This window comes from Oncorhynchus masou, unplaced genomic scaffold, assembly GCF_036934945.1.
Source record: "Oncorhynchus masou masou isolate Uvic2021 unplaced genomic scaffold, UVic_Omas_1.1 unplaced_scaffold_2634, whole genome shotgun sequence".
Lineage (NCBI taxonomy): Eukaryota > Metazoa > Chordata > Actinopteri > Salmoniformes > Salmonidae > Oncorhynchus > Oncorhynchus masou.
Genome location: NW_027009070.1, coordinates 1 through 56,822, shown reverse-complemented (window position 1 = coordinate 56,822; position 56,822 = coordinate 1). Strand labels below are relative to the sequence as shown.

The window sequence follows — 56,822 nt, the reverse complement described above, 5'->3', positions numbered from 1 at the left end:
AAAGTGAATGAGGGTTTTAATGGATCTCTTCACAGTAAGGTTTGGGTCTCTGCCCTCTAGAGTGAATGAGGGTTTTAATGGATCTCTTCACTGTAAGGTTTGGGTCTCTGCCCTCTGGAGTGAATGAGTGTTTTAATGGATCTCTTCACAGTAAGGTTTGAGTCTCTGCCCTCTGGAGTGAATGAGGGTTTTAATGGATCTCTTCACTGTAAGGTTTGGGTCTCAGCCCTCTAGAGTGAATGAGGGTTTTAATGGATCTCTTCACTGTAAGGTTTGGGTCTCTGCCCTCTAGAGTGAATCAGGGTTTTAATGGATCTCTTCACAGTAAGGTTTGGGTCTCTGCCCTCTAGAGTGAATGAGGGTTTTAATGGATCTCTTCACAGTAAGGTTTGGGTCTCTGCCCTATAGAGTGAATGAGGGTTTTAATGGATCTCTTCACAGTAAGGTTTGGGTCTCTGCCCTCTGGAGTGAATGAGTGTTTTAATGGATCTCTTCACAGTAAGGTTTGGGTCTCTGCCCTCTAGAGTGAATGAGGGTTTTAATGGATCTCTTCACTGTAAGGTTTGGGTCTCTGCCCTCTAGAGTGAATGAGGGTTTTAATGGATCTCTTCACTGTAAGGTTTGGGTCTCTGCCCTCTAGAGTGAATGAGGGTTTTAATGGATCTCTTCACTGTAAGGTTTGGGTCTCTGCCCTCTAAAGTGAATGAGGGTTTTAATGGATCTCTTCACAGTAAGGTTTGGGTCTCTGCCCTCTAGAGTGAATGAGGGTTTTAATGGATCTCTTCACTGTAAGGTTTGGGTCTCTGCCCTATAGAATGAATGAGGGTTTTAATGGATCTCTTCACAGTAAGGTTTGGGTCTCTGCCCTCTAGAGTGAATGAGGGTTTTAATGGATCTCTTCACTGTAAGGTTTGGGTCTCTGCCCTATAGAATGAATGAGGGTTTTCATGTATTTCTCTATTCTCTGTGCCTCAGCTGAAGACCTGGAGGGGGAGAGAGCAGAGGGGGAGAGCACATTGCCTCTGAGACTTGATGACACCGGAGGGACTGAGGAGATCAACGAGATATCTGGAGGTAAGACTGACTGGCTGGCTGGCTGTTTAGCTAGATGGCTGGTGGTCTGGCTGGTTGCCTGGTTTGGCTGGCTGTCACTAGACTGTTAATGTCACTGCAAGACAGTGGGTAAATTACTAAATATAATGCAGTCTCTCTCTCTCTCTCTCTCTCTCTCTCTCTCTCTGTGTCCTTCTCCCTCTCTCTCTCTCTCTCTCTCTCTCTCTCTCTCTCTCTCTCTCTCTCTCTCTCTCTCTCTCTCTCTCTCTCTGTGTCCTTCTCCCTCTCTCTCTCTCTCTCTCTCTCTCTCTCTCTCTCTCTCTGTGTCCTTCTCTCTCTCTCTCTCTGTGTCCTTCTCCCTCTCTCTCTCTCTCTCTCTCTCTCTCTCTCTCTCTCTCTGTGTCCTTCTCCATCTCTCTCTCTCTCTCTCTCTCTCTCTCTCTCTCTCTCTCCCTCTTCCCCTCTCCCCCTCCCCCTCTCCCCCTTTCCCTCTCTCCCTCTCCCTCTCTCCCTCTCCACAAGCTGGCTTTGAATATCTGTCTGGTTGTTCGGTTGGCGGACAAAATACTCCTTTTTATCACTGTGAAATATTTGACCTTCTTTTCCATTAAATGTGAGAATAGGACGGAATGCCTTTGCTTTGGTCTTTATGGGTTCTAGAATGTTGGCAGTGTTCTATTTAACTCTGATCTGTTTAGCATAATATGCAGGTTGGCTGGATGGACGGGGAGGGATCAGGGTCGCAATCTAGCCAAAAAGACACACAACAATTTCGATGTGGCAGGCAGACTCTTCAACTTATACTGGTGATTATGTGTTATTATAATGATTGTTTTGAAAGTATTGAAAGTCACTCCCTCTGACATTTCTGCTGTTACTCAAACCATGTCGTATATATAGAGAGGTTGATGCCTTGGTAGGGTCCATGTTATTATAGGGTACGAATGGAATGTGGGCTTGTGGTTTGAGGTCACTACTCAGTAAGGGGGCAAGTGATTTGGGGTGTCGTTTGAACATCTGTGGTATTATCGTTGGAGGAATAACCCTCTGTATCCATCACTATGTTAAATGTTGAGTTGTTTTCAGAAAGGCCTTACAGCTCAGTAAAGTTCTAGACCAGGGGTGTTACAACCTGATTCTGGAGGTCAGGACAACTGGGTGTCTCAGGTCAAAATCAGTCCTTGATTAGAGGGGAAGAGTTTAACATCAGCAGAGGAACTGGCTTCTGGTCCAGATGTTCTGTTCTGTCCTGCCTATTGGCTGATGAATCCACCACTAGATCCCAACAGTGAGTTGGACTGGTACTATTGGCTGATGAATCCACCACTAGATCCCAACAGTGAGTTGGACTGGTACTATTGGCTGATGACTCAACCACTAAATACCAACAGTGAGTTGGACTGGTACTATTGGCTGATGACTCAACCATAAGATCCCAACAGTGAGTTGGACTGGTACTATTGGCTGATGACTCAACCACTAGATCCCAACAGTGAGTTGGACTGGTACTATTGGCTGATGACTCAACCACTAGATCCCAACAGTAAGTTGGACCGGTACTATTGGCTGATGACTCAACCACTAGATCCCAACAGTGAGTTGGACTGGTACTATTGGCTGATGACTCAACCACTAGATCCCAACAGTGAGTTGGACTGGTACTATTGGCTGATGACTCAACCACTAGATCCCAACAGTGAGTTGGACTGGTACTATTGGCTGATGACTCAACCACTAGATCCCAACAGTGAGTTGGACTGGTACTATTGGCTGATGACTCAACCACTAGATCCCAACAGTGAGTTGGACTGGTACTATTGGCTGACGACTCCAACACTCGATCCCAACAGTGAGTTGGACTGGTACTATTGGCTGATGACTCAACCACTAAATACCAACAGTGAGTTGGACTGGTACTATTGGCTGATGACTCAACCATAAGATCCCAACAGTGAGTTGGACTGGTACTATTGGCTGATGACTCAACCACTAGATCTCAACAGTGAGTTGGACTGGTACTATTGGCTGATGACTCAACCACTAGATCCCAACAGTAAGTTGGACCGGTACTATTGGCTGATGACTCAACCACTAGATCCCAACAGTGAGTTGGACTGGAACTATTGGCTGATGACTCAACCACTAGATCCCAACAGTGAGTTGGACTGGTACTATTGGCTGATGACTCAACCACTAGATCCCAACAGTGAGTTGGACTGGTACTATTGGCTGATGACTCAACCACTAGATCCCAACAGTGAGTTGGACTGGTACTATTGGCTGATGACTCAACCACTAGATCCCAACAGTGAGTTGGACTGGTACTATTGGCTGATGACTCAACCACTAGATCCCAACAGTGAGTTGGACTGGTACTATTGGCTGATGACTCAACCACTAGATCCCAACAGTGAGTTGGACTGGTACTATTGGCTGATGACTCAACCACTAGATCCCAACAGTGAGTTGGACTGGTACTATTGGCTGATGACTCAACCACTAGATCCCAACAGTGAGTTGGACTGGTACTATTGGCTGATGACTCAACCACTAGATCCCAACAGTGAGTTGGACTGGTACTATTGGCTGACGACTCCAACACTCGATCCCAACAGTGAGTTGGACTGGTACTATTGGCTGATGACTCAACCACTAGATACCAACAGTGAGTTGGACTGGTACTATTGGCTGATGACTCAACCATAAGATCCCAACAGTGAGTTGGACTGGTACTATTGGCTGATGACTCAACCACTAGATCCCAACAGTGAGTTGGACTGGTACTATTGGCTGATGACTCAACCACTAGATCCCAACAGTAAGTTGGACCGGTACTATTGGCTGATGACTCAACCACTAGATCCCAACAGTGAGTTGGACCGGTACTATTGGCTGATGACTCAACCACTAGATCCCAACAGTGAGTTGGACTGGTACTATTGGCTGATGACTCAACCACTAGATACCAACAGTGAGTTGGACTGGTACTATTGGCTGATGACTCCACCATAAGATCCCAACAGTGAGTTGGACTGGTACTATTGGCTGATGACTCAACCACTAGATACCAACAGTGAGTTGGACTGGTACTATTGGCTGATGACTCAACCATAAGATCCCAACAGTGAGTTGGACCGGTACTATTGGCTGATGACTCAACCACTAGATTCCAAAAGCAAGTTGGACCGGTACTATTGGCTGATGACTCCACCATAAGATCCCAACAGTGAGTTGGACTGGTACTATTGGCTGATGACTCAACCACTAGATTCCAAAAGCAAGTTGGACCGGTACTATTGGCTGATGACTCAACCACTAGATCCCAACAGTGAGTTGGACCGGTACTATTGGCTGATGACTCAACCACTAGATCCCAACAGTGAGTTGGACCGGTACTATTGGCTGATGACTCAACCACTAGATACCAACAGTGAGTTGGACGGATACTATTGGCTGATGACTCAACCATAAGATCCCAACAGTGAGTTGGACCGGTACTATTGGCTGATGACTCAACCACTAGATTCCAAAAGCAAGTTGGACCGGTACTATTGGCTGATGACTCCACCATAAGATCCCAACAGTGAGTTGGACTGGTACTATTGGCTGATGACTCCACCACTAGATCCCAACAGTGAGTTGGACTGGTACTATTGGCTGATGACTCTACCACTAGATCCCAATGAGTTGGACTGGTACTATTGGCTGATGACTCCACCACTAGATCCCAACAGTGAGTTGGACTGGTACTATTGGCTGATGACTCTACCACTAGATCCCAATGAGTTGGACTGGTACTATTGGCTGATGACTCAACCACTAGATCCCAACAGGTAGTTGGACTGGTACTATTGGCTGATGACTCAACCACTAGATCCCAACAGGTAGTTGGACTGGTACTATTGGCTGATGACTCAACCACTAGAACCCGAACAGTGAGTTGGAGTGGTACTATTGGCTGATGACTCTACCACTAGATCCCAACAGTGAGTTGGACCGGTACTATTGGCTGATGACTCAACCTGATAGAAACCACATCAGAAGGACCTAAATCATAATCAAAACTCTTCAATGGGGGGAGGGGCTCTAAAGGTGCGCTTGATTATTTTCCATCACGGCCGGTAGATATGCTTCTCGACTGTCCGTCAAATATGATCATCAGCTAAGGTTGATGGGGAGTTGCTGACGGTGCTTTCCTCCGTTCAAACTGAGATGTATAGTATCAACAGAGAGCAGGTCTCGGTGTACATCTCTACAACATATCACATAGGACCCAGGCACTTTGATTTCACACTGCTCAGCAATGACATGGGCTCAGGACTTGTTGTTGTGTGTCTGTGAAGACAGACAGGAAGGAAGGATGATTATCTGCGAGGGATGAGAGAGGGATGAGAGAGGGACGAGAGAGAGGTGTAACATCCTGTCCTAACATCTCCAAAGCAATTGATTTGAGACCCCAGGCTCAGAGCTAGTTAAAACTGCTCTGGGCAGGCTCACACACACAGACACACATACACACACACAGACACACACACACACACACACACACACACACACACTGGAGCTAGTTAAAACTGCTCTGGGCAGGCCTCTATCACACACACACACACACACACACACACACACACACACACACACACACACACACACACACACACACACACACACACACACACACACACACACACACACACACACACACACACACACACACACACACACACACACACACACACACACACACACAGGGGCTAGTTAAAACTGCTTTGGGCAGGCCTCTATCACACATACACACACACACACACTCACACACACACTCACACACACATACTGGAGCTAGTTAAAGCTGCCTCGGAGCAGGTCTTTGTCTGGGCCTGCAGTAAAACCCTTCAGGGGTCAGAGGTCGTGGCAGTCACATATTACCCAGCTATTAGAACGCTGGGTAATAGCAGAGGACAGAGAGGCCTGATAACGGGTCTGTGCTGGGCTGACACTCTGGAGGCCAGAACACCAGAGGTCCAGAGAGGCCTGATAACGGGTCTGTGCTGGGCTGACACTCTGGAGGCCAGAACACCAGAGGACCAGAGAGGCCTGATAACGGGTCTGTGCTGGGCTGACACTCTGGAGGCCAGAACACTAGAGGTCCAGAGAGGAGGGAGGGATGAATTTCAACTTCCAGAAAATACCTATTTTTCAAAATCCGGAAAAGATGCCTTTTCAGCGTACTGGAAAATACGTCTTCTAGACGTCATTTTGCTTACTGGGAATATTACAGTTTTGTGGGGGTGGCAGAACAGCAAGGACTGAAGGGAAAATTCATAAAAGTTCTCTGGTCTCATGAGAGTGATGACGCCCCAGCTAGCCTAACAAGTGGACTGGCAGACAGTGAGAGAGAGAGAGAAAAATAGAAGATTTGGCATGGGTCCCCAGATCCTCAAAAAGTTCTACAGCTGCACCATCGAGAGCATCCTGACCGGTTGCATCACCGCCTGGTATGGCAGAGGGACAGTGGTGTATAGGTTCAGAGATGTCTGTCCTCATTGCAGTGAGCCAGTGAGCCAGAGACAGTTAGCCAGAGAGACATTGAATCAGAGAGACAGTAAGCCAGAGAGACAGTGAGACAGTGAGCCAGTGAGCCAGTGAGCTCGAGAGACAGTGAGCCAGTGAGCTGGAGACAGTGAGCCAGAGACAGGGGCAGAGAGCCAGTGAGCCAGAGACAGTGAGCTAGAGACAGGGGCAGAGAGACAGTGAGACAGTGATACAATGAGCCAGAGAGACAGAGACAGTGAGCAAGAGGCAGAGAGACAGTGAGCAAGAGGCAGAGAGACAGTGAGCAAGAGGCAGAGAGACAGTGAGCAAGAGGCAGAGAGACAGTGAGCAAGAGGCAGAGAGACAGTGAGCAAGAGGCAGAGAGACAGTGAGCAAGAGAGACAGTGAGCAAGAGAGACAGTGAGCAAGAGAGACAGTGAGCCAGTGAGCCAGAGAGCCAGTGAGCCAGAGAGCCAGTGAGCCAGAGAGCCAGTGAGCCAGAGACAGTGAGCCAGAGAGACAGTGAGCCAGAGAGACAGTGAGCCAGAGAGACAGTGAGCCAGAGAGACAGAGAGACAGTGAGCCAGAGACAGAGAGACAGTGAGGAGCCAGAGACAGAGAGACAGTGAGGAGCCAGAGACAGAGAAAGTGAGGAGCCAGAGACAGAGAGACAGTGAGCCAGAGACAGTGAGACAGTGAGCCAGAGAGACAGTGAACACACACTAGGGGTGTGACGATGACATTTTTGGTAACTATTATTGTCATGGAAATAGCCATGGTTATTGTCATCATTTACATTTAATTGTACTTGTTTTACTATCCTTGTGAGGACTTCTGGTACCCACAACGATAATAAAACAGACACACACACACACACACACACACACACACACACACACACACACACACACACACACACACACACACACACACACACACACACACACACACACACACACACACACGCACACACACACACAGGAAAGGCTGGGCTGACAGAGAGAGGTGGCTGCTCCTCAGTCAGAGGAAAGGCTGAGCTGATAGAGAGAGATGGCTGCTCCTCAGTCAGAGGAAAGGCTGGGCTGATAGAGAGAGATGGCTGCTCCTCAGTCAGAGGAAAGGCTGGGCTGATAGAGAGAGATGGCTGCTCCTCAGTCAGAGGAAAGGCTGGGCTGATAGAGAGAGATGGCTGCTCCTCAGTCAGAGGAAAGGCTGGGCTGATAGAGAGAGATGGCTGCTCCTCAGTCAGAGGAAAGGCTGAGCTGATAGAGAGAGATGGCTGCTCCTCAGTCAGAGGAAAGGCTGAGCTGATAGAGAGAGATGGCTGCTCGTCAGTCAGAGGAAAGGCTGGGCTGATAGAGAGAGATGGCTGCTCCTCAGTCAGAGGAAAGGCTGAGCTGATAGAGAGAGGTGGCTGCTCCTCAGTCAGAGGAAAGGCTGGGCTGATAGAGAGAGATGGCTGCTCCTCAGTCAGAGGAAAGGCTGAGCTGATAGAGAGAGGTGGCTGCTCGTCAGAGATACTGTATAGAGAGATTATTTGCATCCCAAATGGCACCCTATTCCCTATATAGTGCACTACTTTTGACCAGATCCCTATGGGCCCTGGTCAGAAATAGTGCACTACAAAATGAAAATGGAGCCATTTGGACCGGAGTTCTCCTGGGTGACATTGCATCTGATCCGACCAGGAGGAGGACACTGCCTTGTCCCTTCACCCACAGATAGTCCTGGCCTGGCTGGCCTGCTGGCTGATATAGACATGGGATAATAATGTGGGATTCATACCACAGAGAGGTAATCATATGGCTGCATTCACATCAAATGGGTGTCTGGTCACTGTGGTGTCAGATTACACAATCCTGATGATGATGATGATGTTCTGAGTGTATTAGGATTGGTTTGTCATCACTGTGGGCATACATCAGATAGTTGTACACTTTAGGTTGGAATGGAAATATATAGAAATGTACTGTAGCCTCTATAGCTCGTTACCAAGGCTGTGAGTCATGTGTTAAATTATAGCTGCGGTACAGCACTTTTACCAGTACGTCCTACTTCCTACTTCCTACTTCCTACTTTCTACACTGACATTCAGATTCAAGTGTTTGTTCGAGATTTCATTTCATCCCCGTGGGAACAGAAGTCTTGAAATTCCCTTTTAATCTCCAGCTGATTGAACAACAGAGTGTTCTGAGTTTAGTTTCAGTGCAGATTAAGTCCGAGTGTTGGCAGCACTCCACACTGTAATCATCAACCCCATATGGTCAACACAACCACAACTCACCAGTCCCAGATCTACAGTCTTTACCTAGTACTGACATGGTATCAGTTACAACATGTTGTTGATGTAGCCGTGCTATTTCATTAACATCGTTATAACAGAGTTATACTGCCATATATATTACACATTGTTGTAACAGAGTTATACTGCCATATATATTACACATCGTTATAACAGAGTTATACTGCCATATATATTACACATTGTTGTAATAGTTATACTGCCATATATATTACACATTGTTGTAATAGTTATACTGCCATATATATTACACATTGTTGTAACAGAGTTATACTGCCATATATATTACACATCGTTATAACAGAGTTATACTGCCATATATATTACACATTGTTGTAATAGTTATACTGCCGTATATATTACACATTGTTGTAACAGAGTTATACTGCCATATATATTACACATTGTTGTAACAGAGTTATACTGCCATATATATTACACATTGTTGTAATAGTTATACTGCCATATATATTACACATTGTTGTAACAGAGTTATACTGCCATATATATTACACATTGTTGTAATAGTTATACTGCCATATATATGACACATTGTTGTAACAGAGTTATACTGCCATATATATTACACATTGTTGTAATAGTTATACTGCTATATATATTACACATTGTTGTAACAGAGTTATACTGCCATATATATTACACATCGTTATAACAGAGTTATACTGCCATATATATTACACATTGTTGTAACAGTTATACTGCCATATATATTACACATTGTTGTAATAGTTATACTGCCATATATATTACACATTGTTGTAACAGAGTTATACTGCCATATATATTACACATCGTTATAACAGAGTTATACTGCCATATATATTACACATTGTTGTAACAGAGTTATACTGCCATATATATTACACATTGTTGTAACAGAGTTATACTGCCATATATATTACACATTGTTGTAACAGAGTTATACTGCCATATATATTACACATTGTTGTAACAGAGTTATACTGCCATATATATTACACATTGTTGTAATAGTTATACTGCCATATATATTACACATTGTTGTAATAGTTATACTGCCATATATATTACACATTGTTGTAACAGAGTTATACTGCCATATATAATACACATCGTTATAACAGAGTTATACTGCCATATATATTACACATTGTTGTAACAGAGTTATACTGCCATATATATTACACATTGTTGTAATAGTTATACTGCCATATATATTACACATTGTTGTAATAGTTATACTGCCATATATATTACACATTGTTGTAATAGTTATACTGCCATATATATTACACATTGTTGTAACAGAGTTATACTGCCATATATATTACACGTTGTTGTAATAGTTATACTGCCATATATATTACACATTGTTATTACAGAGTTATACTGCCATATATATTACACATTGTTATAACAGAGTAATACTGCCATATATATTACACATTGTTGTAACAGAGTTATACTGCCATATATATTACACATTGTTGTAATAGTTATACTGCCATATATATTACACATTGTTGTAATAGTTATACTGCCATATATATTACACATTGTTGTAACAGAATTATACTGCCATATATACTACACATTGTTGTAATAGTTATACTACCATATATACTATGTTCCTCTCTCTTTCATCTGAACAAAACTTGCTACTGCACAATGGCAGCCACCCAGGGAGTCCCAAATGGCACCCTATTCCCTATATAGTGCACTACTTTTGACCAGAGCCCGATGGGGACTCTATTCCCTATGTAGTGCACTACTTTTGACCAGAGACCTATAGGTACCTGATTCCCTATATAGTGCACTACTTTTGACCAGAGCCTATGAGGGACCCTATTCCCTATATGTAGTGCACTACTTTTGACCAGAGCCCTATGGGGACTCTATTCCCTATGTAGTGCACTACTTTTGACCAGAGACCTATAGGTACCCTCCCTATTCCCTATATATAGTGCACTAATTTTGACCAAAGCCTGTGAGGGACCCTATTCCCAATATATAGTGCACTACTTTTGACCAGAGCCTATGAGGGACCCTATAAAGGGAACCGGGTGCCATTTTGATTGCACACATTGTGCTTTTTGTTTTTTTGACACCTCATCAGAGAGACACCATCTGACTGAATAACTATTCAAAATACTGTCTATTTGTCCTCAGTGTTGTTGATAGCGGAGGTATTGGAGGTAGGAGGGGTGGGGGGGTAGGAGGGAGGGGGGGGGGGGTAGGAGGTAGGAGGGGGGGAAGGAGGGAGGGAGGTAGACAAAAGGGGGAGAGACTGTTTTGTTTTTGTTAGAAATTGACTGGGTCATTGGTTCAGGATCAGTTTTTGGGGGGGAGCTGCCGGACCTGGTTAATGTTTGATTCAATATCATTGTGTGTGTGTGTGTGTGTGTGTGTGTGTGTGTGTGTGTGTGTGTGTGTGTGTGTGTGTGTGTGTGTGTGTGTGTGTGTGTGTGTGCGTAACACTATGACTCCAGCCCTCCCAGGGTGAGCCTGTGATATTGGGATACCAGTCATGTGATCACTAGTAGGAGTAAGGACTGTTGCCTTGAGGGCAGCTCTGAGGGGCGACGACAAACCACATGGAAGCTGGGAAGTTGTGATTCTGGTCATTGATTTGCGATTTCTTTCAGCAAATTGAATCCACTTTAAAACGATTGTGACATTGAGTCTTGTAACAAACAGATGCAGAACTGTAAATCTCAAGCCCTGATAACTTTATTTATCTTTATTGATTTGGACGAGAGGTAAAGTTACTCCCTGTTCTGTTAGTCTGTTGCAACCGGAATGAAAGAAATCATGTGGTCGTCTAGTTTTTTTTTAGCAGCGAGCTGAAAGTTTTCTCCGTTGAGATATGGAATGAAATACCCACCCGGATGTCGCTTCTCCAACACTAACACATCTCTTCTGATGTACCATGCTAATATTGCTCGCACTGTGAATGGAACAGGAACCCCAAAAAATATGCTTCTCCAAATGTCTATCATGTGTAATCTCTTATAGCCCTTCTGCATTGTAGTTATACAGCTGTGGAACCAACGAGGTGTTCAGGGATCCAGAACAAATGACTCCATCCATTAATGAGAACATAGAGATCTAATAGATGACTCCATAATGACCTCTTTCCTTAACTCCACACACCTCCAGCGATATGCACACACACACACACACACACACACACACACACACACACACACACACACACACACACACACACACACACACACACACACACACACACACACACACACACACACACACACACACACACACACACACACACACACACACACACACAGACACGGGTTTCTCTCTCCTCCAGCGATACACACGCACGCACGCACGCACGCACACACACACACACACACATACACACACACACACACACACACACACACACACACACACACACACACACACACACACACGGGTATCTCTCTCCTCCAGCGATACACACACACACACACACACACACACACACACACACACACACACACACACACACACACACACACACACACACACACACACACACACACACAGAGTTGATGGGGGATAGGGTGTATTGTTGATAGTTGAGATAGAGGGTTTCTTCTCCACTTCCATCGGTGTGTGTGTGTATCACTGGAGGAGAGAGAAACCCGTAGAGGCTTTTATATTTATAGACCAGTTAATTTCTAACATGAACACTTATTTAGTCTCTCCCTGATCATGAATTGTCTCTGACAGCTAACCAGAGCCCAGCTCAGGGTTTAACCAGCCTCCTGACAGCTAACCAGAGCCCAGCTCAGGGTTTAACCAGCCTCCTGACAGCTAACCAGAGCCCAGCTCAGGGTTTAACCAGCCTCCTGACAGCTAACCAGAGCCCAGCTCAGGGTTTAACCAGCCTCCTGACAGCTAACCAGAGCCCAGCTCAGGGTTTAACCAGCCTCCTGACAGCTAACCAGAGCCCAGCTCAGGGTTTAACCAGCCTTCTGACAGCTAACCAGAGCCCAGCTCAGGGTTTAACCAGCCTCCTGACAGCTAACCAGAGCCCAGCTCAGGGTTTAACCAGCCTTCTGACAGCTAACCAGAGCCCAGCTCAGGGTTTAACCAGCCTCCTGACAGCTAACCAGAGCCCAGCTCAGGGTTTAACCAGCCTCCTGACAGCTAACCAGAGCCCAGCTCAGGGTTTAACCAGCCTCCTGACAGCTAACCAGAGCCCAACTCAGGGTTTAACCAGCCTCCTGACAGCTAACCAGAGCCCAGCTCAGGGTTTAACCAGCCTCCTGACAGCTAACCACAGCCCAGCTCAGGGTTCAACCAGCCTCCTGACAGCTAACCAGAGCCCAGCTCAGGGTTTAACCAGCCTTCTGACAGCTAACCAGAGCCCAGCTCAGGGTTTAACCAGCCTCCTGACAGCTAACCACAGCCCAGCTCAGGGTTTAACCAGCCTCCTGACAGCTAACCACCGCCCAACTCAGGGTTTAACCAGCCTCCTGACAGCTAACCAGAGCCCAGCTCAGGGTTTAACCAGCCTTCTGACAGCTAACCAGAGCCCAGCTCAGGGTTTAACCAGCCTCCTGACAGCTAACCACAGCCCAACTCAGGGTTTAACCAGCCTTCAGACAGCTAACCAGAGCCCAGCTCAGGGTTTAACCAGCCTCCTGACAGCTAACCAGAGCCCAGCTCAGGGTTTAACCAGCCTCCTGACAGCTAACCAGAGCCCAGCTCAGGGTTTAACCAGCCTTCTGACAGCTAACCACAGCCCAGCTCAGGGTTTAACCAGCCTCCTGACAGCTAACCACAGCCCAGCTCAGGGTTTAACCAGCCTCCTGACAGCTAACCAGAGCCCAGCTCAGGGTTTAACCAGCCTCCTGACAGCTAACCAGAGCCCAGCTCAGGGTTTAACCAGCCTCCTGACATCTAACCACAGCCCAGCTCAGGGTTTAACCAGCCTCCTGACAGCTAACCAGAGCCCAGCTCGGACCCTGGCCGTGGGTAGTGCATTAGAAAGGGAATAAGGTAGGACACAGACCATAGCAACATGACAGGAACACTATATCTATGATGAGGATGATGAGGCTACACAGAGAGAGAGGAGTCTGATGAGGCTACAGAGAGAGAGAGGAGTCTGATGAGGCTACAGAGAGAGAGAGGAGTCTGATGAGGCTACAGAGAGAGAGAGAGGAGTCTGATGAGGCTACACAGAGAGAGAGAGGAGTCTGATGAGGCTACACAGAGAGAGAGAGAGAGGAGTCTGATGAGGCTACACAGAGAGAGAGAGGAGTCTGATGAGGCTACAGAGAGAGAGAGGAGTCTGATGAGGCTACACAGAGAGAGAGAGAGAGGAGTCTGATGAGGCTACAGAGAGAGAGAGAGGAGTCTGATGAGGCTACACAGAGAGACAGAGAGAGGAGTCTGATGAGGCTACAGAGAGAGAGAGGAGTCTGATGAGGCTACACAGAGAGAGAGAGAGAGGAGTCTGATGAGGCTACACAGAGAGAGAGAGAGGAGTCTGATGAGGCTACAGAGAGAGAGAGAGGAGTCTGATGAGGCTACAGAGAGAGAGAGGAGTCTGATGAGGCTACAGAGAGAGAGAGGAGTCTGATGAGGCTACACAGAGAGAGAGAGAGGAGTCTGATGAGGCTACAGAGAGAGAGAGAGAGGAGTCTGATGAGGCTACACAGAGAGCGAGAGAGGAGTCTGATGAGGCTACACAGAGAGAGAGAGGAGTCTGATGAGGCTACACAGAGAGAGAGAGAGAGGAGTCTGATGAGGCTACACAGAGAGAGAGGAGTCTGAGGCTACACAGAGAGAGATGAGTCTGATGAGGCTACAGAGAGAGAGAGGAGTCTGATGAGGCTACAGAGAGAGAGAGAGGAGTCTGATGAGGCTACAGAGAGAGAGAGGAGTCTGATGAGGCTACACAGAGAGAGAGGAGTCTGATGAGGCTACAGAGAGAGAGAGAGGAGTCTGATGAGGCTACACAGAGAGCGAGAGAGGAGTCTGATGAGGCTACACAGAGAGAGAGAGGAGTCTGATGAGGCTACACAGAGAGAGAGAGGAGTCTGATGAGGCTACACAGAGAGAGAGGAGTCTGAGGCTACACAGAGAGAGATGAGTCTGATGAGGCTACAGAGAGAGAGAGGAGTCTGATGAGGCTACAGAGAGAGAGAGAGAGGAGTCTGATGAGGCTACAGAGAGAGAGAGGAGTCTGATGAGGCTACAGAGAGAGAGAGAGGAGTCTGATGAGGCTACAGAGAGAGAGAGGAGTCTGATGAGGCTACAGAGAGAGAGAGAGGAGTCTGATGAGGCTACAGAGAGAGAGAGGAGTCTGATGAGGCTACAGAGAGAGAGAGGAGTCTGATGAGGCTACAGAGAGAGAGAGGAGTCTGATGAGGCTACAGAGAGAGAGGAGTCTGATGAGGCTACACAGAGAGAGAGAGAGGAGTCTGATGAGGCTACATAGAGAGAGAGGAGTCTGATGAGGCTACACAGAGAGAGAGAGAGAGGAGTCTGATGAGGCTACAGAGAGAGAGAGAGAGAGGAGTCTGATGAGGCTACAGAGAGAGAGAGGAGTCTGATGAGGCTACAGAGAGAGAGAGAGGAGTCTGATGAGGCTACACAGAGAGAGAGAGGAGTCTGATGAGGCTACACAGAGAGAGAGAGAGAGGAGTCTGATGAGGCTACAGAGAGAGAGAGAGAGAGGAGTCTGAGGCTACACAGAGAGAGAGAGAGGAGTCTGAGAGAGAAGATGGATGGAAAAATGGACAGCGATCACTCACCTTGGATTAAACACAGAGCTTCTAGATATCAGGACAGCGATCACTCACCTCGGATTAAACACAGAGCTTCTGGATATCAGGACAGCGATCACTCACCTCGGATTAAACACAGAGCTTCTGGATATCAGGACAGCGATCACTCACCTCGGATTAGACAAAGAGCTTCTCGATATCAGGACAGCGATCACTCACCTCGGAGTAGACTAAGAGCTTCTAGATATCAGGACAGCGATCACTCACCTCGGAGTAGACTAAGAGCTTCTAGATATCAGGACAGTGATCACTCACCTCGGAGTAGACTAAGAGCTTCTAGATATCAGGACAGCGATCACTCACCTCGGAGTAGACTAAGAGCTTCTAGATATCAGGACAGCGATCACTCACCTCGGAGTAGACTAAGAGCTTCTAGATATCAGGACAGCGATCACTCACCTCGGATTAGACACAGAGCTTCTGGATATCAGGACAGCGATCACTCACCTCGGATTAGACAAAGAGCTTCTGGATATCAGGACAGCGATCACTCACCTCGGATTAGACACAGAGCTTCTGGATATCAGGACAGCGATCACTCACCTCGGAGTAGACTAAGAGCTTCTAGATATCAGGACAGCGATCACTCACCTCGGATTAGACACAGAGCTTCTGGATATCAGGACAGCGATCACTCACCTCGGATTAGACAAAGAGCTTCTCGATATCAGGACAGCGATCACTCACCTCGGAGTAGACTAAGAGCTTCTAGATATCAGGACAGCGATCACTCACCTCGGAGTAGACTAAGAGCTTCTCGATATCAGGACAGCGATCACTCACCTCGGAGTAGACTAAGAGCTTCTAGATATCAGGACAGCGATCACTCACCTCGGAGTAGACTAAGAGCTTCTAGATATCAGGACAGCAATCACTCACCTCGGATTAGACACAGAGCTTCTAGATATCAGGACAGCAATCACTCACCTCGGAGTAGACATTGACGTGGAATCAGAACATTGAGATGGACTCAGAACATTGGCGTGGAATCAGAACATTGAGATGGACTCAGAACATTGGCGTGGAATCAGAACATTGAGATGGACTCAACATTGGCGTGGAATCAGAACATTGAGATGGACTCAGAACATTGGCGTGGAATCAGAACATTGAGATGGAATCAGAATATTGACGTGGAATCAGAACATTGAGATGGAATCAGAATATTGACGTGGAATCAGAATGTTGATGTGGAATCAGAACATTGAGATGGAATCAGAACATTGAGATGGAATCAGAATATTGACGTGGAATCAGAATATTGACGTGGAATCAGAACATTGACGTTGACTCAGAACGTTCCATTTCATTGTTTCTCTATAAATACATGTAACTATGAGAGTGAAAAACTGAAAGAAATCCAATACCAGGAGCAAATAAAACCAAGAAAACAGAACTCTGGGGAAAACACACAGAGTGTTTATTTTAAAGCTGAGGAAAAAATTATCAGTAACACACCACGTTTCATCATTTAACAGTAGTTCTCATGATAGAAAAGGTTGGAGAACCCTGACCTAGATAGATTGTGTTTCATCAGGTTGGAGAACCCTGACCTAGACATGTTGTGTTTCATCAGGTTGGAGAACCCCTGACCGAGACATGTTGTGTTTCATCAGGTTGGAGAACCCCTGACCTAGACATGTTGTGTTTCATCAGGTTGGAGAACCCTGACCTAGACATGTTGTGTTTCATCAGGTTGGAGAACCCCTGACCGAGACATGTTGTGTTTCATCAGGTTGGAGAACCCCTGACCTAGACATGTTGTGTTTCATCAGGTTGGAGAACCCTGACCTAGACATGTTGTGTTTCATCAGGTTGGAGAACCCCTGACCGAGACATGTTGTGTTTCATCAGGTTGGAGAACCCCTGACCTAGATATGTTGTGTGTATCTACTGATATGTAGGCTATGACATTTGAAATGTATGTAGTTCTGTTCTTTGAGCTGTTCTTGTTTGTTAATGTTCTATATTCTGTCATGTTTCATGTTCCGTGTGGACCCCAGGAAGAGTAGCTGCTGCTATCGTAACAGCTAATTGGGACCCTCATAAAATACCTTCATCTGTCCATGATGAGGAATGGGTGACATCCCAAATAGAACCCTAGTCCCCTGCACACTGCACTCATTTTGACCAGGGCCCATTAGGGCTGGTCAAAAGCAATGCACTATACAGAGAACAGGGTGCCATTTGGGATGCGTCCCATGGAGGCCGGGTGAAGGTGAGAGTGCAGGCTTGATTTTGGGCAGATTTCTCGAGATGGTTGTTATCTTGCCATTCTGTGTACAAGGACTCATTAACACAGAGGTCAATTAGAATCATCGTTTAGATTGAGATCCCCCCGCCCCCCCCCGTCCCCCCTGTCCTTCTCCTTCCCCTTCTTCATTTCCTCTCCTTCTGTTGAGCCTCCCCATCTCAAGTGTTCTAAACCAAACCGTTGAATGAATACAGAGCAGAAACTCTGCTTCAGGTATTACTGATTACAGGAAATTACAGTTAAAGGTGGCTCCCTATCAAACACGTTTTCTCCTGTTCACTTTTGTGTTTTGTTTTCCCCTGCTTTAGCTATCTGGAAGGTTTGTATGATGAATAGAAAGTAAAAAATAAAAATCTAATGTAAACACACTTTTTAATAGTGGCAAAATACATTTCCGGTTGATCCGGGTTCAGTGTTTCGACAGCTGGGCAAACCGTTTTTTATTAATATTTCTAACATATATCAGGTTCCTGCTACTTCACTCTGTAAATATTTAAGTAGGACATGCATTGACTGCATTGACTGCATTGACTGCATTGACTGCATTGACTGCATTGACTGCATTGACTGAGAACTGAGCTTCCCCCTCCACCAGCAATCCTTTACCGTACCTTACTGTGGGGTGTTAACTATGTTAACTACCTTACTGTGGGGTGTTAGCCATGTTAACTACCTTACTGTGGGACTTAAATGTAAATGTGTTAGCTATGTTAACTACCTTACTGTGGGGTGTTAGCCATGTTAACTACCTATGTTAACTACCTTACTGTGGGGTGTTAGCTATGTTAACTACCTTACTGTGGGGTGTTAGCTATGTTAACTACCTTACTGTGGGGTGTTAGCTATGTTAACTACCTTACTGTGGGGTGTTAGCTATGTTAACTACCTTACTATGGGGTGTTAGCTATGTTAACTACCTTACTGTGGGGTGTTAGCTATGTTATCTACCTTACTGTGGGGTGTTAGCTATGTTAACTACCTTACTGTGGGGTGTTAGCTATGTTAACTACCTTACTGTGGGGTGTTAGCTATGTTAACTACCTTACTGTGGGGTGTTAGCCATGTTAACTACCTTACTGTGGGGTGTTAGCTATGTTAACTACCTTACTGTGGGGTGTTAGCCATGTTAGCTAGCTTTGTATGGGGTTACGCTGGAGACGCAGAATGAGGAGATTTTGCTCTGTGACTGTGGAAGTGCAAACGATGCATTTGAAGGGTGTGTGGGGGGGGAGGGGGAGGTTCTATTCAGTCCATGTACAGTTGAAGTCGGAAGTTTACATACAGAGTCATTAAAACTCGTTTTTCAACCACTCCACAAATTTCTATAGTTTTGGCAAGTCGGTTAGGACATACCCTTTGTACATGGCACAACAGTTGTTTACAGACAGATTATTTCACTTATAATTCACTGTATCACAATTCCAGTGGGTCAGAAGAAGTACACTAAGTTGACTGTGCCTTTAAACAGCTTGGAAAATTCCAGAAAATGATGTCATAGCTTTAGAAGATTTTGATAGGCTGGTTTACATAATTTTGAGTCAATTGGAGGTGTACCTGTGAATGTATTTCAAGGCTTACCTTCAAACTCAGTGCCTCTTTACTTGACATCATGGGAAAATCAAAAGAAATCAGCCAAGACCTCAGAAAGATTGTAGACCTCCACCAACTCTGGTTCATCCTTGGGAGCAATTTCCAACCCCCTGAAGGTACCACGTTCATCTGTACAAGCAATAGTACGCAAGTATAAACACCATGGGACCACACAGCCGTCATACCGCTCAGGAAGGAGACGCGTTCTGTCTCCTAGAGATTAACATACTTTGGTGCGAAAAGTGCAAATCAATTCCAGAACAACAGCACAGAACCTTGTGAAGATGCTGGAAGAAAAAGGTACAAAAGTATCTATAAAACGAGTCCTTTATCAACATAACCTGAAAGGCCGCTCAGCAAGGAAGAAGCCACTGCTCCAAAACCACCATAAAAAAGCCAGACTACGGTTTGCAACTGCACATGGGGACAAAGATCGTACTTTTTGGAGAAATGTCCTCTGGTCTGATGAAACAGACCAGTTTGGCCATAATGACCATCCGTTATATTTGGAGGAAAAAGGTGGAGGCTTGCAAGCCGAAGAACACCACCCCAACCGTGAAGCACAGGGGTGGCAGCATCATGTTGTGGGGTTGCTTTACTACAGGAGGGACTGGTGCACTTCACAAAATAGATGGCATCATGAGGAGGGAAAATTATGTTGATATATTGAAGCAACATCTCAAGACATCAGTCAGGAAGTTAAAGCTTGGTCACAAATGGGTCTTCCAAATGGACAATGACCCCAAGCATACTTTCAAAATGGCTTAAGGACAACAAAGTCAAGGTATTGGAGTGGCCATCACAAAGCCCTGACCTCAATCCTATTGAAAATGTGTGGGCAGAACTGAAAAAGCTTGTGCGAGCAAGGAGGCCAGCTCTGTCAGGAGGAATGGGCCAAAATTCACCCAACTTATTGTGGGAAGCTTGTGGAAGGCTACCCGAAACATTTGACCCAAATTAAACAATTTCAAGGCAATGCTACCAAATACTAATTGAGTGTATGTAAACTTCTGACCCACTGGGAATGTGATAACATAAATAAAAGCAGAAATAAATAATTCTCTCTACTATTATTCTGACATTTCACATTCTTAAAATAAAGTGGTGATCCTAACTGACCTAAAACAGGGGATTTTGACTAGGATTAAATGTCAGGAATTATGAGAAACTGAGTTTAAATGTATTTGGCTATGTAAACCTCCGACTTCAACTGAATATGTCTAAATCTCTTCCTCTGCCTTTCTGCTTACTTGTCTGTGTCTGGTCTGCGTCTGGGTCTGGTCTGTGTCTGGTCTGGGTCTGGTCTGGTCTATATCTGGGTCTGTGTCTGGGTCTGGTCTGTGTCTGTGTCTGGTCTGGGTCTGGTCTGGTCTGTGTCTGTCTGGGTCTGGGTCTGTGTCTGTGTCTGGGTCTGGTCTGGTCTATATCTGGGTCTGTGTCTGGGTCTGGTCTGTGTCTGTGTCTGGTCTGGGTCTGGTCTGGTCTGTGTCTGTCTGGGTCTGGTCTGGTCTGTGTCTGTGTCTGGGTCTGTGTCTGGTCTGTGTCTGGTCTGTGTCTGGGTCTGGGTCTGTGTCTGGTCTGTGTCTGGGTCTGGGTCTGTCTGGGTCTGTGTCTGTCTGTGTCTGTGTCTGGTCTGTGTCTGGTCTGTGTCTGGGTCTGTGTCTGGGTCTGTGTCTGTGTCTGGTCTGGGTCTGGGTCTGGTCTGTGTCTGGGTCTGGTCTGGGTCTGGGTCTGGTCTGTGTCTGGGTCTGGTCTGGGTCTGGGTCTGTGTCTGTCTGGGTCTGTGTCTGGTCTGGTCTGTGTCTGTCTGTGTCTGGTCTGGGTCTGGGTCTTGGTCTGTGTCTGGTCTGGGTCTGTGTCTGGGTCTGGTCTGGGTTTGTGTGCTCGCTGGAGTGGAAAAATAACAAATGCCAACTGGATTTTTGTTCAAAATGAACGACAAGCTGGAAATGGTGGGTGAGACGGCAGAACTGTCCCAGGACATTCATCTGACTCCCAACCAGCTCAACCCCAGACCTCTGGATGAGAGTCATTCATCTGACTCCCAACCAACTCAACCCCAGACCTCTGGATGGGAGTCATTCATCTGACTCCCAACCAGCTCAACCCCAGACCTCTGGATGGGAGTCATTCATCTGACTCCCAACCAGCTCAACCCCAGACCTCTGGATGGGAGTCATTCATCTGACTCCCAACCAGCTCAACCCCAGACCTCTGGATGAGAGTCATTCATCTGACTCCCAACCAACTCAACCCCAGACCTCTGGATGGGAGTCATTCATCTGACTCCCAACCAACTCAACCCCAGACATCTGGATGCGAGTCATTCATCTGACTCCCAACCAACTCAACCCCAGACCTCTGGATGGGAGTCATTCATCTGACTCCCAACCAACTCAACCCCAGACCTCTGGATGAGAGTCATTCATCTGACTCCCAGTTGCAAAATAACAATATAGTCAATCTGATCCACAGGTAAATGGAGGTCACCCATAAATCCTTCTAATGTGTCTGGGGGAAAACGTTGTTAATACAATGAAGTGGTGGGGAAAGAAGAAGAAAATCTGCATCTCAAATGGCACCCTATTCTCTTTATAGTGCACTACTTTTGAACAGGGCCCATAGGGATCAGGTCAAAGGTAGTGCTTTATATAGGGAATAGGGTGGCATTTGGGACGTATCCTCACAGTGGAATGCCCTAAAAGTAGTGGGGTCCCTCCTCTCTCAGAGAAAACGTGCTATCGATGAATTCTCCGGGGTTTAACAATCATTTAGCATCTACAAATGTACAGTAGGATCTTCATTTGATCACTCTTTTGTTGCTGAGAATGTTCCTGTTTTCTGGTTGTGCTGTAGCAAACTGTCTGAAATGAAGATCCTCCACCTGTAGGGAAAGAAGAAACGGTGGATTGCATTGCCAGGGTAGAGCTATAAGATAGAACAGTTGATGGGTTTTCCAGGAGGGCAGAGACTGAGACCTACTTTCAACTGAGAGGAGTGAGTCGTCAGTCAGTGTCTTTTTGACCCTGGGAAAAGCATGATGAGAGAGAGTGAGAGAGAGAGAGAGAGAGAGAGAGTGAGAGAGAGAGTGAGAGAGAGAGTGAGTGACAGAGAGAGTGAGAGAGAGAGTGAGAGAGAGAGTGAGAGAGAGAGTGAGAGAGAGTGAGAGAGAGTAGAGAGAGAGAGAGTGAGAGAGTGAGAGAGTGAGAGAGTGAGAGAGAGAGAGAGTGAGAGAGAGAGAGAGGGAGAGAGAGTGAGAGAGAGAGAGTGAGAGAGAGAGTGAGTGACAGAGAGAGTGAGAGAGAGAGTGAGAGAGAGAGTGAGAGAGAGAGTGAGAGAGAGAGTGAGAGAGTGAGAGAGAGAGAGAGTGAGAGAGTGAGAGAGTGAGAGAGTGAGAGAGAGAGAGAGTGAGAGAGAGAGAGAGGGAGTAAGAAAGAGAGATAAATAGATGGAGTAAGAAAGAGAGAGACAGACAGAGAGTAATCAGTCTGTTTTCAATTACACTGAGTCAAAAGACTCTGCAAGAATCTGGTCGTGGGCGGCTTCAGGCCCCCTCACACTGACGGACTGGGCTCACAAGCATTTGTCACCAAGCGAAAAATTGCAAAGTCTGAAGTGACTAGATTGGTGTCTGTGTGTAATCTCTGCCAGGATCAGGATGTGAGAGGGCTTTGTGTTCCACGTGAGAGCTACCGCCAACACAGATTCATTATCACTTTCACACAGTTATATATTTTCTGTTTGTCTCAACCACCATACCATTGAATTGAATAGTCTTGAGAGAGAGAGAGAGAGAGAGAGAGAGAGAGAGAGAGAGAGAGAGAGAGAGAGAGAGAGAGAGAGAGAGAGAGAGAGAGAGAGAGAGAGAGAGAGAGAGAGAGAGAGAGAGAGAGAGAGAGAGAGAGAGAGAGAGAGAGAGAGAGAGAGAGAGAGAGAGAGAGAGAGAGAGAGAGAGAGAGAGAGAGAGAGATTTTTATTGTTTATTTCACTTGGTCTGACATGGTCTGAAAGTCAAGTGTCTGGACTATGTCATATTGTCTGCCTGGGCATTTTGTTTGGATTAAATTGACCGATTAAGTATGCTTTCTCTGCCTGACAAAGACAGCCTTTCTTCAGACACTGCATTGATTGGCAGTGGGGGCCTGTTGCTGAGCTGATGTCACTGACATAGTATCTCTCTCACACACACACACACACACACACGCAAGCACAGACACACACACACGCACGCAAGCACACACACGCAAGCACAGACACACACACAAATACACACACGTAAACACACAGATACATACACATAAACACAGTATATGTGGTATTTATTTATTCAGCCAGGTCAGGAAAACATCTGTGGTTCTGGTATGAAGGAGAAAGCTGCTGTTATAAAATGATCTAAAGAGGATCTCTCTCTCAATTCAATTCAATTCAAGGGCTTTATTGACATTGGCAAAGCAAGTGAGGTAGATAATATATAAAGTGAATATATAAAGTGAAATAAACAATAAAAATGAACAGTAAACATTACACATACAGAAGTTTCAAAACAATAAAGACATTACAAATGTCATATTATATATATATATATATATATATATATATATATATATATATATATATATATATATATATATATATATATATATATACAGTGTTTTAACAATGTACAAATGGTTAAAGGACACAAGATAAAATAAATAAGCATAAATATGGGTTGTATTTACAATGGTGTTTGTTCTTCACTGGTTGCCCTTTTCTCGTGGCAACAGGTCACAAATCTTCTCTCTCTCTCTCTCTCTCTCTCGGTCTCTGTCTCTGTCTCTGTCTCACTCTGTCTCTGTCTTTCTCTCTCTGTCTATCTCTCGCTCTCTCTCTCTCTCTCTCTCTCTCTCTCTCTCTCTCTCTCAATTCAATTAAATTCAAAGGGCTTTAATGACATGGGGAACATATGTTTACATTGCCAAATCAAATGGAATAGACAGTAAGTTAAGTCATCGTCTCCAGTCTTTCTTTTAGGAAAAAATTATATTTGTCTGGACCTGTTTGTGGGGGTGTGGAGAGTTGTGTTATTGTCTTATTGTGGGGGTGTGGAGAGTTGTGTTATTGACTTATTGTGGTGGTGTGGAGAGTTGTGTTATTGTCTTATTGTGGGTGTGTGTAGAGTTGTGTTATTGTCTTATTGAGTTGTGTTATTGTCTTATTGTGGGGGTGTGGAGAGTTGTGTTATTGTCTTATTGTGGAGGTGTGGAGAGTTGTGTTATTGTCTTATTGTGGGGGTGTGGAGAGTTGTGTTATTGTCTTATTGTGGGGGTGTGGAGAGTTGTTATTGTCTTATTGTGGGGGTGTGGAGAGTTGTGTTATTGTCTTATTGTGGAGAGTTGTGTTATTGTCTTATTGAGTTGTGTTATTGTCTTATTGAGTTGTGTTATTGTCTTATTGAGTTGTGTTATTGTCTTATTGAGGTGTGTTATTGTCTTATTGAGTTGTGTTATTGTCTTATTGAGGTGTGTTATTGTCTTATTGAGGTGTGTTATTGTCTTATTGAGGTGTGTTATTGTCTTATTGAGTTGTGTTATTGTCTTATTGAGTTGTGTTATTGTCTTATTGAGTTGTGTTATTGTCTTATTGAGTTGTGTTATTGTCTTATTGAGGTGTGTTATTGTCTTATTGAGGTGTGTTATTGTCTTATTGAGTTGTGTTATTGTCTTATTGAGTTGTGTTATTGTCTTATTGAGTTGTGTTATTGTCTTATTGAGTTGTGTTATTGTCTTATTGAGTTGTGTTATTGTCTTATTGAGTTGTGTTATTGTCTTATTGAGGTGTGTTATTGTCTTATTGAGGTGTGTTATTGTCTTATTGAGGTGTGTTATTGTCTTATTGAGGTGTGTTATTGTCTTATTGAGTTGTGTTATTGTCTTATTGAGTTGTGTTATTGTCTTATTGAGTTGTGTTATTGCCTTATTGAGTTGTGTTATTGTCTTATTGAGTTGTGTTATTGTCTTATTGAGTTGTGTTATTGTCTTATTGAGGTGTGTTATTGTCTTATTGAGGTGTGTTATTGTCTTATTGAGTTGTGTTGTGACATAGCTCAGTGAAACTATGATATGGACACCTGCGGGTCAATCCCTCACAACTCTACATATGAATATTCCAGCGTTGACACGAGAAGCCACACGCCTGTAGCATGATCTCAGATTCCACTCCAATTTGGCAGCAAAAATATTACATCAGTTGTCTTTGTATTAGTATTTTGTTTTTATGGTGGAGCTTATGTGCCTCAGCCCCACCTCTCTAATGACTAGGCTCCATTTGGTTTTGGTTAAACTTGACATCAAATAACCTTTGTATGAATGTTGTGTAATGGGTTGATAATTACTTTACAGGCTATTATTATTACTGTAGAACGGGACCTAACGGGGGGGGGCTGTAGTTAGTCAGCTCTCCTCTTGCCGTTAGGTCAGCCACAGAGCCACAGGCTAAACATTCACCGTGCGTCTCTCAGCAGCAGTCTTGGCCCGATCAGATGGAATGTGTCCCATTGAGGACTCCTGTCTGTCTGTTGGTCGGTCCAGCCCAGCCTGGCCCAGTCTGCTGTGTTTGATGTGTAGTCTGTCTGTCTGTCTGTCTGTCTGTCTGTCTGTCTGTCTGTCTGTCTGTTCAGCCCAGCCCAGCCCAGTCTGCTGTGTTTGATGTGCAGTCTGTCTGTCTGTCTGTCTGTCTGTCTGTCTGTCTGTCTGTCTGTCGGTCCAGCCCAGCCCGGCCCAGTCTGCTGTGTTTGATGTGTAGGCTGTCGGGCTGTCGGTCCAGCCCGGCCCAGCCTGCTGGGTTTGATGTGTAGTCTGGGACCGTGCTGCTGGGAGCAGTGATAAACTGAAGCCATCAGCTGCTTTGCTCTTTCATGTGCAGCTCAAACAGGGTCCACACACTGAGGCTTTCAACTGAGAGCCAGCCGGCCATCCAGGGCAGAAAACTGAGGGTAAACTTCTGACTTAACTTAAGTGGCTTTTCTTCAGGATCCCTGAAATGAGGACATGTAGGAGTCTCCCATACCTCAGCTTTGACATTGGGATTCTGCTGTGTCATGGTGATGGGGACTCATGACAACCACGGTTGTAGTTTAGCTTGTACCCTGCGGGTCTTTACTCACTACTCAATGTCCTCTAGAGTGTTTCACTTTAACCGGGGGGTTCCTTTGATGTGGTGACTGTAGGAAGAGGTGGAGGGAGGCAGGCAGGCAGGCAGGCAGAGACGACAGACAACTCTCAACACAGTGGGTGGTGGTGTTTGTTCTGCTGAGGTAAATAAAAGAAGAAGCTCCCATAACAACTCTCTCCTCTCCTCTCCTCTCCTCTCCTCTCCTCTCCTCTCCTCTCCTCTCCTCTCCTCTCCTCTCCTCTCCTCTCCTCTCCTCTCCTCTCCTCTCCTCTCCTCTCCTCTCCTCTCCCCTCCCCTCCCCTTCCCTCCTCTCCTTTGATTATTCAGAGAATCGAAGGCAAATTTAAACAAACCTGAGCCAGCAAGGTAATCCTCAGAGGACGAACATCAATAAATGAATCTTTAGATAATTCATTACTATTACAAATGACAAAAGTCCATTATTTGAATGTACTTGTTTTATAATTCCTCCAGAGTTGATTGTTTGATGTCTGGAAGATGTTTGAACTTCACAGAACATCCATCACTTCTATCACTTCACTGGTAATAAAGCCCCACTGTCTGCACTGCCCCAATACAATACATTACCATACAATACAATACATTACCATACAATACATTACATTGCCATACAATACAATACATTACAAAACAATGACATTACCATACATTACATTACCATACAATATAATACAATACATTACCATACATTACATTGCCATACAATACAATACATTACATTACAATTACATTACCATACATTACATTACCATACAATACAACACATTACCATACAATACAATGCATTACTATACAATGCAATTACATTACCATAATTACATTACCATACAATACCATGCAATACACTACATTACCATACAATACATTACATTACAATACAATACCATGCAATACAATACCATGGAATTCACTACATTACCATACAATACATTACATTACCATACAATACCATGCAATACACTACATTACCATACAATACCATGCAATACACTACATTACCATACAATACCATGCAATTCACTACATTACCATACACTACATTACAAGACATTACATTACCATACAATACAATACCATGCAATACACTACATTACCATACACTACATTACATTACCATACAATACAATACCATGCAATACCATGCAATTCACTACATTACCATACAAGACATTACATTACCATACAATACCATCCAATACACTACATTACATTACATTACAATACATTACAATACAATACAATGCAATACATTACAATACAATACAATACAATGCAATACATGACAATACACTACATTACAATACATTACAGTCCTCCCTAAACCTGATTTACTGACTGTTGTGGAATCCTTCCATTAGCCCAGTGTGTTGGAGTGTGTGTGTGTGTGTGTGTGTATGTGTGTGTGTGTTTAACAACTAAAACTCTTATCTCTCCCAGAGTTGGCTTCTAGAGAGGTCATTTTCCCAGGCACTCTAAGCTGAAGTCTGCCTGGTCTGGACAGCATCCCACCGTGGTCGAGTCTCTTCTACCACGTTTTTCTGGTTCTTCCTTCTCAAAGACAAAGTGATGTTAAGAAACACCACTGTATCTGGGATGGTACAGCAACAGCATTAGTGTTACAAACAGACTGCTTGCTGTCTCTGTCCTTCACATGGTGCGTCTGCTGTGCGATGTCGTTTCTCTCTGTTCTATAGTTTTGAATGTTCAATAAAAACTGACCTTGAAAATGACCATCTGGAAAGGTTCCTTTCGTTTCTTTTGTATTTTGAAGTGCATTTTGCATTTATGTTGTTGTCTTGGACCAAATCTGCACACCAAAAGTCTCACGATATTCACGTTGTCATTCATTGGACTGTGACTCTACTTATCTACATTCTTTGGCATATTGTTTTCTGATGTTATTTTCTCCCGCTGTCTGGTTGTCCTGCAGTGGAGCTGTTTGTCTGTACGACTCAGGCCATAGCTGACATAGTGACCCGTGTTCTCCCGTCTTACCCTCTTTCCAGCGGATCCTTTTGTCTGTACGACTCAGGCCATAGCTGACATAGTGACCCGTGTTCTCCCGTCTTACCCTCTTTCCAGCGGATCCTTTTGTCTGTACGACTCAGGCCATAGCTGACATAGTGATCCTGGTGGATGGATCCTGGAGCATCGGGAGGCTCAACTTCCGCTTGGTCCGCATGTTCCTGGAGAACCTGGTCAGCGCTTTCAGCGTCGGGATCGACCAGACCAGGATAGGTAAGCATTAGCATCACTGTCTGTTATTGACCAGGATAGGTAAGCATTAGCATCACTGTCTGTTATTGACCAGGATAGGTAAGCATTAGCATCACTGTCTGTTATTGACCAGGATAGGTAAGCATTAGCATCACTGTCTGTTATTGACCAGGATAGGTAAGCAGTAGCATCACTGTCTGTTATTGACCAGGATAGGTAAGCAGTAGCATCACTGTCTGTTATTGACCAGGATAGGTAAGCATTAGCATCACTGTCTGTTATTGACCAGGATAGCTAAGCATTAGCATCACTGTCTGTTATTGACCAGGATAGGTAAGCATTAGCATCACTGTCTGTTATTGACCAGGATAGATAAGCATTAGCATCACTGTCTGTTATTGACCAGGATAGGTAAGCATTAGCATCGCTGTCTGTTATTGACCAGGATAGGTAAGCATGAGCATCACTGTCTGTTATTGACCAGGATAGGTAAGCATTAGCATCACTGTCTGTTATTTACCAGGATAGGTAAGCATTAGCATCACTGTCTGTTATTGACCAGGATAGGTAAGCATTAGCATCACTGTCTGTTATTGACCAGGATAGGTAAGCATTAGCATCACTGTCTGTTATTGACCAGGATAGGTAAGCATTAGCATCTGTCACAGGGTTCAATAGCCTTACTGTGCTGTACTGTCACAGGGTTCAATAGCCTTACTGTACTGTCACAGGGTTCAATAGCCTTACTGTACTGTACTGTCACAGGGTTCAATAGTCTTACTGTACTGTCCTGTCACAGGGTTCAATAGCCTTACTGTACTGTCCTGTCACAGGGTTCAATAGCCTTACTGTACTGTCCTGTCACAGGGTTCAATAGCCTTACTGTACTGTCCTGTCACAGGGTTCAATAGCCTTACTGTACTGTCACAGGGTTCAATAGCCTTACTGTCTTGTCACAGGGTTCAATAGCCTTACTGTACTGTACTATCACAGGGTTCAATAGCCTTACTGTACTGTACTGTCACAGGGTTCAATAGCCTTACTGTACTGTCACAGGGTTCAATAGCCTTACTGTACTGTCACAGGGTTCAATAGCCTTACTGTACTTTCACAGGGTTCATTCGTCTTACTGTACTTTCACAGGGGTCATTCGCCTTACTGTACTGTCACAGGGTTCAATAGCCTTACTGTACTGTACTGTCACAGGGTTCAATAGCCTTACTGTACTGTACTGTCACAGGGTTCAATAGCCTTACTGTCCTGTCACAGGGTTCATTAGCCTTACTGTACTGTCACAGGGTTCATTAGCCTTACTGTACTGTCACAGGGTTCAATAGCCTTACTGTCCTGTCACAGGGTTCATTAGCCTTACTGTACTGTCACAGGGTTCAATAGCCTTACTGTACTGTCACAGGGTTCAATAGCCTTACTGTACTGTACTGTCACAGGGTTCAATAGCCTTACTGTCCTGTCACAGGGTTCATTAGCCTTACTGTACTGTCACAGGGTTCAATAGCCTTACTGTACTGTCACAGGGTTCAATAGCCTTACTGTACTGTACTGTCACAGGGTTCAATAGCCTTACTGTCCTGTCACAGGGTTCAATAGCCTTACTGTACTGTCGCAGGGTTCAATAGCCTTACTGTCCTGTCACAGGGTTCAATAGCCTTACTGTACTGTCGCAGGGTTCAATAGCCTTACTGTCCTGTCACAGGGTTCAATAGCCTTACTGTACTGTCACAGGGTTCATTAGCCTGGTCAAATGCAGGTGTGAAGTATATTCCCTTTTGCAGTCCTTATCCTATAAATGAAATCTATATTATTGTATTGTGCTGTATTCCCTCCCAGGTCTGGCCCAGTACAGTGGGGACCCCAGGATAGAGTGGCATCTGAATGCCTTCACCACTAAAGATGCAGTCCTGGATGCTGTGAAGAACCTGCCCTATAAGGGAGGCAACACACTGACAGGTACAATTCACCAGCAGCTCCCTCTGACTGCATCCCTAATGACAGCTATGGAAAGGTCACAGTAGATTTAGCCCAGAGGGGGACGTTTAGCCATGCTTAATAAACAGACGTATTGAAATCTGTTTATAGATTTTTGCATGAATGTAAAGCATTTTGTTAAGGGTAACCAGAGTTAGTTTTATTTATACCTTTATTTAACTAGGCAAGTCAGTTAAGAACAAATTCTTATTTTCAATGACGGCCTAGGAACAGTGGGTTAACTGCCTGTTCAGGGGCAGAACGACAGATTTGTACCTTGTCAGCTCAGGGATTTGAACTTGCAACCTTCCAGTTACTAGTCCAACACTCTAACCACTAGACTACTCTGCCGCCCCAGGGCAGCCTAGTGAGGGAAGTCTATATGACTTCAGTGGAGCCTTCATCAGGGAACTGTCTGTCTATCTGTCTGTCTAGCTGTCTAGTTTTCTATCTGTCTGTCTATCTGTGTAGCTGTGTATCTGTGTAGCTGTATAGCTCTCTATCTGTATAGCTGTCTTTCTGTATAGCTGTCTATCTGTGTAGCTGTGTATCTGTGTAGCTGTATAGCTCTCTATCTGTATAGCTGTCTTTCTGTATAGCTGTCTATCTGTGTAGCTGTATAGCTGTCTATCTGTGTAGCTGTATAGCTGTCTATCTGTAAAGATGTGTAGCTGTCTATATGTGTATCTGTCTATATGTGTATCTGTGTATATGTGTATCTGTCTATGTGTATCTGTGTATATGTGTATCTGTCTATATGTGTATCTGTGTATATGTGTATCTGTCTATATGTGTATCTGTGTATCTGTCTATCTGTGTATATGTGTATCTGTCTATATGTGTATATGTGTATCTGTCTATATGTGTATCTGTGTATCTGTCTATCTGTGTATCTGTGTATCTGTGTATCTGTGTATCTGTGTATCTGTGTAGCTGTCTATCTGTGTAGCTGTCTATCTGTGTAGCTGTCTATCTGTGTAGCTGTGTATCTGTGTAGCTGTGTATCTGTGTAGCTGTCTATCTGTGTAGCTGTGTATCTGTGTAGCTGTCTATCTGTGTAGCTGTATAGCTGTCTATCTGTGTAGCTGTCTATCTGTGTAGCTGTATAGCTGTCTATCTGTGTAGCTGTCTATCTGTCAAGCTGTCTATTTGTGTAGCTGTATAGCTGTCTATCTGTATAGCTGTCTATCTGTGTTGCTGTCTATCTGTGTAGCTATATAGCTGTCTATCTGTGTAGCTGTATAGCTGTCTATCTGTGTAGCTGTCTATCTGTCTATATGTGTAGCTGTGTAGCTGTCTATCTGTCTATATGTGTAGTTGTCTATCTGTGTAGCTGTCTATCTGTCAAGCTGTCTATTTGTGTAGCTGTATAGCTGTCTATCTGTATAGCTGTCTATCTGTGTTGCTGTCTATCTGTGTAGCTATATAGCTGTCTATCTGTGTAGCTATATAGCTGTCTATCTGTGTAGCTGTCTATCTGTCTATATGTGTAGCTGTGTAGCTGTCTATCTGTCTATATGTGTAGTTGTCTATATGTGTAGTTGTGTAGCTGTCTATCTGTCTAGCTGTCTATATGTGTAGCTGTGTAGCTGTCTATCTGTCTAGCTGTCTATATGTGTAGTTGTCTATATGTGTAGTTGTGTAGCTGTCTAGCTGTCTATCTGTCTAGCTGTCTAGCTGTGTAGCTGTCTATCTGTCTACCTGTCTATCTGTCTAGCTGTGTAACTGTCTCTGTCTATCTGTGTAACTGTGTAGCTGTGTAACTGAACTGCGTAACTCTATATATCTGTGTGTATCTGGGTTCACTGAGGGTACAAAACATTAGGAACACCTTCCTAATATTGAGTTGCACCCCCTTTCACCCTCAGAACAGCCTCAGTTCATCAGGGCACGGACTCTACAAGGTGTTGAAAGCGTTCCACAGGGATGCTGGCCCATGTTGACTCCAATGCTTCCCACAGTTGTGTCAAGTTGCCCTTAATGTCCTTTGGGTGGTGGACCATTCTTCTTGATACACACAGAAAACTGTTGCGTGTGAAAAACCAAGCAGCGCTGAAGTTCTTGACGCTCCTGGCACCTTCTACCACTCCCCGTTCAAAGCGACTTAATATTTTGTCTTGCCCTTTCACCCTCTGAATGACACACACACAATCCATGTCACAATTGTCTCAAGGCTTAAAAATAATTATTTAACCTGTCTCCTCCCCTTCATCTACACTGATTGAAGTGGATTTAACAAAGTGACATCAATAAGGCATCACATCTTTCACCTGGATTCACCGGGTCAGTCTATGTTATGGAGAGAGCAGGTGTTCCTAATGTTTTGTCCACTCAGTGTATTTCTGTGTATCTCTGCAGGCCTGGCCCTGACCTATATCCTGGAGAACAGCTTCAAGCCCGAGTCAGGCTCCAGGAGCGACGTCCCCAAAGTCGGTATCCTAATCACAGACGGGAAGTCCCAGGATGACGTGATCCCCCCTGCCCAGAGCCTGAGGGACGCTGGCATCGAACTCTTCGCCATTGGTAGGACTCAAGGCCTTGTTGTCCTTACTGTAGTATGAACACATGATGGTGTCTTTAGGAGAACTACAGTGAAATACAACTGCAATAAGACATTTACATAAGTATTCAGACCCTTTTGCTCAGGTACTTTGTTGAAGTATTTTCAGGTTTCTCCAGAGATGGCTCTGGCTGAGCCACTCAAGGACACTCGGAGACTTGTTGCGAAGCCGCTCCTGCATCGTCTTGGCTGTGTGCTTAGGGTCGTTGTCCTGCTGGAAGGTGAACCTCCGCCCCAGTCTGACGTCCTGAGCGCTCTGGAGCAGGTTTTCATCAAGGATCCCTCTGTACTTTGCTCTGTTCATCTTTGCCGCAATGCTGACGAGCTTGGCATTCAAGCCAAAGAGTTCATCAGACCAAATAATCTTGTTTCTCATGGTCTGAGAATCTTTAGGTGCCTTTTGGCAAACTCCAAGCAGGCCGTCATGTGCCTTTTACACGACAACCTGCTGGAAGGTTCTCCCATCTCCACAGAGGAACTCTAGAGCTCTGCCTGCATGACCATAGGGTTCTTGGTTACTCCCTGACCAAGGCCCTTCTCCCCCTATTGCTCAGTTTGGCTGGGCGGCCAGATCTAGGATGAGTCTTGGTGGTTCCAAATCTCTTCCATTAAAGAATGATGGAGGCCACTGTGTTCCTGGAGACCTTCAATGCTGCAGAAATGTTTTGGTACCTTTCCCCAGATCTGTGCCTCGACACAATCCTGTCTTGGAGCTCTACGGACAAATCTTTTGACCTCATGGGTTGGTTTTTACTCTGACATTCACTGTCAACTGTGGGATCTTATATAGACAGGTCTGTGCCTTTCCACATCATGTCCAATCAATTGAATTTTCCACAGGTGGACTCCAATCAAGTTGTAGAAACATCTCAAGGATGTTCAATGGAAACAGGAGGCACCTGAGCTCAATTTCACGTTCCATAGCAAAGGGTCTGAATACTTATATAAATCAGGTATTTTTTTTATACATTTTACATTTTTATTTGCAAAAATATCTAAAAACATGTTTTCGCTTTGTCATTATGGGATATTGGGTGTAGATTGGTGAGGATTTATTTTATATAATACATTTTACAATAACGATGTAACGTAACATTTTGGGGGAAAAGTCAAGGGGTCTGAATACTTTCCGAAGGCACAGTATATTCATGCTGTGAGACTTGATGCTGTCGGTTGGACACAGTTAGTGGTTTTGATGCTGTCGGTAGGACACAGTTCGTTGTTTTGATGCTGTCGGTAGGACACAGTTAGTGATTTTGATGCTGTCGGTTGGACACAGTTAGTTGTTTTGATGCTGTCGGTTGGACACAGTTAGTTGTTTTGATGCTGTCGGTTGGACACAGTTAGTGGTGTTGATGCTGTCGGTTGGACACAGTTAGTTGTTTTGATGCTGTCGGTTGGACACAGTTAGTTGTTTTGATGCTGTCGGTTGGACACAGTTAGTTGTTTTGATGCTGTCGGTAGGACACAGTTAGTTGTTTTGATGCTGTCGGTTGGACACAGTTAGTGGTGTTGATGCTGTTGGTTGGACACAGTTAGTTGTTTTGATGCTGTCGGTTGGACACAGTTAGTTGTTTTGATGCTGTCGGTTGGACACAGTTAGTTGTTTTGATGCTGTCGGTAGGACACAGTTAGTTGTTTTGATGCTGTCGGTAGGACACAGTTATTTGTTTTGATGCTGTCGGTAGGACACAGTTAGTGGTTTTGATGCTGTCGGTAGGACACAGTTAGTGGTTTTGATGCTGTCGGTTGGACACAGTTAGTTGTTTTGATGCTGTCGGTAGGACACAGTTAGTTGTTTTGATGCTGTCGGTTTGACACAGTTAGTTGTTTTGATGCTGTCGGTAGGACACAGTTAGTTGTTTTGATGCTGTCGGTTGGACACAGTTAGTTGTTTTGATGCTGTCGGTTGGACACAGTTAGTTGTTTTGATGCTGTCGGTAGGACACAGTTAGTTGGTTTGATGCTGTCGGTAGGACACAGTTGTTTTGATGCTGTCGGTAGGACACAGTTAGTTGTTTTGATGCTGTCGGTAGGACACAGTTAGTTGTTTTGATGCTGTCGGTTGGACACAGTTAGTGATTTTGATGCTGTCGGTTGGACACAGTTAGTTGTTTTGATGCTGTCGGTAGGACACAGTTAGTTGTTTTGATGCTGTCGGTAGGACACAGTTAGTTGTTTTGATGCTGTCGGTTGGACACAGTTAGTTGTTTTGATGCTGTCGGTTGGACACAGTTAGTTGTTTTGATGCTGTCGGTAGGACACAGTTAGTTGTTTTGATGCTGTCGGTAGGACACAGTTAGTGATTTTGATGCTGCCGGTTGGACACAGTTAGTTGTTTTGATGCTGTCGGTTGGACACAGTTAGTGATTTTGATGCTGTCGGTTGGACACAGTTAGTTGTTTTGATGCTGTCGGTAGGACACAGTTAGTTGTTTTGATGCTGTCGGTAGGACACAGTTAGTTGTTTTGATGCTGTCGGTAGGACACAGTTAGTGATTTTGATGCTGTCGGTTGGACACAGTTAGTTGTTTTGATGCTGTCGGTTGGACACAGTTAGTGATTCTGATGCTGTCGGTTGGACACAGTTAGTTGTTTTGATGCTGTCGGTTGGACACAGTTAGTTGTTTTGATGCTGTCGGTAGGACACAGTTGGTTGTTTTGATGCTGTCGGTAGGACACAGTTAGTTGTTTTGATGCTGTCAGTTGGACACAGTTAGTTGTTTTGATGCTGTCGGTAGGACACAGTTAGTTGTTTTGGTGCTGTCGGTAGGACACAGTTAGTTGTTTTGGTGCTGTCGGTTGGACACAGTTGTTTTGATGCTGTCGGTAGGACACAGTTAGTTGTTTTGATGCTGTCGGTTGGACACAGTTAGTTGTTTTGATGCTGTCGGTAGGACACAGTTAGTTGTTTTGATGCTGTCGGTTGGAGAGTCTTGTGTGGCTCAGTCGGTAGAGCATGGCGCTTGCAACGCCAAGCGTCGTGGGTTCGTTTCCCACTGGGGCCACCCATATGTAAAAGTAGTGGCCCCAGCCGACTTGTAAGTCGCTTTGGACAAAAGCGTCTGCTAAATGGGATATATAATATATATTTTGATGCTGTCGGTTGGACACAGTTAGTTGTTTTGGTGCTGTCGGTAGGACACAGTTAGTTGTTTTGGTGCTGTCGGTAGGACACAGTTAGTTGTTTTGATGCTGTCGGTAGGACACAGTTAGTTGGTTTGATGCTGTCGGTTGGACACAGTTAGTTGTTTTGGTGCTGTCGGTAGGACACAGTTAGTTGGTTTGATGCTGTCGGTTGGACACAGTTGTTTTGATGCTGTCGGTTGGACACAGTTGTTTTGATGCTGTCGGTAGGACACAGTTAGTTGCTTTGATCAAATCAAAATCAAATCAAATTTATTTATATAGCCCTTCGTACATCAGCTGATATCTCAAAGTGCTGTACAGAAACCCAGCCTAAAACCCCAAACAGCAAGCAATGCAGGTGTAGAAGCACGGTGGCTAGGAAAAACTCCCTAGAAAAGCCAAAACCTAGGAAGAAACCTAGAGAGGAACCAGGCTATGTGGGGTGGCCAGTCCTCTTCTGGCTGTGCCGGGTAGAGATTATAACAGAACATGGCCAAGATGTTCAAATGTTCATAAATGACCAGCATGGTCGAATAATAATAAGGCAGAACAGTTGAAACTGGAGCAGCAGCACGGCCAGGTGGACTGGGGACAGCAAGGAGTCATCATGTCAAGTAGTCCTGGGGCATGGTCCTAGGGCCGCGGTTCAGTTGAAACTGGAGCAGCAGCACGGCCAGGTGGACTGGGGACAGCAAGGAGTCATCATGTCAGGTAGTCCTGGGGCATGGTCCTAGGGCTCAGGTCCTCCGAGAGAGAGAAGGAGAGAATTAGAGAACGCACACTTAGATTCACACAGGACACCGAATTGGACAGGAGAAGTACTCCAGATATAACAAACTGACCCCAGCCCCCCGACACATAAACTACTGCAGCATAAATACTGAAGGCTGAGACAGGAGGGGTCAGGAGACACTGTGGCCCCACCCGAGGACACCCCCGGACAGGGCCAAACAGGAAGGATATAACCCCACCCACTATGCCAAAGCACAGCCCCCACACCACTGGAGGGATATCTTCAACCACCAACTTACCATCCTGAGACAAAGCTGAGTATAGCCCGCAAAGATCTCCGCCACGGCACAACCCAAGGGGGGGGGGGCGCCAACCCAGACAGGATGACCACATCAGTGAATCAACCCACTCAGGTGACGCACCCCCTCAGGGACGGCATGAGAGAGCCCCAGCAAGCCAGTGACTCAGCCCCTGTAATAGGGTTAGAGGCAGAGAATCCCAGTGGAAAGAGGGGAACCGGCCAGGCAGAGACAGCAAGGGTGGTTCGTTGCTCCAGAGCCTTTCCGTTCACCTTCCCACTCCTGGGCCAGACTACACTCAATCATATGACCCACTGAAGAGATGAGTCTTCAGTAAAGACTTAAAGGTTGAGACCGAGTTTGCGTCTCTGACATGGGTAGGCAGACCGTTCCATAAAAATGGAGCTCTATAGGAGAAAGCCCTGCCTCCAGCTGTTTGCTTAGAAATTCTAGGGACAATTAGGAGGCCTGCGTCTTGTGACCGTAGCGTACGTGTAGGTATGTACGGCAGGACCAAATCAGAGAGATAGGTAGGAGCAAGCCCATGCAATGCTTTGTAGGTTAGCAGTAAAACCTTGAAATCAGCCCTTGCTTTGACAGGAAGCCAGTGTAGGGAGGCTAGCACTGGAGTAATATGATCAAATTTTTTGGTTCTAGTCAGGATTCTAGCAGCCGTATTTAGCACTAACTGAAGTTTATTTAGTGCTTTATCCGGGTAGCCGGAAAGTAGAGCATTGCAGTAGTCTAACCTAGAAGTGACAAAAGCATGGATTAATTTTTCTGCATCATTTTTGGACAGAAAGTTTCTGATTTTTGCAATGTTACGTAGATGGAAAAAAGCTGTCCTTGAAATGGTCTTGATATGTTCTTCAAAAGAGAGATCAGGGTCCAGAGTAACGCCGAGGTCCTTCACAGTTTTATTTGAGATGACTGTACAACCATTAAGATTAATTGTCAGATTCAACAGAAGATCTCTTTGTTTCTTGGGACCTAGAACAAGCATCTCTGTTTTATCCGAGTTTAAAAGTAGAAAGTTTGCTGCCATCCACTTCCTTATGTCTGAAACACATGCTTCTAGCGAGGGCAATTTTGGGGCTTCACCATGTTTCATTGAAATGTACAGCTGTGTATCATCCGCATAGCAGTGAAAGTTAACATTATGTTTTCGAATAACATCCCCAAGAGGTAAAATATATAGTGAAAACAACAGCGGTCCTAAAACGGAACCTTGAGGAACACCGAAATTTACAGTTGATTTGTCAGAGGACAAACCATCCACAGAGACAAACTGATATCTTTCCGACAGATAAGATCTAAACCAGGCCAGAACTTGACCGTGTAGACCAATTTGGGTTTCCAATCTCTCCAAAAGAATGTGGTGATCGATGGTATCAAAAGCAGCACTAAGGTCTAGGAGCACGAGGACAGATGCAGAGCCTCGGTCCGATGCCATTAAAATGTCATTTACCACCTTCACAAGTGCCGTCTCAGTGCTATGATGGGGTCTAAAACCAGACTGAAGCATTTCATATACATTGTTTGTCTTCAGGAAGGCAGTGAGTTGCTGAGCAACAGCCTTTTCTAAGATTTTTGAGAGGAATGGAAGATTCGATATAGGCCGATAGTTTTTTATATTTTCTGGGTCAAGGTTTGGCTTTTTCAAGAGAGGCTTTATTACTGCCACTTTTAGTGAGTTTGGTACACATCCGGTGGATAGAGAGCCGTTTATTATGTTCAACATAGGAGATGCTGTCGATTGGACACAGTTGTTTTGATGCTGTCGGTTGGACACAGTTAGTTGTTTTGATGCTGTCGGTAGGACACAGTTAGTTGTTTTGATGCTGTCGGTTGGACACAGTTCTTTTGATGCTGTCGGTAGGACACAGTTAGTTGCTTTGATGCTGTCGATTGGACACAGTTGTTTTGATGCTGTCGGTTGGACACAGTTGTTTTGATGCTGTCGGTAGGACACAGTTAGTTGTTTTGATGCTGTCGGTTGGACACAGTTGTTTTGATGCTGTCGGTAGGACACAGTTAGTTGCTTTGATGCTGTCGATTGGACACAGTTGTTTTGATGCTGTCGGTAGGACACAGTTAGTTGTTTTGATGCTGTCGGTAGGACACAGTTAGTTGTTTTGATGCTGTCGGTTGGACACAGTTAGTTGTTTTGATGCTGTCGGTTGGACACAGTTAGTTGTTTTGATGCTGTCGGTAGGACACAGTTAGTTGTTTTGATGCTGTCGGTAGGACACAGTTAGTTGTTTTGATGCTGTCGGTAGGACACAGTTAGTTGTTTTGATGCTGTCGGTTGGACACAGTTAGTTGTTTTGATGCTGTCGGTTGGACACAGTTAGTGATTTTGATGCTGTCGGTAGGACACAGTTAGTTGTTTTGATGCTGTCGGTAGGACACAGTTAGTTGTTTTGATGCTGTCGGTTGGACACAGTTAGTTGTTTTGATGCTGTCGGTTGGACACAGTTAGTTGTTTTGATGCTGTCGGTAGGACACAGTTAGTTGTTTTGATGCTGTCGGTTGGACACAGTTAGTGGTTTTGATGCTGTCGGTTGGACACAGTTAGTTGTTTTGATGCTGTCGGTAGGACACAGTTAGTTGTTTTGATGCTGTCGGTAGGACACAGTTAGTTGTTTTGATGCTGTCGGTAGGACACAGTTATTTGTTTTGATGCTGTCGGTAGGACACAGTTAGTGGTTTTGATGCTGTCGGTAGGACACAGTTAGTGGTTTTGATGCTGTCGGTTGGACACAGTTAGTTGTTTTGATGCTGTCGGTAGGACACAGTTAGTTGTTTTGATGCTGTCGGTTTGACACAGTTAGTTGTTTTGATGCTGTCGGTAGGACACAGTTAGTTGTTTTGATGCTGTCGGTTGGACACAGTTAGTTGTTTTGATGCTGTCGGTTGGACACAGTTAGTTGTTTTGATGCTGTCGGTAGGACACAGTTAGTTGGTTTGATGCTGTCGGTAGGACACAGTTGTTTTGATGCTGTCGGTAGGACACAGTTAGTTGTTTTGATGCTGTCGGTAGGACACAGTTAGTTGTTTTGATGCTGTCGGTTGGCCACAGTTAGTTGTTTTGGTGCTGTCGGTAGGACACAGTTAGTTGTTTTGGTGCTGTCGGTAGGACACAGTTAGTTGTTTTGGTGCTGTCGGTAGGACACAGTTAGTTGTTTTGATGCTGTCGGTTGGACACAGTTAGTTGTTTTGATGCTGTCGGTAGGACACAGTTAGTTGTTTTGGTGCTGTCGGTAGGACACAGTTAGTTGTTTTGGTGCTGTCGGTTGTACACAGTTGTTTTGATGCTGTCGGTAGGACACAGTTAGTTGTTTTGATGCTGTCGGTTGGACACAGTTAGTTGTTTTGATGCTGTCGGTAGGACACAGTTAGTTGTTTTGATGCTGTCGGTTGGACACAGTTAGTTGTTTTGGTGCTGTCGGTAGGACACAGTTAGTTGTTTTGGTGCTGTCGGTAGGACACAGTTAGTTGTTTTGATGCTGTCGGTAGGACACAGTTAGTTGGTTTGATGCTGTCGGTAGGACACAGTTAGTTGTTTTGGTGCTGTCGGTAGGACACAGTTAGTTGGTTTGATGCTGTCGGTTGGACACAGTTGTTTTGATGCTGTCGGTTGGACACAGTTGTTTTGATGCTGTCGTTAGGACACAGTTAGTTGCTTTGATGCTGTCGATTGGACACAGTTGTTTTGATGCTGTCGGTTGGACACAGTTAGTTGTTTTTATGCTGTCGGTAGGACACAGTTAGTTGTTTTGATGCTGTCGGTTGGACACAGTTAGTTGTTTTGATGCTGTCGGTAGGACACAGTTAGTTGTTTTGATGCTGTCGGTTGGACACAGTTAGTTGTTTTGATGCTGTCGGTTGGACACAGTTAGTTGTTTTGATGCTGTCGGTAGGACACAGTTAGTTGTTTTGATGCTGTCGGTAGGACACAGTTAGTTGTTTTGATGCTGTTGGTAGGACACAGTTAGTTGTTTTGATGCTGTCGGTTGGACACAGTTAGTTGTTTTGATGCTGTCGGTTGGACACAGTTAGTTGTTTTGATGCTGTCGGTTGGACACAGTTAGTTGTTTTGATGCTGTTGGTTGGACACAGTGATTTTGATGCTGTCGGTAGGACACAGTTAGTTGTTTTGATGCTGTCGGTAGGACACAGTTAGTTGTTTTGATGCTGTCGGTAGGACACAGTTAGTTGTTTTGATGCTGTCGGTAGGACACAGTTAGTTGTTTTGATGCTGTCGGTTGGACACAGTTAGTTGTTTTGATGCTGTCGGTAGGACACAGTTAGTTGTTTTGATGCTGTCGGTAGGACACAGTTAGTTGCTTTGATGCTGTCGGTAGGACACAGTTAGTTGTTTTGATGCTGTCGGTAGGACACAGTTAGTTGTTTTGATGCTGTCGGTTGGACACAGTTAGTGGTTTTGATGCTGTCGGTAGGACACAGTTAGTTGTTTTGATGTAGTCGGTTGGACACAGTTAGTTGTTTTGATGCTGTCGGTTGGACACAGTTAGTTGTTTTGATGCTGTCGGTAGGACACAGTTAGTTGTTTTGATGCTGTCAGTTGGACACAGTTAGTGGTTTTGATGCTGTCGGTAGGACACAGTTAGTTGTTTTGATGCTGTCGGTATGACACAGTTAGTTGTTTTGATGCTGTCGGTTGGACACAGTTAGTGGTTTTGATGCTGTCGGTAGGACACAGTTAGTTGTTTTGATGCTGTCGGTTGGACACAGTTAGTTGTTTTGATGCTGTCGGTTGGACACAGTTAGTTGTTTTGATGCTGTCGGTTGGACACAGTTAGTTGTTTTGATGCTGTCGGTTGGACACAGTTAGTTGTTTTGATGCTGTCGGTTGGACACAGTTAGTGGTTTTGATGCTGTCGGTAGGACACAGTTAGTGGTTTTGATGCTGTCGGTAGGACACAGTTAGTTGTTTTGATGCTGTCGGTAGGACACAGTTAGTTGTTTTGATGCTGTCGGTTGGACACAGTTAGTGGTTTTGATGCTGTCGGTAGGACACAGTTAGTTGTTTTGGTGCTGTCGGTAGGACACAGTTAGTGGTTTTGATGCTGTCGGTAGGACACAGTTAGTTGTTTTGATGCTGTCGGTTGGACACAGTTAGTTGTTTTGATGCTGTCGGTTGGACACAGTTAGTGGTTTTGATGCTGTCGGTAGGACACAGTTAGTGGTTTTGATGCTGTCGGTAGAACACAGTTAGTTGTTTTGATGCTGTCGGTAGGACACAGTTAGTTGTTTTGATGCTGTCGGTTGGACACAGTTAGTGTTTTTGATGCTGTCGGTAGGACACAGTTAGTTGTTTTGGTGCTGTCGGTAGGACACAGTTAGTGGTTTTGATGCTGTCGGTAGGACACAGTTAGTGGTTTTGATGCTGTCGGTAGAACACAGTTAGTTGTTTTGATGCTGTCGGTAGAACACAGTTAGTTGTTTTGATGCTGTCGGTAGGACACAGTTAGTTGTTTTGATGCTGTCGGTTGGACACAGTTAGTGGTTTTGATGCTGTCGGTAGGACACAGTTAGTGGTTTTGATGCTGTCGGTTGGGCACAGTTAGTTGTTTTAGAGGTAAAGGCTGACATGGTGACACGCTTGGATACACTTTTGTCCTTTGTGTTTTGTTAAGGGAAACAAAAGGAAACAGATTGATCTTGATCTTGATCTTAATCTAAATCTTGATCTAAATCTTGATCTAAATCTTAATCTTGATCTAAATCTTGATCTAGATCTTATTCTTGATCTGGACCTTAATCTAAATCTTAATCTAAATCTTGATCTAAATCATCTAGATCTTAATCTAGATCTAAATCTTGATCTTAATCTAGATCTTAATCTTTGATCTTAATCTAGATCTTAATCTTGATCTTAGTGCTCTCTCTCCCTGTGTGCAGGTGTAAAGAATGCTGATGAGAATGAGCTGAGGGCCATAGCTTCTGAGCCTGACAACACTCATGTGTACAACGTGGCAGACTTCAGCATCATGAGCTCCATCATAGAGGGACTGACCCAGATAGTCTGTGAACGGGTAGAGGAGCAGGACAAGGAGATCAAAGGTGAACAATTCAAATCAGAGAGCAAAGATGTTGGCACGTCAGTCCTCATACCACTGTATATCTTTACAGTACATACTGTCTCGTTCACTTAGACACAGTACCCAGTCTTCAGTCCTCGTACTACTGTATATCTTTACAGTACATAGTCTCATTCACTTAGACACAGTACCCAGTCTTCAGTCCTCATACCACTGTATATCTTTACAGTACATAGTCTCATTCACTTAGACACAGTACCCAGTCTTCAGTCCTCGTACCACTGTATATCTTTACAGTACATACTGTCTCATTCACTTAGACACAGTACCCAGTCTTCAGTCCTCATACCACTGTATATCTTTACAGTACATAGTCTCATTCACTTAGACACAGTACACAGTCTTCAGTCCTCATACCACTGTATATCTTTACAGTACATAGTCTCATTCACTTAGACACAGTACCCAGTCTTCAGTCCTCATACCACTGTATATCTTTACAGTACATAGTCTCATTCACTTAGACATAGTTCTTCTGTATGTGTGATGTTTACTGTTAATTTGTATTGTTTATTTCACTTTATATATTCACTTTATATATTATCTACTTTACCTGCTTTGGCAATGTTAACACATGTTTCCCATGCCAATAAAGCCCCTTGAATTGAATTGAGTTCATAGTGCCCAGTGTTTAATATTGAGCAGGCCTCATGTTGTCACTCCCAATCTGAGCTGAAATAACTCCTGTCTATTTAATACACTTCATACATCATGTAGAATCATCATAATGCTGTTCCATATGTGGTGCTTACTGAATAAACACGCCCTTCTGGGTTCCATTTTAGAACCCTCTATGGAAAGAGTTCTACATGGAACCCTTTTGGGTTCTACCTGTAACCAATAAAGGTGTTCCTATGGGGACGGCCGAAGAACCCTTTTGGAACCCTTTTTTCTAAGTGTGTATGTCTCAGTGCGGGTTCTAGTTGGAACCAAAAATAGTTCTTCATAGGGTTCTCCTATGGGGACAGCCAAAGAACCCTTTTAGGTTCTAGATAGCATATTTTATTTCTAAGAGTGTACTGTACAAACGTTCCATACCGTGCATTCTCTAACGATCCGTTGTGATGTTCCTCCAGGAGAGTCTGCTGGTCAGGAGACACAGGGAGCCCCTCAGGACCTAGTGACATCAACATGTCCATACTGTACAGTCTGTCACCTTAGATGCTGTCCTGTACTATCTGAATGTGTGTTCCTCCAGGAGAGTCTGCTGGTCAGGAGACACAGGGAGCCCCTCAGGACCTAGTGACATCAACATGTCCATACTGTACAGTCTGTCACCTTAGATGCTGTCCTGTACTATCTGAATGTGTGTTCCTCCAGGAGAGTCTGCTGGTCAGGAGACACAGGGAGCCCCTCAGGACCTAGTGACATCAACATGTCCATACTGTACAGTCTGTCACCTTAGATGCTGTCCTGTACTATCTGAATGTGTGTTCCTCCAGGACAGTCTGCTGGTCAGGAGACACAGGGAGCCCTCAGGACCTAGTGACATCAACATGTCCATACTGTACAGTCTGTCACCTTAGATGCTGTCCTGTACTATCTGAATGTGTGTTCCTCCAGGAGAGTCTGCTGGTCAGGAGACACAGGGAGCCCCTCAGGACCTAGTGACATCAACATGTCCATACTGTACAGTCTGTCACCTTAGATGCTGTCCTGTACTATCTGAATGTGTGTTCCTCCAGGAGAGTCTGCAGGTCTGGAGACACAGGGAGCCCCTCAGGACCTAGTGACATCAACATGTCCATACTGTACAGTCTGTCACCTTAGATGCTGTCCTGTACTATCTGAATGTGTGTTCCTCCAGGAGAGTCTGCAGGTCAGGAGACACAGGGAGCCCCTCAGGACCTAGTGACATCAGAGGTGACAGCCAGGAGTTTCAGGGTGTCCTGGAGTCACGCTCCCGGCAGTGTAGAGAAGTACCGGGTGGTGTTCTACCCTGCTACCCAGGGAGGACGGCCTAAAGAGGTACACACACTCCATCTCACTCTCCCACCCAGTAGGGCTTTTTAATGTTCAACTGCTGCAGGTCAAACAAAAGGGGTTGGAACCCAAATGATTTTCTAATTGTTTCGTTCTCGAATAGAATCACAATTTGTTTATCGTTCCGTTCCACTGTTCCGAACAGAACAATAAAGTTCTGAACCGGTTCAAACCCTAAAAAAGTATCCGTTTATATTTTGAATTTCTGTTCCTTTTTTTAACGTGTAAAATCGAGTTGTTTACATTTAGCTCATTAAATGACTTCACCAATCGTTCCAGGTTCCGTTTCTGTTCCTTGAAAAATGTATATTACTGGATGTATTGACTCCAGATGTTCAGTCTCTGTCTCTAAAACCCAGTCTCTGTGTATCTCTGACCCAGTCTCTGTGTCTCTAAACCCAGTCTCTGTGTGTCTCTGACACAGTCTCTGTGTCTCTCTGACCCGGTCTCTGTGTATCTCTGACCCAGTCTCTGTCTCTAAAACCCAGTCTCTGTGTATCTCTGACCCAGTCTCTGTGTCTCTAAAACCCAGTCTCTGTGTATCTCTCTGACCCAGTCTCTGTGTATCTCTCTGACCCAGTCTCTGTGTCTCTCTGACCCAGTCTCTGTGTATCTCTGACCCAGTCTCTGTGTATCTCTGACACAGTCTCTGTGTATCTCTGACACAGTATCTGTGTCTCTCTGACCCAGTCTCTGTGTATCTCTGACCCAGTATCTGTGTATCTCTGACCCAGTATCTGTGTATCTCTCTGACCCAGTCTCTGTGTATCTCTCTGACCCAGTCTCTGTGTATCTCTCTGACCCAGTCTCTGTGTATCTCTGACCCAGTCTCTGTGTATCTCTGACACAGTCTCTGTGTATCTCTGACACAGTATCTGTGTCTCTCTGACCCAGTCTCTGTGTATCTCTGACCCAGTATCTGTGTATCTCTGACCCAGTATCTGTGTATCTCTCTGACCCAGTCTCTGTGTATCTCTCTGACCCAGTCTCTGTGTATCTCTCTGACCCAGTCTCTGTGTATCTCTCTGACCCAGTATCTCTGTGTATCTCTGTATGTCTCTGACCCAGTATCTCTGTGTTTCTCTCTTTGTGTCTCTCCCAGGCTGTGGTGGACGGCACAGAGAACTCTGTGGTTCTGCGGTATCTCAACTCCTTAACAGAGTACCAGTTAGCTGTGTTTGCTGTCTACACCAGCTCAGCGAGCGAGGCACTTCGTGGCAGCGAGACCACATGTGAGTCCACCTCCCTTCTCATTGACAGCAAAACTATTTTCTACACTTGTTCTTTTTTCCCTCCTGGGCCAAGTTGGATGTGTGTAAACATACTCTTTCACCTGTGTTTAACCCAACTCTCTGTGTGTGTCTGTTCGTTCCTGTGTGTGCGCGTTCCTGCGTGTGTTCACGTGTGTCTCAGTGGCTCTCCCCATGGTGAACGGCCTGGAGCTGTACGACGTTACCCACAACACCATGCGGGCGCGGTGGAGCGGTGTGCAGGGCGCCTCGGGGTACATGGTCCTATACGCCCCCCTGACCAAGGACCAGGCCTCCGACGAGAAAGAGGTACCCCAGCCGGAGGGCCGCGAGCCTGGGTGGGATCGGTCTGGGGGACGGTTCTTCCTGGAGGGGCTGCTGGTGGTCCGTGTCTCTTTTCTCCTGATGAAATATAGCATGGATAATCCCTGGTTCCTAAACCACAGGAGCACCGGGGGTGGGAGGCCTTGTGTCAGTAGATCTGCTGCTGAACAGAACCAGCAGAACCCTGGTGATCTGGAGGCTCCACAGGCTTATTGGATCTGGTGTCATGGAGGCAGGAGAGGCCTCAATAAGAGGACATCCTCTGTCCCTGTCCCTGTCTCTGTCTCTGTCTCTGTCTGTCCCTGTCTCTGTCCCTGTCCCTGTCTCTGTCTCTGTCTGTCCCTGTCCCTGTCCCTGTCCCTATCTCTGTCTGTCCCCGTCCCTGTCCCTGTCCCTGTCTCTGTCCCTGTCTCTGTCCCTGTCTCTGTCCCTGTCTCTCTCTGTCCATGTATCTGTCCCTGTCCCTGTCTCTCTCTGTCCCTATCTCTGTGTCTCTCTCTGTCCCTGTCTCTCTCTGTCCCTATCTCTGTCCCTGTCTCTGTCTCTGTCCCCGTCCCTGTCCCTCTCTGTCCCCGTCTCTGTCCCTATCTCTGTCCGTGTATCTGTCCCTGTCTCTGTCCCTTTCTCTGTCCGTGTATCTGTCCCTGTCTCTGTCCCTCTCTGTCCGTGTATCTGTCCCTGTCTCTGTCCCTCTCTGTCCGTGTATCTTTCCCTGTCTCTGTCCCTCTCTGTCCCCGTCCCTGTCCCTGTCCCTGTCCCTGTCCCTGTCTCTAGAGAACATGTTGCAGTTTTAAAGAAAGTGTGCTTCAAATCTACTTTTTGACATGAGGGCAGAGAGGAAATGAGCTGTTTTACATTTTGACATGAGGGAGCAGAGAGGAAAATGAGCTGTTTTACATTTTGACATGAGGGAGCAGAGAGGAAAATGAGCTGTTTTACATTTTGACATGAGGGAGCAGAGAGGAAAATGAGCTGTTTTACATTTTGACATGAGGGAGCAGAGAGGAAAGTGAGCTGTTTTACATTTTGCCATGAGGGAGCAGAGAGGAAAATGAGCTGTTTTACATTTTGACATGAGGGAGCAGAGAGGAAAATGAGCTGTTTTACATTTTGACATGAGGGGCAGAGAGGAAAATGAGCTGTTTTACATTTTGAGATGGGGGCAGAGAGGAAAATGAGCTGTTTTACATTTTGCCATGAGGGAGCAGAGAGGAAAATGAGCTGTTTTATATTTTGACATGAGGGAGCAGAGAGGAAAATTAGATGTTTTACATTTTGACATGAGGGGCAGAGAGGAAAATGAGCAATTTTACATTTTGCCATGGGGTGCATTTTTACATTTTTTTTAATATGATATCTGAGTGACACTGACTAACAGAATCGATGGGGGCCCCTGGTCGGTATTTCAACCAAGATAACAAGGTTAGATAGCTGTCCGCTAAACGAACTGACACGGGCTAATAAACTTGTATATTCTAATCTTCTAACCCGCAACAGTAAGTTGAGACCTCGACTGAGTTTCTAAAATACACTGCTCAAAAAAAACAGAGGGAACACTTAAACAAAACAATGTAACTCCAAGTCAATCACACTTCTGTGAAATCAAACTGTCCACTTAGGAAGCAACACTGATTGACAATGAATTTCACATGCTGTTGTGCAAATGGAATAGACAACAGGTTGAAATTATAGGCAATTAGCAAGACACCCCCAATAAAGGAGTGGTTTTGCAGGTGATGACCACAGACCACTTCTCAGTTCCTATGCTTCCTGGCTGATGTTTTGGTCACTTTTGAATGCTGGTGGTGCTTTCACTCTAGTGGTAGCATGAGACGGAGTCTACAACCCACACAAGTGGCTCAGGTAGTGCAGCTCATCCAGCATGGCACATCAATGCGAGCTGTGGCAAGAAGGTTTGCTGTGTCTGTCAGCGTACTGTCCAGAGCATGGAGGCGCTACCAGGAGACAGGCCAGTACATCAGGAGACGTGGAGGAGGCCGTGGGAGGGCAACAACCCATCAGCAGGACCGCAACCTCCACCTTTGTGCAAGGAGAAGCAGGAGGAGCACTGCCAGAGCCCTGCAAAATGACCTCCAGCAGGCCACAAATGTGCATGTGTCTGCTCAAATGGTCAGAAACAGACTCCATGAGGGTGGTATGAGGGCCCGACGTCCACAGGTGGGGGTCCACACCGTGCGGGACGTTTGGCATTTGCCAGAGAACACCGAGATTGGCAAGGTCGCCACTGGCGCCCTGTGCTCTTCACAGATGAAAGCAGGTTCACACTGAGCACATGACAGACGTGACAGAGTCTGGAGACGCTGTGGAGAACGTTCTGCTGCCTGCAACATCCTCCAGCATCTCCAGCACAGCCCTCCATGTGCTCGCCAGAGGTAGCCTGACTGCCATTAGGTACCGAGATGAGATCCTCAGACCCCTTGTGAGACCATATGCTGGTGCGATTGGCCCTGGGTTCCCCCTAATGCAAGACAATGCTAGACCTCATGTGGCTGGTGTGTGTCAGCAGTTCCTGCAAGAGGAAGGCATTGACGCTATGGACTGGCCCGCCCGTTCCCCAGATCTGAATCCAATTGAGCACATCTGGGACATCATGTCTCGCTCCATCCACCAATGCCACGTTGCACCACAGACTGTCCAGGAGTTGGCAGATGCTTTAGTCCAGGTCTGGGAGGAGATCCCTCTGGAGACCATCCGCCACCTCATCAGGAGCATGCCCAGGTGTTGTCGGGAGGTCATACAGGCACGTGGAGGCCACACACACTACTGAGCCTCATTTTGACTTGTTTTAAGAACATTACATCAAAGTTGGATCAGCCTGTAGTGTGGTTTTCCACTTTAATTTTGAGTGTGACTCCAAATCCAGACCTCCATGGGTTGATAAATTTGATTTTCATTGATAATTTTTGTGTGATTTTTTTTTTTGTCAGCACATTCAACTATGTAAAGAAAAAAGTATTTATTGAGAATATTTAATTCATTCAGATCGAGGATGTGTTATTTTCGTGTTCCCTTTATTTTTTTGAGCAGTGTATATCTATATATATATATTATGAGGAACTTTGGTTTTACCTCTCTGTGTGTGGCCTGCGGCCCTTCCAAAGTGCGGTCGCGGTCCGGATTATTCCACAAGATAAACGACTCTGCTTTCTCTACAGTATTGCGTGCCTCAGAAATAATACTGTACGTTCTGTACAGCTGTCCTCAGACAGTGCAAAGAAGTTACATGTTTCATGTTGAATTATTCTCCATACTAATCAGGCTTCCAGATGGCGCTTCTTGGCTTCAGTCCCAACAGTACCCTGTTCCCCATATAGTCCACTACATTATTCCACTACACAAGTAGGGCACTATATAAGGAATAGGTGGGGGCCTTCCGGAGACACCTGAAACCCCACCTCTTCAAGGAATACCTAGGATAGGATAAAGTAATCCTTCTCACCCCCCCCCTTAAATGATTTAGATGCACTATTGTAAAGTGGCTGTTCCACTGGATGTCATAAGGTGAATTCACCAATTTGTAAGTCGCTCTGGATAAGAGCGTCTGCCAAATGACTTAAATGTAAATGTATAGGTTGTAATTTGGGACTCACACCGCTGTGTCATCTGGACCTTCATCGATGCTTTCCCATTTGCCCCTTTAATACCAACAGATGAAGGTGTCAGACGCAGTGACTGATCTACAGCTGGAGGACTTGACTCCTGCCACTGAGTACACGGTGACAGTCTACGCCATGTATGGAGAAGAAGCTAGCGATCCTATGAGTAGCCAGCAGACCACCTGTAAGTGTCCTCTTAAACCTACTGTTAAATATTCAACCATTCAGATAAAGGACAGGTATACTGAAGATCTTCCCGAGGACAGATATACTGAAGATCTTCCCGAGGACAGATATACTGTGGGTCTTCCTGAGGACAGATATACTGAGGGTCTTCCTGAGGACAGATATACTGTGGGTCTTCCTGAGGACAGATATACTGAGGGTCTTCCCGAGGACAGATATACTGTGGGTCTTCCTGAGGACAGATATACTGAGGGTCTTCCTGAGGACAGATATACTGTGGGTCTTCCTGAGGACAGATATACTGTGGGTCTTCCTGAGGACAGATATACTGTGGGTCTTCCTGAGGACAGATATACTGTGGGTCTTCCTGAGGACAGATATACTGTGGGTCTTCCTGAGGACAGATATACTGTGGGTCTTCCTGAGGACAGATATACTGAGGGTCTTCCCGAGGACAGATATACTGTGGGTCTTCCCGAGGACAGATATACTGAGGACAGATGGGTCTTCCCGAGGACAGACAGATATACTGTGGGTCTTCCCGAGGACAGATATACTGTGGGTCTTCCTGAGGACAGATATACTGTGGGTCTTCCTGAGGACAGATATACTGTGGGTCTTCCTGAGGACAGATATACTGTGGGTCTTCCTGAGGACAGATATACTGTGGGTCTTCCCGAGGACAGATATACTGAGGGTCTTCCTGAGGACAGATATACTGAGGGTCTTCCCGAGGACAGATATACTGTGGGTCTTCCTGAGGACAGATATACTGTGGGTCTTCCTGAGGACAGATATACTGTGGGTCTTCCTGAGGACAGATATACTGTGGGTCTTCCTGAGGACAGATATACTGTGGGTCTTCCTGAGGACAGATATACTGTGGGTCTTCCTGAGGACAGATATACTGAGGGTCTTCCTGAGGACAGATATACTGTGGGTCTTCCCGAGGACAGATATACTGAGGGTCTTCCCGAGGACAGATATACTGAGGGTCTTCCAGATATACTGAGGACAGATATACTGTGGGTCTTCCTGAGGACAGATATACTGTGGGTCTTCCTGAGGACAGATATACTGTGGGTCTTCCTGAGGACAGATATACTGTGGGTCTTCCTGAGGACAGATATACTGTGGGTCTTCCTGAGGACAGATATACTGTGGGTCTTCCCTGAGGACAGATATACTGTGGGTCTTCCAGAGGACAGATATACTGAGGGTCTTCCAGAGGACAGATATACTGTGGGTCTTCCTGAGGACAGATATACTGAGGGTCTTCCTGTGGGTCTTCCTGAGGACAGATATACTGTGGGTCTTCCTGAGGACAGATATACTGTGGGTCTTCCTGAGGACAGATATACCGAGGGACTTCCTGAGGACAGATATACTGTGGGTCTTCCTGAGGACAGATATACTGTGGGTCTTCCTGAGGACAGATATACTGTGGGTCTTCCTGAGGACAGATATACTGTGGGTCTTCCTGAGGACAGATATACTGTGGGTCTTCCTGAGGACAGATATACTGTGGGTCTTCCTGAGGACAGATATACTGTGGGTCTTCCCGAGGACAGATATACTGTGGGTCTTCCTGAGGACAGATATACTGTGGGTCTTCCTGAGGACAGATATACTGTGGGTCTTCCAGAGGACAGATATACTGTGGGTCTTCCTGAGGACAGATATATACTGTGGGTCTTCCTGAGGACAGATATACTGTGGGTCTTCCTGAGGACAGATATACTGTGGGTCTTCCTGAGGACAGATATACTGTGGGTCTTCCCGAGGACAGATATACTGTGGGTCTTCCCGAGGACAGATATACTGTGGGTCTTCCTGAGGACAGATATACTGTGGGTCTTCCTGAGGACAGATATACTGTGGGTCTTCCTGAGGACAGATATACTGTGGGTCTTCCTGAGGACAGATATACTGTGGGTCTTCCTGAGGACAGATATACTGTGGGTCTTCCTGAGGACAGATATACTGTGGGTCTTCCTGAGGACAGATATACTGTGGGTCTTCCTGAGGACAGATATACTGTGGGTCTTCCTGAGGACAGATATACTGTGGGTCTTCCTGAGGACAGATATACTGTGGGTCTTCCTGAGGACAGATATACTGTGGGTCTTCCTGAGGACAGATATACTGTGGGTCTTCCTGAGGACAGATATACTGTGGGTCTTCCTGAGGACAGATATACTGTGGGTCTTCCTGAGGACAGATATACTGTGGGTCTTCCTGAGGACAGATATACTGTGGGTCTTCCTGAGGACAGATATACTGTGGGTCTTCCTGAGGACAGATATACTGTGGGTCTTCCAGAGGACAGATATACTGTGGGTCTTCCTGAGGACAGATATACTGAGGGTCTTCCTGAGGACAGATACTGAGGGTCTTCCTGAGGACAGATATACTGTGGGTCTTCCTGAGGACAGATATACTGTGGGTCTTCCAGAGGACAGATATACTGAGGGTCTTCCTGAGGACAGATATACTGAGGGTCTTCCCGAGGACAGATATACTGAGGGTCTTCCTGAGGACAGATATACTGTGGGTCTTCCAGAGGACAGATATACTGTGGGTCTTCCTGAGGACAGATATACTGTGGGTCTTCCCGAGGACAGATATACTGTGGGTCTTCCTGAGGACAGATATACTGTGGGTCTTCCTGAGGACAGATATACTGTGGGTCTTCCAGAGGACAGATATACTGAGGGTCTTCCTGAGGACAGATATACTGAGGGTCTTCCCGAGGACAGATATACTGTGGGTCTTCCTGTCTTCAGAAGTTGTAGCTGTATAGCACTTAGTGTCTGCTGATGGAAAAGGGGCTCTGTAAATACATTTGATTGATTGATCTCTTCAACAGGACATTTTGAGTTAACCCCTTTGTGTCTGCAGTGCCACTGAGCCCTCCCAAGAACCTTGTGTTCTCTGAGGTGGACCACAACTCAGCCAAACTGTCGTGGGAAGCTGCCTCTAGGAAGGTGACAGGATACCGCATCATGTACGTCAAGACTGACGGGCTAAAGACTGATGAGGTGAGAGACAACACTAGGGGATTTAACCTAGAACAAGACTAGGGGATTTAACCTAGAACAAGACTAGGTGATTTAACCTAGAACAAGACTAGGTGATTTAACCTAGAACAACACTAGGGGATTTAACCTAGAACGAGACTAGGGGATTTAACCTAGAACAAGACTAGGGGATTTAACCTAGAACGAGACTAGGGGATTTAACCTAGAACAAGACTAGGTGATTTAACCTAGAACAAGACTAGGTGATTTAACCTAGAACAACACTAGGGGATTTAACCTAGAACGAGACTAGGGGATTTAACCTAGAACGAGACTAGGGGATTTAACCTAGAACGAGACTAGGGGATTTAACCTAGAATGAGACTAGGGGATTTAACCTAGAACGAGACTAGGGGATTTAACCTAGAATGAGACTAGGGGATTTAACCTAGAACGAGACTAGGGGATTTGACCTAGAACGAGACTAGGGGATTTAACCTAGAACGAGACTAGGGGATTTAACCTAGAACAAGACTAGGGGATTTAACCTAGAACGAGACTAGGGGATTTGACCTAGAATGAGACTAGGGGATTTAACCTAGAATGAGACTAGGGGATTTAACCTAGAACAAGACTCTGGGATTTAACCTAGAACAAGACTAGGGGATTTCGCCTAGAACGAGACTAGGGGATTTAACCTAGAACGAGACTAGGGGATTTAACCTAGAATGAGACTAGGGGATCTAACCTAGAACAAGATTAGGGGATTTAACCTAGAACAAGACAAGGGTATTTAACCTAGAACAAGACTAGGGGATTTAACATAGAGTTATCCATATATTACGTCTGTCTGTCTGTCTGTCTGTCTGTCTGTCTGTCTGTCTGTCTGTCTGTCTGTCTGTCTGTCTGTCTGTCTGTCTGTCTTTGTCAGTCCTCTCAATACTGTCTCTCTTTCTTCTGTCAATACTGTGTCTCTCTCTCTCTTCTTTCAATACTGTGTCTCTCTCTCCTATATCAATACTGTTTCTCTCTCTCTTCTGTCAATACTGTGTCTCTCTCTCTCTTCTGTCAATACTGTGTCTCTCTCTCTCTTCTGTCAATACTGTGTGTCTCTCTCTTCTTTCAATACTGTGTCTCTCTCTCCTATATCAATACTGTTTCTCTCTCTCTTCTGTCAATACTGTGTCTCTCTCTTCTGTCAATACTGTGTCTCTCTCTTCTGTCAATACTGTGTCTCTCTCTTCTGTCAATACTGTGTCTCTCTCTCCTATATCAATACTGTGTCTCTCTCTCTTCTGTCAATACTGTGTCTCTCTCTCTCTTCTGTCAATACTGTGTGTCTCTCTCTTCTTTCAATACTGTGTCTCTCTCTCCAATATCAATACTGTTTCTCTCTCTCTTCTGTCAATACTGTGTCTCTCTCTCTCTTCTGTCAATACTGTGTCTCTCTCTCTTCTGTCAATACTGTGTCTCTCTCTCTCTCTTCTGTCAATACTGTGTCTCTCTCTTCTGTCAATACTGTGTCTCTCTCTTCTGTCAATACTGTGTCTCTCTCTTCTGTCAATACTGTGTGTCTCTCTCTCTTCTGTCAATACTGTGTGTCTCTCTCTCTCTTCTGTCAATACTGTATGTCTCTTTCTCTCTTCTGTCAATACTGTCTCTCTCTCTCTTCTGTCAATACTGTGTGTCTCTCTCTCTCTCTTCTGTCAATACTGTGTGTCTCTCTCTCTTTCTGTCAATACTGTGTGTCTCTTTCTCTCTTCTGTCAATACTGTGTGTCTCTCTCTCTTCTTCTGTCAATACTGTGTGTTTCTCTCTCTTCTGTCAATACTGTGTGTCTCTCTCTCTTCTGTCAATACTGTGTGTCTCTCTCTCTTCTGTCAATACTGTGTGTCTCTCTCTCTCTTCTGTCAATACTGTGTGTTTTCTCTCTTCTGTCAATACTGTGTGTTTCTCTCTCTTCTGTCAATACTGTGTCTCTCTCTCTCTTCTGTCAATACTGTGTGTCTCTCTCTCTCTTCTGTCAATACTGTGTGTCTCTCTCTCTTCTGTCAATACTGTGTGTTTCTCTCTTCTGTCAATACTATGTGTCTCTTTCTCTCTTCTGTCAATACTGTGTGTGTCTCTCTCTCTTCTGTCAATACTGTGTCTCTCTCTCTCTTCTGTCAATACTGTGTGTGTGTCTCTCTCTTCTGTCAATACTGTGTGTCTCTCTCTCTTCTGTCAATACTGTGTGTCTCTGTTTCCCCTTAGGTGGATGTGGGTCCCGTCCGTCCTGGACTCTGAATGACCTGACGTCTGCAACGGAGTATGAGGTAGCCATATTTGGGATCTACGACGAGGGCCAATCAGAAGCCCTCTCTGGCAGCTTCACCACCGGTAAGAACTCTCATAGTGCCAGATGGACAGGGTTTGCACTTTAGGAACTATGTTATTGGTACTAACTAGGTCAGAATAGGACTGTAGTATGAGTTTTTCAGTCAGAAGTGATGTGTGTTTTGCTTCATGTTGTAGCTGATCTTCCTGTTGTGATGATGCTGTTTGATCTCTCTAATAGACCCTGTGCCAGGACCTCTTGACCTCCAGGCCAGTGAGGTCACCGCAGAGAGCTTCCGGGTCAGCTGGGGTCACTCTGCTCCGGGCATCGTCCTCTACAAACTGACCTGGGCTCCTTATGAT

General features: G+C 45.2%; 1 protein-coding gene across 1 annotated transcript; it reads left to right on the top strand.

Annotated features, from left to right (window-relative positions):
• Nucleotides 1-975: 975 nt before the first annotated feature.
• On the top strand, nt 976-56,429 carry LOC135533735 (collagen alpha-1(XIV) chain-like; the record flags this gene model as incomplete). Its single annotated transcript, XM_064960997.1, has 11 exons — nt 976-1,074; nt 28,796-28,951; nt 30,779-30,898; nt 33,275-33,439; nt 43,564-43,725; nt 45,571-45,731; nt 46,849-46,978; nt 47,160-47,305; nt 50,992-51,121; nt 54,025-54,164; nt 56,397-56,429. Coding segments are annotated over 11 exons (1,442 nt in total), but the record flags the coding sequence as incomplete, so codon positions are not given.
• Between the last annotated feature and the right edge of the window lie 393 nt (nt 56,430-56,822).